We start from the raw sequence: 72089 nt of genomic DNA on the forward strand, positions 1-72089 counted from the left end.
ATTTACTTCACAGCTTAAGAAAACAGAGTTCAATAGTAAAAATATAACAAAGGCAATAAACACTTTTGCTCTGCTCATATTGACATATTCTTTTGGCATAATATCTTGGTCTGAAACTAGTCTGGAAAATTTACAAAGAAAAATAAGAACTAAAATGACAAATTTTAGAAAACTCTATGTACACTTGAACACATTTAGATTAACACTACCTAGGACAGAAGGAGCAAGAGGAATAACAAACATGAGAAAATTACACAACTGTCAGATATAGCATCTAAGATATACTTCTATGAACAAAAGCAGGAGTCTGAGCACCATGCAGGCATATGCAATTCTGATAAGAATTACCTAGCACTAAACTTAAATGAAAGCACAACCCTAAAAATTATGAAATTATCACTGATGGAAGAGCATGGAGACATACCCATGATCTGAGCAGACTAGATGCTTTGACAGCCTGGCTCAGAGTTGGAGACCTCTTCCCTGAAACAGGCGGGTTCCTTGTGGCATTACAGGATCAGGTGGTTAACACAAAAAAATCAAAAATACATAATAAAAGATCAAAAATTCAAGACAATAAATGTAGAAAATGCCAGATAACCCAAAACAATCCATCTTATTACAGGATCCTGCAGCTGTGTAACCCAATCTGATTACTAACACAGGCACAATCAAGTGGCAAACATCATTCGCCAAAATCTTGCTATGAAATACAAACTCGTAAAAGACACCAAACTTTACTATAAGTACAAGCCTGAACCAGCTTCAGAGTCAGAGTCCTACAAATTATATTACGACCTATCCATTATTACAGATAGGGAAATCCATATTAACTATCTGGATATAATATTTCAGGATAAACAAGCAAAAACTGCTTAATTAATAGCCATTCCAAACACTCATAATATACTAAGAAATCACTAAGCCAAAACAACAGAAATATGCTGAATTAAAAGAGGAAATTGGAAGACTATGGAACATGAAGAAGGTATACACTGTTGTTGTTGTTCGTCCATCGTTGACGTCGATGAGGACCTCGACACCATTATGATGGTGTCGAGACGAGCGTGTGATTTGGATTTAAGTGAGGGAGAGTTGTGCAGCGTCAGCCTCACTCCCTCTTCCCAATTGCCATCTGGATCCAGTGGCAAGACAAGAGTCGAGACAGCTGGAGATGGGACTAGGCGCAGTGGATGACCAGGACATCTTCTGTGTCTGGTCCTGCTCTACACGTTCCAAGGCGCTTGCAGAGACCGCCTTCTTGACCGTTGGACCTTCCAATGGTCTCGTCCGCTCAATCCGACGGAGTCTGTCTTCACGTGCTGGGATAGACAACTCCCTATCACACCGAGGGTTTGAGACCCGTCGGCTACCCTCACCTGGTTTAGCCGGCTTGTCGAAGCCGTTGCCCGGGGTGCAGCCGCTGTCGCATGCAAACAGCCATTGGGAGCCACAGGTGAGAGCTGAGTGCCAGGTGGGGACCAAAGGTGGACCAACCGCCCTGAAAAGGACGCGACATGTTCCCCCACCAGAGGTGCTACCCCTCCCTGACACTCCATACACCCCACCACAGGTATACACTATTCCAATGGTAATATCCACAACTGGTATCATTCCAAAGGCAGCACACAATAGCATTAAACAATTAGGACTACACAGAAATAACTATGTAAATATTCAGAAAGCTACACTACTGACAACCACTAGGATTGTCTGGAAATTCTTAGCAATTGAGAAATGAGCATACTTGTCCTGTACCTTAAATATTACAGGCTTGAGCTGAGATAAAATAAACATATAATAAGATTTCATACAGATGACATAGTTCAAAATGCTTAACAAAGGGAAAAGAGTACAAACATAAAAATAAAATCAAAAATAAACATGAAATTAAAGGACAAAAAGATGTTAGTTAAAAGCAAGATTAAATAAATAAGTTTTGAATTGTGTTTAGAAGTATCAACTGTGTCTGCATCCCTTATGGTTTTAGATACTGAATTCCACAGAGTGGGAATAAAGTTCAAAAAAGCTGACCTGACAATTATCTCTTGAGGAGAATTGTTTAAGTATAAGAGACTGGCAGAAGACGACCTGAGAGCTTGAGCAGGAGAATACATAGAAAACGACTCTGTGATACACTCTGATCCCAGACCATTAAAGCTTTGAAAACAAGTAAGGAAACTTTAAAAGGAGATTCTAAAAGGTGCAGGAAGCCAATGAGAGTAGCTAGTATGGCAGTGATATGATCTCTCCTGGTTTTGTTAAACCTGGTTTTCTGAAGGAGATGAAGTTTGTCAATAGCTTGCTTTGAAAGGCCAGCAAGAAGTGCAGTGCAATAATCTAGTCTATTTGATATAAAAATGTGAATTAGTTTTTCAGCAAAATTACGTGACAGAAACTAATATACCTTTGCAATATTTCTTAAGTGTAGAACTACTGCTGTGGTTACTTTCTTTATGTGAGATTTAAAATTGAAGTCTGAATCAAGGACAACAGCCAGTCTAGTTACTTCTGACTTTACAAGAGGAAACAAGTTTTTACTGCCAAAAAGTTCTATCTTAACTCCATCAGTCCACAGGACTTGTTTCCAAAATGCATCAGGCTTGTTCAGATGTTCCTTTGAATCTTCTGAATAGAACTTTTTGGCTGCAATGAGCAAAAGTATATTTGGAGAAAAAATGGGTGCAGAATTTCATGAAAAGAACCCCCCTTCAACTGTTAAGCACGGGGGTGGATCAATCATGCTTTGGGCTTGTGTTGCAGCCAGTGGCACGGGGAACGTTTACTGGTAGTGGGATGAATGAATTCAGTTAAATACCAGCAAATTCTGGAAGCAAACATCACACAGTCTGTAAAAAAGACAAAGGTGAGAAGAGGATGGCTTCTACAACAGGATAATGAAACTAAACACACCTCAAAATCCACAATGGACTACCTCAAGAGGCGCAAGCTGAAGGTTTTGCAATGGCCCTCACAGTCCCCTGACCTAAACATCATCGAAAATCTGTGGATAGACCTCAAAAGAGCAGTGCATGCAAGATGGTCCAAGAATCTCATAGAACTAGAAGCCTTTTGCAAGGAAGAATGGGCAAAAATCCCCCCAAACAAGAATTAAAAGACCCTTAGCTGGCTACAAAAAGTGCTTACAAGCTGTGATACTTGCCAAAGGGGGTGTTACTAAGTACTGACCATGCAGGGTGCCCAAACTTTTGCTTCGGGCCCTTTTCCTTTTTTGTTATTTTGAAACTTTAAAAGATGAAAATAAAAAAGTTTTCTTGCTTAAAATATTAAAGAAATGTGACATCTTTAACTTTATGCCTTTTGGAAATCAGTTCATCTTTTACTCACTTAGATATTCGCAGTAACAGAAATTTTGACCAGGGGTGCCCAAACTTCTGCATGCCACTGTACAATTTAATTTAATTTCCTCTCCTCAAGCTCCTATAGTTCTTGGGTATCTCTGGTTGGTCCACCATAATCCTCACACTGACTGGTCCACTGGGAAGGTAGCCAGCTGGAGCCTGTTCTGTCACTCCACTTTTCTTCAATCGGCTCTTTCCCCTGTGGAAGTCACCGTGACCTCGTCTGCCGCTAAAACCCCCGACTTATCCACGGTTCCAGCTGAGTCCCTGCATCCACACCGCCCTTATGATTGCACAATTGACCTTCTTCACGGAGTCCCTCCACCCACCAGTCAGCTGTATAACTTGTCCCAGCCAGAAAGGGAGGCAATAGAGGCTTACTTAAATGACTCTCTCGTGGTGGGCATTATCCAGTCCTGATCTTCCCCTGTTGGCACAGGTTTCTTCTTTGTGGGGAAGAAAGACGGCTCACTGCGTCCCTGCATTGACTACCAAGGCCTAAATAGCATAACCATAAGGAACAAATATCCTCTACCCCTTCTCAACTCTGCTTTTGAAGCACTTCATGAAGCCATCATCTTCTCCAGGTTGGACCTACAAAGTGCCTATCATCTGGTCAGGATAAGGGAGGGAGATGAGCAGAAAACAGCGTTCAACACCCCTCTTGGCCACCTTGAATACCTGGTCATGCCGTTCGGCCTCACCAATGTCCCCGCTGTTTTTCAAGCCTTCATAGATGATGTCTCTAGAGATTTTATTAACCGTTTTGTGTTTGTTTATTTGGATGACCTCTTAATCTTCTCCAGCAGTCTTCAGGAACATACCCACCATGTCCATTAGGCCCTGCAGAGGCTTTGGAAGAACAAACTATTCATAAAAGCCAAGAAGCGCGAATTTCACATTCCTTCAATCAGTTCCATCATCGAGAGTGGGCAAGTGAGGGCGGATCCCGAAAAGATCCGGGTGGTGGCGGAGTGGCCAAGAGGGGCCACGACACTCAAGCAACTTCAGCGATTTCTGGGGTTTGCAAACTTTTATCGTCAGTTCATCAGGGATTACAGACTGGTGGCAGTGCCCCTCACTCGACTCACCTCTTCAAAGACCCCTTTTCACTGGGACCCTGAAGTGGACGCTGCCTTCTTGGAGCTGAAGAGGCGTTTCACCTCCGCTCCCATCCTGGTCCAACCAGAGCCCTCTTATCAATTCATTGTGGAGGTCGACACCTCCGACTCTGGGGTGGGAGTGGTCCTCTCCCAACATTCAGGCCCTGACCAAAAACTTCATCCTGTGCCGCCTTTTCTCGCCGGCTACCCCCCGCCAAACAGAACTACGACGTAGGGAACCAGGAGTTACTGGCGGTCAAACTTGCTTTGGGGGAGTGGAGGCACTGTCTGGAGGGAGCGGAACATCCACTTATCATCTGGACCGATCACAAGAACCTTGCATATATCCAAACCGCCAAACGCCTGAATTCCCGCCAAGCCCATTGGGCATTATTTTTTGGCCGGTTCAGGTTTACACTCACCTATCGTCCTGGCTCCAAGAATGGGAAGTCAGATGCTCTCTCCCGTCAATACATTTCCAAGGAGGGCCTTCCCAACCCCGAGACCATTCTTCCACCATGCTGTGTAGTGGCTGCTCTCACCGGGGAGATTGAGGCCATACTTAAAGAAGCCCAACAGACTCATCCTGACTCAGGCAACGGACCCTCCAATGGCCTTTTTGTGCCCGACTCCGTTTGATCTCAGGTTCTCCACTGGGGACATACGTCTCATTTCGCCTGCCATCCCAGGATCGATTGGGCTCTGTCCCTCCTGAAGAGACATTTCTGGTGGTCTGCCATGGACGCTGACACCTGATCCTTTGTCTCTGCCTGTTCTGTTCATGCCCGAGGAAAAGTCTCCCACCAACCACTGCTTCATCCTCTACCTGTCCCTAGCCACCCTTGGTCTCACATTGCTCCAGATTTCATTACTGGACTACCCCCTTCACATGGGAACACTGCTGTACTCACCATGGTGGACCACTTCTCCAAAGCCGTGCCCTTCGTAGCCCTTCCCAAATTCCCTACAGCTCATGAAACAGCCAACCTTCTCGTCCATCATGTCTTCCGCCGTCACGGGATTCCATCTGACATTATTTCTGACCAGGGTCCCCAGTTCGTCTCTCATATCTGGAGATCTTTTTGTCAAGCCCTTGGAGCCTCAGTAAGTCTGTCATCTGGCTTTCATCTGCAGACAGACGGTCAAGCAGAATGGGCTAACCAGGACTTGGAAGCAGCACTGTGCTGCATAATCGCTGACAACTCGTCTACCTGGAGCACCCATCTCGCCTGGGTAGAGTACGCCCTAAACTCCCTGGTCAGTACCGCCACCAGAATGTCTCCTTTTGAATGATCCCGCGGTTACCAACCCCCTCTGTTCTCCGCCCATGAAGACGACATCGCTGTGCCTTCTGCTCAGGCCCATCTCTGCCAGTGCCGCAAGATCTGGAAAGACACACATGCGGCCCTGCTCCGCTCAGCCGACAGCAACCGGAGGATTGCCGATCGCCATCGGATTTCTGTGCTGATTATCGGCCTGGGCAGAAGATTTGGCTCCCTTCTAAAGACATCCCCCTCAAGGACGAGCACAAGACACACACCCCCAGCTTCCTGGGACCATGCAAGATTGAGAGTATTATCAACCCCCCGGCGGTCCGACTCAAACTGCCCTAATCTATGCACATCCATCCTACATTCCACGTTTCCCAATTGAAGCTGGTATCTGTCAGCCCTTTGTGCCCTCCTGCCAAACGCACCCCCCCACCCGCCCGGATCATTGACGACCACCCAGCTTACACCGTCCGGCGATTACTGGATGTGCGCCGCCGAGGCAGGGATCTCCAGTACCTGGTCGACTGGGAGGGATACGGTCCGGAGGACCATTCCTGGATTCCCCACTCCTTCATCCTGGACCCCTCCCTCATTCATGATTTCCATCGGGACAAGCCTGGTGGATCACCTGGAGACTCCCGTTGAGGGGAGGTTACTGTCATGGTCCTGATCATTAATTCCCTATCTTGCTCTGAATTTCCTTTGATTATGCCTTGATTCCGACTGTTAATTTCCCATTTACTGCTAATTCTCTTTGATGATGGCACACCTGGTTTCCATCAAGAGCTGCAGTATTAGAACCCTGGCATCACAACCACTAGTCACCGGTTCGTTGGTCTTTTTCCTGTGAGATAACTACGCTTCCCGATCGCTTAGAACCATTTGTTCTAAGTTTAGCTCCAGCTTCAAGATTTACCTATGAGTCTCGCCTCTCTGAGTCAAGGCTCCATGTCAAGATCCCTCCTGTTTGCTGTTCGGCATTTACGCCCGTGTAAGCATCCAAACTCAATCTCCGTGCCTGTGTCCTTCACTTGGGTTCCCTTCCTTCGCTCATTGCAACACTCTTCCTAATGGCTAATGAATAATCAATAAATGACACCAATGGATCAACATGTGAAGTATGGCCTCACCTGCAAGGAGTGCTTAGGGGTCCGAATAGTGGTGGTGGCAGAAGTATAGGAGCAGGTGCAACACTTAGCACGATTGAAAGCTTGTGAAGTAGCAAGTAAAGACAAGGGGAACCTTATCCTTGTTATTTTGGGGGATGGGAAGATTGAATGAGGGCAGATATGCAGGAAAAGAAGAACGGGGTAAGGACTGCATTGACAGCACTGAAAGGGAAATCTTGTTTTCTGTAATAAAAGGATATCTCAGATGTCCTGGAATGAAAAGCCTGGTCATGAGAACAGATGCGATAGCATCTGCAGTCTTTCTTGTGTCTACATCACTAATGTGTTTGGAGACAATGAACCCCATTTCTGAACCTCTTCTGAGTCGGTAGTGTTAAATAACACACTGCACAGCTGTTTTGTCGCCCCACACCATAATGCACTCTGGCTCTTCAATTACAGCTCAGGTTGAGTCTTATTGTGTCACTGTCATGAAAGACAAACTAAAGTAAATCATTTAAACATAACCTAATGTTCAGAGTATTTTGGCAAATTTTGTTCACCTAGCCAAGGATCTTTCCAATGAAATCTTTTTCTGGCTGTAATGATTGTATGTATTAATGCTGGCTTATGCATTTGAATTTCCAACAATGCTCACAGCAGGAACAAACATATATGTTCAGAATATACTGTAAGTGCAGTGTTTTGTTCTGAAATGGTTCATGTCAAGTTCCATGTTTTGAATGAAATTGAATAAACAATGAGATTTAATTCTGAAGCTGCGTGCTAGAGTTATATTTTCAATTTTACCAGGATAGAGTAGAATTGCCTAATGATCCATAACTTAAGACACTCTCAATGAACAGCAAATTAACGTATACTTATAGTTGGATAAATTGATTTATTTCAACAGCATTGAAAGAAAAGCTATTTATGTGTTGATTTCACTATACAGTCAGTGGCCACTTTACTAGGTATCTCCTATATCTAATAAAATGATTACTAAGTGTATGTTCATTGTCTTCTCCTGCTGTAGTCCATCCATTTCAAGGTTCAACATGTTGTACATTCAAAGATGCTCTTCTGCATACCACTGTTGGAACACAATGGTTAATGTTGAGTTACGATCGTCTTGTGTCAGGCTGACATTAACAAGGTGTTTTCACCCACAGAACTGCCAGCCTCTAGAACTTTTTTATTTTGTTTTTGCACCATTCTCTGTAAATTCTAGATACTGTTGTGCATTAAAACCCCAGGATATCAGCAATTTCTGAAATACTCAAACCACCCCATGTAGCACCAACAAACATTCCACGGTCAAAGTCAGTTAATTCACATTTCTTCCCCTTTCTGATATTTAGTCTAAACAACAACTAAACCCCTTGACCATGCCTGCACGCTTTTATACATTGAGTTGCTGCTACGTGATCAATTAACTAGATATTTGCATTAACAAGCAGGCGTACAGGTGCAGCTAACAAAGTGGTCATTGTTTGTATACAGTATTTCATATGGCGTTTAGAAAAATATGTGTAGTCTTACTTAACTGACAATATCACAAAACATTGACGTCAGTTCAGAAGGTTTACTTAGTAAAAGAAAGGAGTCCTAGTTTTGTAAGCAATAATTCAAAAATATTCACAGTCATTAACTATATTCTGTTTCTTATGTGGAGTTACATAAAAGCTGGTCAATAAATATTTAAAATTTCAACAGAACAAGTCAGAATATACTTCTACTGATCACAAACTTTTCTGCATTGCTTTCAGAAATAGACTCCCCAAATCCTCAAGACTTTCTACAAGGGCACCATTGAGGGCATCCTGACTGGCTGTATCACTGCCTAGTATGGGAACCACACTACCCTCAATTGCAGGGCACTGCAGAGAGCGGTGTGGACAGCCCAATGCATCTGCAGATGTGACCTTTCCTCTATTCAGGACATTTACAGCAGCAGGTGCTTAAAAAGGGTCTGGAGGATCATCAGGGATTCCAACCACCCCAAACACAATTTGCTTCAGCTGTTTCCATCTAGCAAATGGTACCTCAGTATCAGGGCCAGGACCAACAGGCTCCATGACAGCTTCTTTCACCAGGCCATCAGATTTATCAATGCACGTTGTCATGAACCCCATGACGGGAATAAAGAACCAGCAGAGATGGAAAACACTTTGGAGTCCAGTATTGCTATAAACTAATAATATTTATTAGTAACTATGCAATACAGTAATATAAATGTAGGTAAATCAAACAGGTTAGCAATGATTATATATATAAGTAAGTATATCAGTAAGTGTGGAAATATATATATGAAAAACCAAGCTTCTTTAAGTCTAGGGGTAAAAAGATACAGTCTTACGATGATGAGTAAAGTACAGTTCAGTTCAGTTCTTGGTATTGAGTTGAGTAGTGATGGAGAGAGAGAGAGAGGGAGAGATTTGAGTCTTCAGGTGAGCTGACGCCGTTGATCTTCTCGTTGTCCTTCGAACTCCTTTAAAAGTCACCAACTGTGACTTTTACAAAGGGGACTAGTTTTCTGTGGTGGAGCTATCCCCCAGGCGAGGGTGGACACATGGACAACTCCCCACCAGTCAACCCTTTTCCTCTTTCCACTGCAGGAGCAACGGATCAATCCGCCTGATCAATCCTCTAAAACCTATTTTTCCTGTGGGCACAACAGTGCTCATTCAGTATCCAGAACATGTGTCAGAGATCTATCACTTGACCTCCTATTTTATCTTCCCATACTGAGCATCAACTGTCATTCAAATAATCCCTCCTTCCTCTCTCTGTGAAGAAATGCACAAGCAGGCAAAAAGTCCTTGAAGAAGTATCAACAACCTGCCGAAAATCATAACATGGAGTGTCCATTAAATAACACCGCTGGTCACCATAGCAACTTACGAGCTGCTCGGTGCTGTCTCCAACTCAGCAGAAATTCAAAAGTTAACTAGTTCTTTGTTGTTCCTTAAAGTGACAGTCCCACGGTTAGTCTTCATCTCTCTCTCTCTCTCTTTTACAAACAAGTTGTTGGTGTGAAATAACTCTCTCTCTCTCTTTTCAAAAGCACAGTTAATAGGGGTAAATGAGCACAGTTCATAGGGGTAATTCAGGGTCCCGTCACAACATTGATCTGATTGCATATCTGACTGTACATTGTACTTGACTGGACATGCATGTATTCAAAATAATTATGTATACAATTTTGGTGTTTGAGCAATATCTTCCCACATTTCCCTTCCTTATTGCCTGCACACTGTGATGGATATTCTACATAAAGATCTTTACTCCCTCAGGTTGTGAGATGGATGTAAGAAGTAAAATTCTAATTCTAGTTCAAACACAAGTTGCGTTGAAATAAGATAAGATGTTACTAAACAAGATTACTAAGCACGGTAGGCTTATTCAGAAAGTTAGAAGGCATGGGATCCAGGGAAGTTTGGCCAGGTGGATTCAGAATTGGCTTGCCTGCAGAAGGCAGAGGGTGGTGGTAGAGGGAGTAGATTCAGATTGGAGGATTGTGACTAGTGGTGTCCAACAAGGATCTGTTCTGGGACCTCTACTTTTTGTGATTTTTATTAACAACCTGGATGTGGAGGTAGAAGGGTGGGTTGGCAAGATTGCAGACGACACAAAGGTTGGTGGTGTTGTAGATAGTGTAGAGGATTGTCAAAGATTGCAGAGAGACATTGATAGGATGTAGAAGTGGGCTGAGAAGTGGCAGATGGAGTTCAACCCGAAGAAGTGTGAGGTGGTACGCTTTGGAAGGACAAACTCCAAGGCAGAGTACAAATTAAATGGCAGGATACTTGGTAGTGTGGAGCAGCAGAGGGATCTGGGGGTACATATCCACAGATCCCTGAAAGTTGCCTCACAGGTGGATAGGGTAGTTAAGAAAGCTTATGGGGTGTTAGTTTTCATAAGTCGAGGGACAGAGTTTAAGAGTCGCGATGTAATGATGCAGCTCTATGAAACTCTGGTTAGGGTACACTTGGAGTACTGTGTCCAATTCTGGTCACCTCTCTTTGGGAAGGATGTGGAAGCATTGGAAAGAGTACAGAGGAGATTTACTAGGATGCTGCCTGGTTTAGAAAGTATGCATTATGATCAGAGATTAAGGGAGCTAGGGCTTTACTCTTTGGAGAGAAGGAGGATGAGAGGTGACATGATAGAGGTGTACAAGATTATAAGAGGAATAGATAGAGTGGATAGCCAGCACCTCTTCCCCAGGGCACCACTGCTCAATACAAAAGGACATGGCTTTAAGGTAAGGGGTGGGAAGTTCAAGGGGGATATTAGAGGAAGGTTTTTTACTCAGAGAGTGGTTGGTGCATGGAATGCACTGCCTGAGTCAGTGGTGGAGGCAGATACACTAGTGAAGTTTTAGAGACTACTAGACAGGTATATGGAGGAATTTAAGGTGGGGGCTTATATGGGAGGCAGGATTTGAGGGTCGGCACAACATTGTGGGCTGAAGGGCCTGTACTGTGCTGTACTATTCTATGTTCTATGTTCTATGTAAGATGATCCAAACCACGGTACAAAGCAGTTTTAAGATGAAAGTTATATTGAAGCAGCAGACAGAGTTCACAAGTTTCACAGGATAGAGTAGAATTATCTAATGATCCATTGACTTAAGATTCTCCCATTGAACAACAAAGTAACATATAATTATAGTTGGATAAATTGATTTATTGCAACAGCTTTGAAAGAAAAGCTATTTATGGGATGATTTCACTATACAGTCAGTGGCAACTTTACTAGGTACCTCCTATATCTAATAAAGTGATTAACTAAGGGTACATTCACTGTCTTCTGTTGCTATAGCACATCCACTTCAATGTTCGACATATTCGACATTCATAGGTGCTCCTCTGCACACCACTGTTGGAACACATGGTTATTTAAGTTAACTTAGGGCAGTGCTGATGCTAAGGCTTTATGGAGGTTGGCAGGATATTCTACCATTGATCCTGAGGAAAGGAGGGGTGATCCATCAAAGGCTAATGCTGAAAAACTGATGAGTATAGAAAGAAATGCAAATTTGGAGGAGATTGCAGAAGTAGATAGAAGGAAAGTCGTGAGGATTCTGGAGTTCTTCGTTCAAGGATGATTCAGCAGTTGTCACTGGTGTTCACAGAGGGGACCAAGGTATGTAAGCCATGAGATGAGTAAATTTATTTTGGTGATTGATGGCAAAGATTACTCACTTTGCACCTTTCCACTTTAAGGTTGCAAGGATGTAATATGCACGGGTAGAAGAAAAGCAGCTTGTTAATTGATTAGAGCTTCGGGGATATGGATGAAGCATTGATTTAGTGCATCAGTATTAATAAAGAGAGCCAGGAGGAGTGTTAAAAGAAGACTCCTATTTAACCAGTGGGCAAAACAGTCTCCAGACACAACTATCTTCTTTGGCTTATTGAACTTGCTCTTAGATTCTGCTGTGATTTCACTCATTTCCTTCAAATAAACAATATTGTTCTGGAAGTCCAAAGGAATGGTAAGTATGCCAGTCTCTTTATGACTTGTGTAGAACATTCCACACACCTTGGGTCTTCTTTGTGACCTCTCCCCACCCCCACCTCCTTTCTGATATATTGATGCCACTTCACGTTCTCACTGTATGGGGAAAAAGATCATCTACAGTATCTTGCTCATAATGCTCACCTTTCACACATTTTTACATTGCTTACCCTCCACAATCATGAAGTGTTTTGAGCGGCTGGTAATGGTTTGCATAAAATCCCACCTTCCAGCAGCACTGGATCCTTTCCAGTTTACCAATCGCTCAGCTGGTTCATGAATGATGCCACAGCCTCGGCCTTCCACTCCATCTTTCCCACCGAGAAAACGATGCTTCGTATGCCAGAATTTTGTTCATTGACTTCAGCTCAGAGGTTGGTGGGTTAAACTATCTTCACTGAGACTCAGCACCCCTCTCTATAACTGGATCTTAGACTTCTTGACAGAAGAACCACAGTCAGAACAAGTTAGCAGCATTATCCCAAGCTCCATAACACTGATCACTAATGCCCCCTCCCCGGGTTGTTTGCTCAGCCTGCTGCTATTCACACTGCTGACTCACGACTGAACTGCTAGATCCAGCTCAAACCGTACTGTTTGCTGATGATACAACAGTGATTGGCCTCATCAGCAACAATGATGAGTCAGCACACGGAGAGGCTTCTCAAATGGTGAGAGAACACAGTCAGAGTCTCATCATGGGCAAGACAAACAAGATGATTGTGGACCTCAAGAAGGTGAAAGCCAAGCACTCCCCATTGCACATCAATGGCTCTGCTGTGGAGAGAGTGAAGAGCACAACGTTCCTTAGTGTCCACATAACGGACAATCTAACCTGGACCCACAGCATCTCCTCACTAGTTAAGAAAGCACAGCAGCTTTTACACTTTCTGAGGAAGCTGAGGCATGCAAGTCTCCCTGCCCCAGTTTTTACAACTTTCTACAGGAGCACCATCGAGAACATCCTGTCTGGCTGCATCATTGTGTGGTGCGGAAACTGCAAGCCATCCGACCTCAAAACCCTACAGAGGATAGCAAAAAACACTGAAAGGATCATCAGGGTCTCCCAGCTCCTCTCCCCAGGCTGTGAAGCTAATAGATATCCTTCCGCCAATGAAGTCTCATCACTTGTACTGCCAGCTGTTTGCTCTTTACTGTACTGTTTACTGTTTACCTGTGCTGCACACTTCACGCTCATTGTGAATTATATTTTATTAACTTATTTGTGGTTCCATATTGTTTTAGTGCTGTGTGTGATTTATGTACTGTGGGTGCACTATTGTCCTACTTGGTTGTATGTAGGAATAGTCAGGCGACAATCAACTTGAACTTGAAAATATTCCCTACCTTTTGTTGATTTTTCTATCTCAATTTCTGGAATCAGCTTGACATCTAAGAATACCATCCCAATAAATGAGAACATAAGATTAAAGAACAATATTGTTTTTTCAAACTAGACACAATTATTTGGAGATACAGTGTGGAATAGACCCTTCCAGCCCTAAAGCCACACCGACAAGCAGCTCCCGATTAACCCCTGATTTAACCCTAGCCCAATCACAGGACTATCTACAATGACCAATTAACCTACTAACTGGCATACCTTTGAACTGTGGGAGGAAACCAGAGGACCAGCAGAAAGCTCTCGTCTTCTTCTACAGGATACACAGACTTCTTATAGATGATGTCAGTACTGAACTCTGATGCCCCAAGCTGTAATAGCATCGCACTAACCGCTATGGTACCGTGGCGCCCAACTTATTTACTCTAAGTTCAGACTCAACATTTAAATTAAAAACAAAATCAAATGACAATTTTGCTTCACCATCTACAACTTCTCCAGGCTCATTTCTTTAATTTTGTTACTTGCTCTCATTTGCCTTTCATCATCATCTTCCAGTTTTTTAAATATTCATTTTCCATTTATGGATTCTCCTTTATGTACTATCCTTCTGTCACCTACTTTAGATTCAGATCTCAGACTATTCCCGCTGATCCTATTCTCCCACTTATTTCCCCCTAATCTATTCCCATGCCCTTCAATTACTCCCTATTTTACTATCACTCTCTGACCGGGGAGTAACTTCTATTCATCAATTAACCTAACAACCAGCATGCAACAGGGACGTGAGTGGAAACTAGGACAGCAAAGACAATCCACGCAGTCACAGGGAAAAATACAAACTCCACATTAGCGGCATCAGAGATCAGAACTGCTAGAGCTGTGAGCCACCAGTACCACCCCTAACAGAGGGCCTATCCTAAAACTCCTTTGTCACTATATTTTTCTATTCCTAACAAAAGACCATTAACTAATAATGCTACTGTAACTCTCTGTTCCTGACCTGCTGAGCACTTCAATTAGATTGGATTAGTTTATTGTCGTATATACCAGGGTGCAATGAGATTGCTTGTTGAAATAAAGTTCAGAGTAAACAGTAATAATAAAAACAATAAGAAAGTGCAAAAACAGCAGATTAGTTCAAAGATTGAACAGAAAGAAACCTAACATGACAATAACAAAACAACAGAAAGAGCTAAAATTAAGAGTTCAAGAATGTGGCAGCACCATTGAGAAAGAGGTGGGAAAGAGGAGCAACACACACAAAAAAATGCTGGTGAACGCAGCAGGCCAGACAGCATCTATAAGAAGAGGTACAGTCGACGTTTCTGGCCGAGACCCTTCAACAGGACTAACTGAAAGAAGAGATAGTAAGAGATTTGAAAGTGGGAGGGGGAGGGGGAGATCTGAAATGATAGGAGAAGACAGGAGGAGGAAGGATGGAGCCAAGAGCTGGACAGTTGATTGGCAAAAGGGATACGAGGCTGGAGAAGGGAGAGGATTATGGGACGGGAGGCCTCCGGAGAAAGAAAGGGGGAGGGGAGCCCAGAGGATGGGCAAGGAGTTATAGTGAGAGGGACAGAGGGAGAAAAAAGAGAGAGAAAAATAAATAATAATAAATAAATAAGGGATGAGGTATGAAGGAAAGGTGGGGCATTAACGGAAGTTAGAGAAGTCAATGTTCATGCCATCAGGTTGGAGGCTATCCAGACAGACTATAAGGTGTTGATCCTCCAACCTGAGTGTGGCTTCATTTTGACAGTAGAGGAGGCCATGGATAGACATGTCAGAATGGGAATGGGATGTGGAATTAAAATGTGTGGCCACTGGGAGATCCTGCTTTCTCTGGCCAACAGAACGTATGTGTTCAGCGAAACAGTCTCCCGGCCTGCGTCAGGAAAGAGGAGATTGATTTACAAGTCTGATAGCTATGTGGAAAGAAACTTTTCATAACTCAGGTTGTCTGAGCTTTCTAGCTCCTGCTTCTGTTTCCAAAAAGTACAAAGGAGGAAATGGAATGACAAAGGCAGCCAGCATTCTTGATGATGCCCCTCACCTTTGCAAAATAACACTCCATGAAGATGGACTGGATGGGGGGAAGTGATGGACTGGGCTATGTTCACTACTTTTTATGGGTTCAGACAGTCAAGAACGGGGCAATTGCCAGAACAAGCTAGGATACAACCTGTCAGAATACTTTCTATAGTTTATCTGAAGTTGAAGAGAAACCTTGTGGACATGCCATATCTTCTTAGGTGGCTAAGAAAGTGAATACCCTAAGTCACTTTCGTCATCACAACATCAGTGTGTAGGGACCAAGTGGGACTGCTGGTGATATGCATGCTAAGGGACATGAAACTGTCAACTATCTCTATAGCAACTCCATGATGAAGAGAGGTGTGTTCTGCCCACCACATCACTCCTCCTCTTCTAGTTTCCTTTGGTCAACAACTAACTCTTTTGTCTTGTTGATGAGGCTAGCTTATAGTTCTGATACCATGACACAAGGTTTACTATCTTTTTCCTGTACTCTGTCTCATCATCCCGTTGATCTGGCTGATAACTTAAAGGTCAAGCCGGTGCTGTACCTGGCCATGCAATCATGGGTACACAGGGAGTAGAGCAAGAGACTGAGCACACATCCCTGGGGAGCACCTGTATTCAAGGTGGATGAAATGTTATGGCAATTCTATCTGGTGGAGGTCTACTTATGAGACAGTCTAGAAGCCAATTGCAGATGGGGGCCCCCAAGACCAAACTCAAGAGTTTAGAAATCAGTTTATTTATGGTTATGGTATTGAAGATGATTTGTGCTCAATGAATGTTATTCTGACATTTTCCATGTTTTTAATTCTTACTTTAGACTTGCAGAATTTGCAGTATTTTGCCTTTTTGTTATGTGAGGAATTTAGATTTTGGAGAGATAAATGATAAGGCAGCCAAAGATCATTATTCATTTGAAAAACGGTAACAGCTGTCGATACAAGTACTGTAGGGAAGTGTGAGTGGGAGAAGATGTGACCATGGATAGCCTCTTGATTTCACACCTCAATGCACAGTGATAGAGAAATCGTTATCATTATACTATTAGGCAGGTAATTCAATTCATTCTAAAGTTTACAGAAATATGCATTTAGGAGTTTCTATTTGTTCAATTATCTAGTCTTTTAATTTTCCAATTTGCTTTCTGCCTCTTGGAAAATCTTCCAGCATTTGAAGACAATAAAAATTCTACACCGTTTAAAATAATACTCTAAGCAAGGCTTTAAAGTTATTCATGGCAAACAATTCAGCAGAATCCTTTTAATCACACAGGTCCCATTACAATAGCAAATTTTCTCCAAAGAGCACTTATCAAATCAATACTCTTGTCAGAAAGCAATTTAGAGCCAATAAATTCAAGATTTTGAAGCTATTATAGTAGTTACTCCAGTTATTTTCTTTATTTACATACCAAGATATTAGCACTATATTCTCGAATCTCTTTATCAAATGGTATTGCTGTAATGTTAGCATATTATATCCTTTTGAAGGTTATAATCAAGTCCTAATAATAACATCATTGTTAATCACTGAACCCGTAAAATCTCAGATTTCGGTATCACTATTGAGACATGGCATTTTTTATAACGTCAGTTCAACACTTATAGTTCTATGATGACCCTGTTAATAACAATATTATTTTGTTATTAATAACATCAGAAAAGAATGAAGCAAACACAAATATTATTCTAAATTCCATCGAAATGGAAGTCACAGTTATAATTTGTTCCTAAATTGATATCTTATGGATTTCACAAATATGCGTCAGCCAGCAGACATTATGCACTCCAGAGCAGTGACATATCCTTTGATTCTCTATAACTTTCTTTTGTTGGGGGGAGAGGTGGTGAGCATAATGGTTAGCGTGATGCTATTACAGGTAGGAGCCGTCAGAGTTTGGTGTTCATTTCCAGCATCTTCAGTGAGCAAGTATTTACACTCCTTTCTGGGTGCCAGTGGGTCTCCTCCTCATGCTCCAGTTTCCTCTCACAATCCAAAGACGAACTGGTTAGTAGGTTAGTTGGTCATTATAAATGTCCTGTGATTAGGTTAGGGTTAAATCAGTGGGTTGCTGGATGAACTGGAAGGGCCTGTTTCCCACTGTATCTCTAAATAAAAATTTAAAAAAATAAAAAACTTGTCTCTGACCTACCTTTGCTTACCAATCCTTATCTTAATGGAGTGTTTATCGTTGCTTTGTAGAATTAGCTATTTGAAATTCTATTTCTCTGGTTCTGTACATTCACTATTTCAAAATGAATATGAAGAGTATTCTGCAATTTTTGCACTTCACATGCATTTAGACCATGCTACCACTTTGAAAGCTGAAGCATGTACAAGGAGAGCTGGAACATCCTACATTATCCACAATGAATATTGATCATACTTAAGTGTTGTTTCTGCTTTTAGGTTGTATTATCTCTTCTATAAGTATTGAAAATGTATATTTTCAAAGTAGTTCAGAATCAGAATCAGGTTTATTATCACTGGCATGTGTCGTAAAATTTGTTAACTTAGCAGCAGCAATTGAATGCAATACATAATATAGAAGAAAATAATAATATATAAATAAGTCAATAGATTACAGTATACGTATGTTGAATAGATTAAAAATTGCGCAAAAATCAGAAATAATATATATTAAAAATCTGAGGTAGTGTTAAAGGTTTCAATGTTCATTGAGGAATCGGATGGCAGAGGGGAAGAAGCTGTTTCTGAATTACTGAGTGTGTGCCTTCAGGCTTCTGTACCTCCTGCCTGATGGTAACAGTGAGAAAAGGGCATGCCCTGGGTGCTGGAGGTCCTTAATAATGGACACTGCCTTTCTGAGACACCGCTCCTTGAAGATGCCCTGGGTACTTTGTAGGCTAGTAGATGGAGCCAACTAAATTTACAAACCTCTGCAGCTTCTTTCGGTCCTGTGCAGTAGCACCCCCACCCCCCATACCAGACAGTGATTCAGCCTGTCAGAATGCTCTCCACAGTACATCTATAGAAATTTTTGAGTGTATTTGACATCTATTTTAATACTTACATATGAAGGTGTGAGAAATATTATATACATATATTCTTCGCTACTTTTGTTTCTGCTAATTAGATAATTAGTTTATATGTCTATATTTAAATACTTGCTAAAATCTTGTTTCACACTAAATTCTTGTTTGTCTATTATTTCTTTATAGTCATAGCCATACTTTATTGATCCAGGGGGAAATTGGTTTTCGTTACAGTTGCACCATAAATAATAAATAGTAATAGAACCATACATAGTTAAATAGTAATATGTAAATTATGCCAGTAAATTATGAAATAAGTCCAGGACCAGCCTATCGGCTCAGGGTGTCTGACCCTCCAAGGAAGGAGTTGTCAAGTTTGATGGTCACAGGCAGGAATGACTTCCTATGACGCTCAGTGCTGCATCTCGGTGGAATGAGACTCTGGCTGAATGTACTCCTGTGCCCACCCAGTACATTATGTAGTGGATGGGAGACATTGACCAAGATGGCATGCAATTTGGACAGCATCCTCTTTTCAGACACCACCGTCAGAGAGTGCAGTTCCATTCCCACAACATCACTGGCCTTACGAATGAGTTTGTTGATTCTATTGGTGTCTGCTACCCTCAGCCTGCTGCCCCAGCACACAACAGCAAACATGATAGCACTGGCCACCACAGACTCGTAGAACATCCTCAGCATTGTCCGGCTAGCTGTTTCTATCTGCCTCACTTCATAGTTCATAGATAGTTGTCCAATCTCCACGTCCACCATACCTGATTATTAGTACATGAGGATTTTTGAAACTTTAAATCCCACCATTGCTTCAAGTTCTGGGTGAATGCTCAGAGATGCCAGATGAACACAGTCTAGGTCCGTCAAGTAGAACTGTCAGAATCATCAAATCAAGAGATGCTGCACAGCAAAACAGAAATACAGCACCATAGATGTTTTGTAACTCACTCTTCCATTGGTGTAAGAGAAAAAGGAGAAGCACCATTCTGCACAGGTTGATATATAGAAACAAGTACAGACACACACCCATGACATCATATTATTGTTCTTCTTCTTCAAAGGGATAATAAGTGTTTTTTTTTGCTATTTTAAAGGAAGAAATGTAACATCCGATAGAAAAAGATTTTAAGAATAGTCTGGTGAACCACAGCTGCCTTATCTTGGTGAGGTGGGAGGGAGGGTGGTTGCTGGATTTTTCTTTGCACTGTTTTCTCCTCTTCATGCTCCTTTAAATTCTCTCAGTGTATTTGCAGTAGATGCTAATTCTACAACTCTGTTTTGCGCTATGTAGTGAACCAGCACATTTGCTGTTGGCCTGTCAGCACAAACCAGTTACTATAAATGTTGTTTAAACATGCTAACCACTTATTTGGTAATGATCTATCCCCTGCAAATCAGTTTTCTTCATGAGGGAAAAATTATCTTCATTTAGCATTTATGAACATTTTAATAACATTGGTTATTTTATACATGGATTATTTTTTCATAATGTTGAAGGGTAATGTCTATATATCAACTGATGTATCATTACCATAAAAAAACAAGCTTCATATAATTTTGAAGCCTAACTTTTTCTGCATCCACAGGAACTATGCATTCATAGAAATGCAGAAATTATGAGTTGTCACCTTTCCATTTTCCAATACAAGAGAGAACACAATATTAGGGAATAGGCAGGGCAGGTGATGGAATTGTATAGGGGGGAGCCCTTTGGTTTTAGTGACTACAATGACATTAGTTTCAAGATAACTATGGAAAAAAATGGGACTGGTCTTCGGATTGATACTCTAAATTGGAGAAAGGCCAATTTTATTGACATCAGAAATTACCTAACAATTGTGGATTGGGATAGTTTGTTATCCGGCAAAAGGTAAGTGGAAGGTCTTCAAAATGGAAACATTGAGATTACAGAGTTTGATTTTTCCTGTTAGAACAAAAAGCAAGGCCAATAGGTTTATGGAACCTTGGTTTTTGAGGAATATTGAGGCCCTGGTTAAGAAGAAGGAGGAGGTACTTATCAAGTACAGACAGCAAGGATCAAATGAGGAACTTGAGCAATACAAGAAATGCAAGAGAACACTTAAAAGGAGAATCTGGAGGGCTAAAAGGGGACATCAGGTTGTTCTAGCAGATGAGGTGACAAGCTTCTGCGGATACATTAAGAGCAAAAGATTGCAAAGAATTAAATTAGTTCTCTTGAAGATCAGCACACTCATCTATGCATGGAGCAAAAAGAAATGTGGAGATCAAAATGGATTTTTTGCATCTGTATTTACTCAGGAGATGGACACAGGTAGGTTGTTGAAGGAAAGGCAATGGACGTTGTATACATGGACTTTAGCAATGACTTTGACAAAGCCCCACATAGGAGGCTGGTTCAGCAGGTTCAATCGCTTGGCTTGGCATTCAGGATGAAGTAGTAAATTAGATTAGACATTGTCTTCACAGAAGAAGCCACAGAGTGGTAATAGATGATTATCACTCTGACTAGAGGCCTGTGACTAGCGGTGTGCCGCATGGATCAGTGCTGGGTTATTGTTACTTGTCATCTATATGAGCGATCTGGATGATAATGTGGTTAACTGGATCAGCAAATTTGTGGACGGCATCAAGACTGAGGGAGAGGGGTAGTGGTCAGTATGAAGACTTGCAGTGGAATCTGGACCAGCTGGAAAAAATGGACAGAAAAGTGGCAGATAGAATTGATTCTGATAAATATGAGGTGTTGCAGATTACGAAGAGAAACCAGGGTAGGACTTAAATAGTGATTGGTAGGGCACTGTGAGGAATGTGGTGGAACAAAGGGATCTGGGAATACAGATCCATAATTCCTTAAGAATGGTGTCACAGGTAGATAAGGGTGTGAGGAGAGTGTTTGGAACATTGGCTTTCATAAATCAGGAGCTGAGACGTTATATTCGTACAAGGCATTGGTGAGATCAAATTTGGAGTATTGTGTGCACTTCTGCTCAACCATCAAGAGAAAGATATCAATACAATTGAAGGGGTACCAACAAATTTTCAAAGATGGTGTCAGAGCTTGAGACCCCGAGTAAAAAGGAAGTGTTGAATAGATTAGAATTTTACTCCCTGGAGCATAGGAAAATGAGTGGAGATTTGATAGAGGTATGAAATATTATGAGAGTTATAGATAGGATAGGTTGCAAGTAGGCTTTGCCCAATGAGGTTGGGTGAGGCTAGAACTAGAGGGTACAGGTTAGAGTGAAAGGTGAAATATTGAAGGGGAACCTGAGGGGGAACTTATTCCCTCAGAGGGTGATGCAAGTGGGGAATGAGCTGCCAGCTGGTAAGTATGTGCCAGGTTGTCCCATCATAGAAATCAGTGTGATGAACATTTGCTGTATTCCTTCAACAGCAAGACTATCCTTCCACAAAAAGACCAGGATGGTACACAGCACTGAAGATGTGGTCTCACGAAGTCACTGTAGAAATCCCTACTCCATTACTCAGCTCCTTTCTGGATGAAAGGTAACAAATAACTGCCTTCTTGAAAGCCAGCTGCATCGAAAAGCATCATTTCATCAAGGAATAAATGGCTAGATAAATGAAAATCCTTACTATAAGCCTCTAAGGAGTCTTATTTCTTAGAACACTGACTATTATGCAGCTTGCCATAATGATCAAAACAAATTCTCTTTGATTTGGTTAACAAATTGGCAGATTTTTTTTCCAGATTCACTGCGTGGTTACAGAAAACTTTTAATAATAAATGACTTTGTGACTTCACCAAGTACATCAGTGTGCCACTAAAGCTGTTACATGTCTGCAATTCTGATTTCAGGAGGTTTTGCTATACATTCAACACACATAAAAGTTGCTGGTGAACGCAGCAGGCCAGGCAGCATCTCTAGGAAGAGGTGCAGTCGACGTTTCAGGCCGAGACTCTTCGTTAGGACTAACTGAAGGAAGAGTGAGTAAGGGATTTGAAAGTTGGAGGGGGAGGGGGAGATCCAAAATGATAGGAGAAGACAGGAGGGGGAGGAATGGAGCCAAGAGCTGGACAAGTGATAGGCAAAAGGGGATACGAGAGGATCATGGGACAGGAGGTCCAGGAAGAAAGACAAGGGGGGTGCGGGACCCAGAGGACGGGCAAGGGGTATATTCAGAGGGACAGAGGGAGAAAAAGGAGAGTGAGAGAAAGAATGTGTGTATAAAAATAAGTAACAGATGGGGTACGAGGGGGAGGTGGGGCATTAGCGGAATTAGAGATGTCGATATTCATGCCATCAGGTTGGAGGCTACCCAGACGGAATATAAGGTGTTGTTCCTCCAACCTGAATGTGGCTTCATCTTTACAGTAGAGGAGGCCGTGGATAGACATGTCAGAATGGGAATGGGATGTGGAATTAAAATGTGTGGCCACTGGGAGATCCTGCTTTCTCTGGCGGACAGAGCGTAAGTGTTCAGCAAAGCGGTCTCCCAGTCTGCGTCGGGTCTCGCCAATATATAAAAGGCCACACCGGGAGCACCGGACACAGTATATCACCCCAGTCGACTCACAGGTGAAGTGTCGCCTCACCTGGAAGGACTGTTTGGGGCCCTGAATGGTGGTAAGGGAGGAAGTGTAGGGGCAGGTGTAGCACTTGTTCCGCTTACACGGATAAGTGCCAGGAGGGAGATCAGTGGGGAGGGATGGGGGGGACGAATGGACAAGGGAGTTGTGGAGGGAGCGATCCCTGCGGAATGCAGAGAGAGGGGGGGAGGGAAAGATGTGGTGGAACAAGTGCTACAACTTCCGCTAATGCCCCACCTCCCCCTCGTACCCCATCTGTTACTTATTTTTATACACGCATTCTTTCTCTCACTCTCCTTTTTCTCCCTCTGTCCCTCTGAATATACCCCTTGCCCATCCTCTGGGTCCTGCCCCCCCCTTGTCTTTCTTCCCGGACCTCCTGTCCCATGATCCTCTCGTATCCCTTTTGCCAATCAACTGTCCAGCTCTTGGCTCCATCCCTCCCCCTCCTGTCTTCTCCTATCATTTTGGTTCTCCCCCTCTCCCTCCAACTTTCAAATTCCTTACTCACTCTTCCTTCAGTTAGTCCTGACGAAGGGTCTCGGCCTGAAACGTCGACTGCACCTCTTCCTAGAGATGCTGCCTGGCCTGCTGCGTTCACCAGCAACTTTTATGTGTGTTGCTTGAATTCCAGCATCTGCAGAATTCCTGTTGTTTGCTATACGTTGATAACTTCCAATATGTTGATCCTTGGTGAGATCATGGTAGCTTCACACTACAGTAAGTTTCCTGTGCAGATTTGCAGCATTGCTCCAAATGTCATTGTTCCTCCTTCTTCAACAACAATTATACATTGGTAATATAGTAATGAATCCCCCCCCGTTATAGAGTTTCCAACGGTGACTTACTCTTCATCTTGTCTAATACTGAGATGAATATCTGAAATCTGCTGATTGTTTTTGACTTTACCCTGTCTTTTACAACAGGTTTCATTAAAGCCTGCTAGAAGGCAATCCCGAACAAGTGTGCCTTAATTAGTCCTTAATATGATTAACATTGGATAAATTAATTAAATGCATTAAATTGGATTATTTCAAGAAAAATTTTAAGACCATAACATGAAAGAATACTAATTAATAATTTAATGATCAAAACTATTGCATGATGTTTGCTTGTCCGTGCGTGCATGTGTGTGTGTGAATCTTTCATGTATTTGATTTACAAGCACAGTATTACTGTGCTGCACTAAAATTAAGTTCAATATTGTTGCAGCCAACAACTAGTTCAAAATGAAACTAAGCGAAATTTCACGTGAATCGAACATCAGCTGGTGGTGTAGTGGCATCAGCATCCGACTTCGGGATGAAAGGTCCCGAGTTCGAATCCAGCCAGCCGGCTCCCCTGCACGCTTTCCATCCATGCTGGGTTACGAGCTGTTGATCTCTTTGGAAACTCTCCTGGCAGACGGCAATGGCAAACCACTGCTGTAACTTGCCTCGTACACAGTTCCCCACTACATCAGAGAGGCATGGAAGGAAATCGTTCGCTAGCCGGAGAAACTCCAGATGTGACGTACCTTACCTTCATTTGTTCAGAACATTGTCCATGATATGCCAATAGATTGCTAGTACTGTTATTGAGAATGCAGTAGGATTTGATGTAAGCATCTCACTCATAGGGAGGGCAGACTATAGAGTATAGTCTGTATATTATGGCATTCCATAATATACAGTATTTAAGACTAATATATACTGATAATATTGCCATACTTCTTAAGATATTCAATTGTCCACATTAGTTGGAAAAATGATCTGAAAGAAGCTTAAGTAGAATATTTTGTTATTATACAAAGCAAATTATGTGAGCATATTTTGGGCCAATAGGATCTTACAACAGGTGTGGAATTCTCATTCCTCAATTAACAATGGCTTTTAACCCTGCCTATATTGTATTTGAAATCTATGTTAGTAATTGTTCAAAATGTGTGGCGGGTGACCAAGTGGTTAAGGTGTTGGTCTAGTGATCTGAAGGTCGCTAGTTCGAGCCTCAGCTGAGGCGGCCGGTTGTGTACTTGAGCAAGGCACTTAACCACACATTGCTCTGCAACGACACCGGTACCAACCTGTATGGGGCCTAGTGCCCTTCCCTTGGACAACATCGGTGGCGTGGAGAGGGGAGACTTGCAGCATGGGCAACTGCTGGTCTTCCATACAACCTTGCCCAGGCCTCAGTCAACATCGAAAATCGATGGACAGCTGAAGAAGAAGAATTATTAATTATTTTGAATTATTAAAATATATCTGACTATCAAGAACTTCTTTAGTAATGTTCAAAGCCTTAAGATTAGCCTTAAGATTATTCACCTCTTCAAGTCTTAGCTAGCTTAAGGGCATAGAGAGTCTCTGTATTTTGCCCAGCACTTTCCAGGAAAGAAATGTGCGAGTAAGTGGGTGCATGGGAAAAGGGTGTTTCAAGCTCAGACAGTGGACTGGGCCAAAAATATTCTGGCCAATTCTTTTTCACCATATTCAGAAATTCACCTCAAGTCTATGGAGGGGTATCCCTTCATCTGAGATCTCCTCCCCCTCTTGTCTCATGTAAGGCTCAGACATATGTAAGCTGACTTCAGAGGCAGCAGACTGTGGGATGAAGTGCCATTCCAGAATCTTGAGTGCAGATTAAGCCTGAAACCATAGTACCATACTGTCAGAGTGCCGTGCTACATTTCAGATGAGCTTGTGGATGAGTCTGTCTTTCCAAGCAGATGTTAAGGAAGCTATGACACTATTGAAAGGATATTGAGTTATGCACTGCTTTCTTGTAATATTTATTCCTTCAGTTAATAGCCTTGGGGGTAAGATATGTTACTTGGCCATTATCACTTTTCTGTGATCTGGTGAATCTCTGTAAACTCAAACCCAGTGGATTGTACAACTGGAGGTATTCAAAGATGAGATAAGCACTGTATATTTTTGAGTGACTGTGGGAATTGAAGCTGTGGGGAACTGACGCAGATAGGGAAATGAAGCTGGAGCAGAACAGTAAATTGCATTGAATAGTGGGGTAGAAATGAAGGAGCAGATAATCTATTCTTTCTCCTGTTTTCTTGTTTTCTTACCATATAAAAATTACCCAATTTACAGCAATGATCACACTTCACTGACTGTTCATTGACTAAAAGGGCTCTGCTATGATATGAAGGTGACAAGAAAGGCCCCTCTTCTTCTATTCCCCACTCTGGTTTTTCACCTCTTCTTACCCACCCATCACTTCCCCCTCAGTTCTCTCCATCTCCCATCTCTTCTATGGTCCACTCTTCTCTCTTATCTGGTTCCTTCCTTTCCAGCCCTTTATCTTTCCCACCTCCCTGATGTCACCTATCACCTTCTAGTTAGACTCAGTGCCTTCCCCCACTTTTCCATTCTAGCGTCTTTCCCCTTCCTTTCCAGTCCTGAAGAGGGGTCTCGGTATGAAACGTCAAGTGTTCATTCATTTTCATAGATGCTGCCTGACATGCTGAGTTTCTCCAGCATTTTGTGAGTTTTGCACGGGTCCTGTGTTTTTCCTTACTTCTTCTCCTCTTTGCTAATATTTTGTCCTGCTTTATGTGGCCTCTGTTCATTCTGGACCCCAAAGCTAATGCATCATGTTCTAGAAGCATCACATTACTGGAGACATTATGAAATCAGACAATATCTTTAAGTGCCAGTATTAGTAGAATTTTTGCAATGGTCTTTGGATGTAACTCGCTAACTCACTTTAAGTAGGACTTGTGTGTTAAGACTCCTACTACTGAATACTTGCAACAGATGGATAACAGAGATTAAATATGGCATTAATTTTCATCAAATTAATTCTCCTTTAAAACTGAAACAAATTTCAGCCTACACTACATACTTCTGACAATGGGCGGTGCCTTTCTCAATGTAGCAGCTAATTTGACTCTTACTTCACATGCATACAGTATATATGCATTTTTCACTAAATTAAAGTCAGTTCAATATCCACAGCATTTAAGCAATAAAGATTACACAAGACATTATTGACTCAGTCATTGAGGCAGGAGTGCACAATTGCCTTTAGGATACCTCTTAACACAAGGACCTGTATAAACAAAATGATCTTTACATCTAATCATTACTCATTTGGAGAAGAATAATTAGAAACTTAAATTAGTTATTTGTTCATGGTACCTTTTCATTTTTCATCAATATTCACAGCTACCCATGAATTATGATGCCCTATATTTTAATTACAGGGATCACAGCTGCATTGGCAAATGATGAATTGATTCTATTTCAGATTCAGATTCAAATTTATTTAGCACATGTACATCAAAACATAGAGTGAAATATGTCACTTGTATTAAAGACCAGCAGACCCAATGATGTGTTGGGGGCAGCCTGCAGGCATTGTCACACATTGCAGCACCAATGTAGCTACCTACAATGTTCCACGGAATAACGCAACAGGGAAAACAAAACAAAACTCTGTTCCCATCCCTCCCACTCGGCCACTCTCACTCAAATAGGCCTCCAGCACTGGGGCAGGCTGCCTCTGGGCCTCTAGTCATTGTGCTGGGATTCCAGATTTGCAAAATTGGGACCCGAACTTTCAAGTTCATCACTGGACACTGATCATGGGCTTTACCTTTAGTGCTCCACTTCCAGATTCACATGGACTTCCAATCCTGGTGACTCAGGCCCTTGTGACTCCTTTGGAATCTTGTGACTCATTAATGTCTCTCTCTTCTGTCTTTGACCTTCAAGCTTCAACCATCAACGTTACCCTCTGGATTTCACCAGATTTGAGCTTCAGGCCTGTACTGCTGAATTTGCATGAACCTCTGACCCCAAAGACCTTGTGAGTGCCATTAGGCCCCGTGCCTCTTGCCGCATCCGGGACTTGCTGCCTGTATGGACTTCAAACCTAGGTCCGGTCTCCTTGCAAAAAAACTTCCAGGATTTCTGATATTCAACCATTGAATGCTTCAACCTGAACTCAAACTCCTTCCCAGACACTTCTTCACTTCTAATTCCCTTCATCTCTAACCCTAAACCCTAAACTGATCCCTAATGCCCCTCTCTGTCCCAAAACACTCCCTACAAACCTGAATAAAACAACTAAGCCAGAAACATGACTTTGACAGACATCGTAGCTTGGTGCCATCTTGGAGTGGATCACATTAATAGGATCATCAAGATAAATACAGTATAATATGAAAGTCCACTTATGTGCCATTTTATAACACATTAATCCAGTATGACCATTGAGTTTTTTTTAAATTTTGTAGCACTCTGCTGTCATGTTGTATGGATATATTGATGATTGAAAACAAAGCATTCAAAGTGAACATCCTTGGTTACTGTGTCAAAAAGATTAACGAAATAAATATGAGCTTTCCCATCATTCAATAATTTGAAGAAATGAAACCAGGAGCAGGGTAAACCATTCTATGTGCTCATGGTTGGTTATCTAAATTCAGTAACCTCCTCTGCTTTAATCCCTTGCCTCTTGCACTCTTTTGCCATTATTTCTATAGCAAAGACCCTTTCTTTACTACAGTTAATGACATGGATTCAATTGCCCTCTGCAATGAAGTATTCCACAGGTTCATCATGCTGGGGGGAATAAATTTCTCCTTATCTTTGTCCAACATGCTTTCCCACCATTAATGATGTTCCCTCTCATCCTTCTGAACTCTAATAAATATAAGCCAATGATCCCAATATCTCTTCACATATCAGTTCTACCATACCAGGAATTAGTGTAGTGAACCTTCCCTGCTCTCCATTCATAGCAAGAATATCATTCAACAAACACGAGCAAATAGTTCAAATGGTTCTGTTTGAGTATTATCAGGGTATTAATGTATACAGTATAGAACCTGAAATAGTTCAAATGGTTCTGTGTATTGTCAGAGTATTAATGTATACAGTACAGAACCTGAAATTGTACATTATCAGAGTATTAATGCATACAGTACAGAACCTGAAACTGTGTTTATTATCAGAGTACTAATGTATACAGTACAGAACCTGAAACTATTTATTATCAGAGTATTATCAGAGTATTAATGTATACAGTACAGAACCTGAAACTGTTCATTATCAGAGTATTAATGCATACAGTACAGAACCTGAAACTGTTTATTATCAGAGTATTATCAGAGTATTAATGTATACAGTACAGAACCTGAAATAGTTGTCTTTGCAGACATCTGTGAGAAACAGGAGAACGTGTGAAGAATGAACAGAGAAACGTTGGAACCACAAAGCCCCCTCTTCCCCCCTCCCTGCGCAAGCAGCAGCAAGCATCAACCTCCCCCCTTGCCCTGCCTGTTTCAGCCAAAGCAACAGCCTTCACCACCCACCAAGCAACAGCAAAGCACCCAACGAGTGGCCATGATCTGCAGTCAGCAAAAACTATTGTTTACCCAATAGTTTGACATGTCACAGGCTCTCCCTCTCACTAACAATGGACGGAGAGATATTACCAATTTTCACAGTGAAAGGGAAGACTGACAGTACTGGTTACAATATTACAGTCTGCCATGTTGCTTTTTACTCTGAAATTCCCCAACTTGAGAATTGAAAGCAAACTTTCTAATCCATCGAGACAGAGAGCGAAAGAGAGAGAGAGGGAGAGACCAATCATCAACTACAGACACCTTTGTCCATACATCCGCAGCAGCAAAATCTCCCAAGATTCCCCTGTCTGTACATCAGCTTTGAATCAGTCATCCATAGGGCTTCAGCCTGGAGGTGCCATCTTCCAAGCCGCGCCTACAGAATGTCGGAAAATGGTTGGCCAGTGAGCTCCAGGAATGGAACTCATTTGCAGTAAAAAAAGCTGCAGTTTGAGTGCCACTTGCACACCAGGATCTCAATTGAACCCCAACCACCTTGAAAAGGAAATAAAAACATGAAAGGGGGAACTAAACTGTTTCTGCAGACGAGCTCAAAGAGGCAGCCACTTGGTGCCATCTTAACTTCACCCACTCAAGGTGTGGGCTCACTAAAGTCCTCACAATTACAGTGAGATATCCTTATTCCTGTGCTCAGTGCCTCACATTATGAAAATTCATAGTTCAAAGAAAATGTATTATCAAAATACTTATATGTCACCATATACAACCCCGAGATTCATTGTCTTGCAGGTATACTCAATAAATTCATAGAATATTAACCATAGCAGAATCTATGAATTTATTGAGAATGCCTGCAAAACAATGAACCTCAGGGCTGTATATGGTGACATATATGTACTTCGATAATAAATTTTCTTTGATGATGAGGCAAGTGAGGTTGACTGAAGCTATTCTCTGTGGTTCAAGAGCCTGATAGTTGAGGGGTAATTACTGTTCCTGAACCTGGTAGCATGAGTCCTGAGGCTCCTGTACCTTCTTCTTGATGGCAGCAGCAAGAACAGAGCATATCCTTGGTGGTGGGGGTCTCTGATGATGGATGCTTCTTTCTTACAACAATGTTTTCTGTAGACGTGCTCAATGGTAGGGTTAGCGGAGAGCTTTAGCTGTGATTGACTGGACTGTATCCACTAGTTTTTGTAGGATTTTCCAATCAAGTGTTTCCATCCCAGGCTGTGATGCAAATAGTCAATATACTGTCCACTACACGTTATAAAAGTTGTCAAAGTTTTAGATAACATGCTGAATCTTTGCAAATTTCTAAGAAAGCAGAGATGTTGCTACACGTACCTTCTTTGTAATGGCACTTATGCGCTGGACCCAGGACTTACCCTCTGAAATGATATTGCCGAGGAATTTAAAGTTACTGAGATTCTCCACCTCTAATCCCTCTGATAGTATTGGTTCATGGGCCTCTGGTTTCCTCCTCCAGAAGTCTATAATCAGCTCTTTAGCCTTGCTGACATTGAGTAAGTGGTTGTTACTGTGGCAGCACTCAACAATTTCCCTCCTGTATGCTGATTCATCACTACCCTTGATTCAGCCTACGACAGTGGTGTTGTCAGCAAACTTGAATATGGCATTTGAGCTGTGCTTAGCCTCACAGTCATAAGTGTAAAGTGTGTAGAGCAGGAGGCTATGCAGACAGCCTTGTGGTGGATCTGTGCTGATGCCTCACATTATGGAAGTCCTTCCTAAGCACCTGCCACGCCTGAATGTTTACCTTCATTAAATGGTGCACAAGGACACTCAGGTCTCATTGCACTTCTCCCTTTTCTAACCTCTTGCTATTCAGATAATAATTTGCCTTCCTTACTACTAAGATGGATAACCTTACATACTGTATATCAATTATCCTTTACTTGCCAACAATTTGCCCACTCTGTCAACCTATCTAAATCACTCTAGAGCCTTCCTGAATTCTTCTCCAGCTCACACTCACACCATTCCCCGCCGCCCCCTAGCTTTCTGGTTTCTGCAAATCTGAACATATTATGTTTTGTTTCCTCATCTATAAATCAAATCTGGCCAATTAACTCCTGCCTCTCGTGGTTTACTTTTGGGTATGGGACACAGTTACACATTCAAGAAAATGGAACCAGATCTGAAAAGATAATCATTGCACATAGAATCAGATTAAGTTTTTATTATCATTGACATATGACATGAAATTTGTTGTTTTGCAGTCACAGTACAGTACAAAGACAATAAAAATGCTATAAATTATAAAATGTATCAATAGTACCAAAAAGGTAGTCTGCATGAGTTCATAAGCCATCCAGAAATCTGATGACAGAGGGGAAGAACCTGTTCCTAAATTGTTGAATGTGGCTTTTCAGCCTTCCACCTCAATGAGAGTAATGAGAAGAAGGCATGTCCTAGATGGTGGGGATGCTGCTTTCCTGAGATGTCCTCGATGGTGTGGAAGCTTTGTAATCAAAAATTCTGAGTTCAATTTTCATGTCTCCTTGTTTCTCCTCCTACCAAGTGAGTTTCCAAATGTGCTCACTTTGCTGCTCTATGGCAGAAGTATCATAGTGTGTCATTAATACCCACAGAAAATGAACTTGATTGCAGAAAGAAAGTTTGGCAATTTGATCCCAAAGCTAAGTAGCTTTGTTGATTCTCGATCAAGTGCCAGTGGAGATGAAGCATTCTCTCTCTTGGAGTAATGAATATTGAGAGCAGTCTTAATATTATGCATCCAAACAAACTTAGTTATTTAAATTTTTAAAAATCAAATTCTGGTAATTTATTTGTCATTGCTGCTGACCTTAAAAATAGCTAACAGCCACTCTGTGCTTTTTCATATTGTCAAGGATGGATAGAAAGTACTGAATCAGCATGTCAGAGAAATGTTAAGCATTATGTGGAGAAAATGCAGATATGTGCTGCAGATAATAAATCAACTTTAGACCTAGATTATATAGTTTATACTTAAGCTCTGGTTAATCCACTTCTTCCATGATATTTCTTTCAGGATCCCAGCAGTTTTCCAATATGTCGGACACTGTGGATCGTATGGTGTCATCAGATTCCCATCTTTCACTGAGAAGGTAAAATACAACCTGATGCCAAATGTTTAATAACTGCAATGTGCCAGGTTGTTAAGCTAATTGAAAAAGGCTAAAATTATTGTAAAATGATGAATGCCACTTCTCACATCAGTTAAGAGATGTATTGTCGCTAACAAATAATCACTGTGCTGCGCATAGTTTTATGTTGATTTGATATCCTGTCCCTACTCCTGTCCTCGCTCAATACTTCTGGTCACATCTGAAATTTCAATCTCTCCTGTGCTGTGTCATGTCCTTTTTCTGCCCTTGAGCGGAAACCCATTGTAAATAAGCTTTCAAGCTCAATTTTGATATCCCAGATAAATATCTTTAATAACTAAACAAATAAGGACATGTTTTTTATTAGACACACATGGAGAAAGTGATTTCTGACTTGTATCACATTTCCCTGTCAGTTCTTATTGGAGGTAATTTTTGATAAGCTGAAAGGTCATTGATGTTCGAGTGCAATTGTCTTCACTATATCATTGCTACAAGTGTGACAAAGAAAAAAAACAAATATCCTGATGTCCATATAGTAGACAGGAATATTCTGACTTGGAATTTTAACATTAGTGATTAGGACAGTCTCACAGTCCATTTTACTGATACCACAAATTGATGAACAGGTCATTAAGAGAACTCAAATTTTCAAGCTGTTGTGATGAGATACGAACTTTAAATATTTGCATTAGTTTTTTTGAAGTTTGTAAACTGGAAGTTTATAGGACTATGACACCACTCTTCACATCCTACAGCTCCTAATCCCAAGCAAAATCTAGCCCAGAGCTGAAATCAACCTACAGCCAGGGGAAAACACTGCCTCTGCCATATAAACTGGTAAGTATCCCTCTTCTTATTTGTCTCCAGGTTCCAATATCCCTTAAAGTCAGAGAGTGGAGTAAGGTCAAGATGGTGCTAAATAGCAACTCCTTTGCTTACATCTTCAGAAACAGCTCTATTTCTATCTTTGATATCTCTTTTTTTTCCTTTTCAAGGTTCTTTTGAAGACCCTGACCTGGAGTTACACTTTGTCTTTGGTTCTTTGTGGGAATGGGACCCTCTCTCAGGGTTTCACAACCAGCCGCTTTTGGATATGCCAAGGATGCGGCCTAGGAGACTAGCATGCCTTCAGGGTGCTAGATTTTCATGGCTCTGAAGACAGGTTGATTCAAGGCCAGTGCCCCGGATGGGGGAGTGTTGTTACCTTGCGGCTGCTTGTGTATGGGAGGGGGGAGCTGGGTGGGGGGGCTTTGGGATCCTAATGTTTAACTGTCATTCATTCTTTGGGGCACTTTTCTGTTTTCGTGGATGTTTACAAAGAAAATGAATTTCAGGGTGTATATTGTATACATTAAACGTACCTATTGAACATATTGAAATCTGATGTGAATGGGAGGGACATTGCACCAGCCAAGCCTCTTTAGTTTTTCTTCCACAAACCATAATTTGATGTTGACATGTGTAAGAATAAGATCAGCATTCAGCTTTATCAGTTCACTGCTCCTCCAAGATCAGGGGTTCAACTCAGGGCTAACAAACCTGACTGGTCAAACAAAACTGTTAGGGAAACAGCACGAAAGAATCCTTCTACATCTGTGTGCGATGGTATGGCCAAGGACAGACAGGGATGGAGGACCTTCAATGCTGTCTTATATGTAAGTGGCGTATTGGGGCGTAAATGGCAAATTTGTTGGGTGTCTGCTCTAATGCAACAGCCTTTGAACTTCATTTGCAGAATAAGCATGGTAGATCCTGATCTGAATTTGTAAATTCTCTCTTAGTCTGTCCTCAAGAAGTCAATGCAGTAAAGTCAAGTTCCTCCTCACAGCTAACACTGCCGCTCAGCTTCATGTCATCCACAAACTTGGAGATGCTGCATTTAATTCCCTCATCCAAGTCATTAATATATATTGTAAACAACTGGGGTCCCAGCACTGAGCCTTGCGGTACCCCACTAGTCACTGCCTGCCATTCTGAAAAGGTCCTGTTTATTCCCACTCTTTGCTTCCTGTCTGCTAACCAATTCTCTATCCACAAATACCTCACCCCCAATACCATGTGCTTTAAGTTTGCACACTAATCTCCTGTGTGGGACCTTGTCAAAGTCCTTTGATTCTAGCTCCATTGCATTCTGTTGTACAGTACTGTGCTGAAATGATCTATCCTGCCTAACTGGTTTATATAAGAGATTATGTATCATACCTTACATACGCTTCTACTGACCTCTTCCTCAGTTAAATCTCTAGAGCCTAAATTGCAATATAATAGACTATTTACTCCTGAAAATGGAAGCAGAAAAATCACCATATACATTTCAAACACACTTGTATTTCTTTTGCCAAAGCTGTTTCTCTGATTTGAGCACACAGTAAACAATATAATGCCAGAGCCTGCTGCCAATGTTGAACTACTGACCTGCAAGCCATTAAAAACATACTGTAGATCTGCCATTGTCAACTTTCATTCTCAATCCTATCTGTTATTAATGGTAAGGCAACACAAAACAGCTTGAAGTCGTACCCTTCCTAGTTTAACTGGCTGTCAAATCTGTGAAATTATATAAACCTTTCTGATAGGTTCACTCAGCAAGAAACAAACAAAAATATTCAAAAAGAAATTGAAGGATTGCACTTTTTTAACTCAAAAAATAATATTTTAAAAGTTAATGATTTTTGTATTTTGTTAAAACAGTTAATAACTTTTGTGTTTAACATTTTACTGAAACAATTAATTAAAAAATGAATGTACCTCATATTTCTTTGCTCCAAGATGCTGTCCTGTGCCACAACTTCAACAAGAATATTTTCCAACACATGTGGTGAAGGATTGCTGTATATGATCCTATTTAGGCATATTCTGGAGTTGGAGTCTATAGCAAGTATTAACTTCACCAGCAACCAATCTTCAGACATGAACATGGATTGTAGATCAAATTCAAAACGCAGCCCTGAACAATAGTTTTCCTGGTGCTGAAGACCAAAGTTGATTGCAAACTAGGCTATGCTGATTAACATTCATTGTGGGTGTCTGGAGCATGGGTGTGAAGAAGGAGCTGTGAAAATTATATGTAATTCAAAGGAAGCATTGTAGATACATTGTAACTATAGAATTATCCTGCTGTTACCTTTGGTCTTTAACATATAAAAATGGAATTTAATATTGGGTCAGGAGGAGTCTTCTTCCAAGAAGACCTCAATATGATACCTGCTTCTTATTTTTGTTGAATAAAACACTTGTATAACCTTCAGTGTCACTTGTATAATACTCGTATAGCGTCAGTGTCTCTCCAGTGACTTTGTTCATGTTACAACAGGTCCCATGAAGACTTCACTGTCAGAGGTGGAGGTAGGATACCATCGGTAAAGAATGCACAGAAAATATTCTTCCTCCATGTTCTCATCTGATCCTGAACATATCAGCACCTGCATAGATACATTCCTGCAGATGACGGAAAGCTCTTGGAATCTCTTTGCTGGATGCAACAGTTGCACATTCAAGTCATTTCCAACTTTTAGCATGATTGCATATCTTCTTAGAAAGCAATTAAAGGAAAAAAGCAGTGAAAAGTCAACTCTGAAGGAGAATGGGTCAACATGGATACAGAACTGTGAAGTAAAATCTAATATAAGGTATGTTACTACACTGGCACAATGCTCAGTGGGTTAAATACAACAAGTAAAGGTGAATTAATCTCAAGCAAAGGAAATCATCACTCTCTACAGGTTTCATTCTTAAGGTGGTTTGATCCACCCTATGCGAATAAAATAATATAAACGTTTAATTGCATTTATGCTTTTGGGAACAAAGTCATTTGTCACAAAATTGAATTGAGCTATTCAGCACAACCTTGCTTATTATGGGTAAAGGAAATCCCCCATTTTATTATGCTCCAATGCAGCTAAACAATATAAAGGTAAGCACATCAATATCATAATAATATCCATTTGTGTAATGCCCATTCTCTTGTAAGTTTGAACTCAGGAGGCAAGGCAAGAGCGCTGCTAGGCAACAAGGGGCTTGTCATAAGTCTGTGTCCCAGTTTGTAACTGGACAACAGAAAGTATGGAGTCCGGTAGTTCATAGAGCTGCAGCATCACAGTTATCCTTGTGGAGTTTGCACATTCTCCCTGTAATTTCCAGTTCCTTCCACTTGTGAAAGATGTGCAGATTAACTGGCCTCTAGATTTCCCCTAATATGTAGTAAGTTGCAGAACCTGGGTGGACTTGTTGAGAATGAGAGAGTAAGCATTTGTGATTAGTGTAGATGGCTGGTGTGAATTCAGTGAGCTGAAAGCATTTTCTGAGTTGTATGTTTCTACGACTCCATCTTATAGAGTTAATTATATTGATCATTGGATTTTGACAGTAATGAGTCATCATACCAGAATGATCCCACATCTGATCCCAGGATCGGCTAACCTAGCTACTTTAGCTCAGGAAAAGGTACTGTTTTACCAGAATTTCCACCTTCAACTAGATTGTGCAATACAGCACAGTAAAAACCATTTGAGAACCAGATTGAGTACAGGTCTCACCATTGTTGAATAACCTGTTTCCAGGGCACAAGTAAGGTGTATGAGATGATGAGAAACATTGACCATGTGGATAGTCAGAGGCTTTTTCCCAGGGCTGAAATGGCTAACACGAGACGCCACAATTTTAAGGTGCTTGGAAGTAGGTACAGAGGAGATGTCAGAGGTAAGTTTTTTACACAGAGAGTGGTGACTGCGTGGAATAGGCTGGCAGCAACAGTGGTGGAAGTGAATATGATAGGGTCTTTTAAGAGACTCTTGGATAGGTACATAGGGTTTAGAAAAACAGAGGGTTATGGGTAACCCAAGGTAATTTCTAAAGTAAGTACATGTTCGGCACAGCATGGTGGGCCAAAGGGCCTGTATTGTGCTGTAGGTTTTCTATGTTCTATGTTTTTATGTTCTAAGTAAGACCTATATCAATGTTAGTAAATTCCCAGTATGCTGTTGCTATGCATCAAAGCATACTTGGACAAAACGATATTACAGTGGTTGGCACAACACTTTACAGTACAGATGACTCAGGTTCATTTCCTACTGTTGAATGCAAGGAGTCTGTATGTTCTCCCCGTGACCACACAGGTTCCCTTTGGGTGTTCTGGTTTCTTCCCACAATCCAAAGGTGTAGCATTTGGTAGGTTAATTGGTCATTGTAAATTGTCGCATGATTAGGCTAGGGTTAAATTGGGAGATTGCCGGGTGGTGTGACTCAAAGGGCCAGGAGGGTCTACTCCTCGCTGTATATCGATAAATTTAAAAAAAAACGAGTGCAACTGTATGAATATTTACCTGAGTTATCAAGGGTTACTTAAGATCGAAGTAAATACAATTAGTAAATCACATTAATGCATAAATTTAATAGAGGTGTGCCTTAATTGAGGAAAATTGCATATTGAGAAAAAGTGGTGCTTTAAATATTGATATATCTTATTTATTCAAATACATGATAAGCTTTGAGCATTAATTCACAGTGTTTGCATGAGTTTGGGCCACACTTTTACTAGCTGAAGGACAGAATTGCTCTGAAGTGTAATTTAAAATGTGCTTTTCTTTTCAAATATCTTCCTGCTGAGTCTCAATTAATCAAAGATTTACCATAAACCTTGCCCAGAAGCTCCCAAAGCCAAATTAAGGCATGAAATACGGCTGCCTAATTTTTTCTAATTTGTATGGTAATTAAAATCCCTACATTCTTTTTCCTATTTAATTGTTCTCCCACAAGGTGACTGATTGAACATTGCACATGCTCGCTGTGAAAATGATCTTTTCGTGGATATTTTCCAAATTATGATGATTTTCCCAGCTTAACTCATCAAGTACTGAATCAATTGACGAGGAAACGATTGAAAAAATGACTTCAGCAGAAAGCATTCACTTCGCACTGTTATGATTTATGGCCCAGTCCTTTGCAAAATCCTTGCGGCCTAGAAATTCATTCAGGTAGTTGGCAAATGGATGTAGAAACTCTAAATCTCCACAAGCAGCTTGCTTGCTGCCAGTGGCCCTCGGGAATAGTTGAGGAAGGTAATGGACAATTAGATAAGAGATTGAACCCTGAGCAAGCAGTGACAATTCAGAATGTGTAGAGAGCCCAAAGAAGCTGTTTCTCTTCCTGACTCCACAAAAACACTGTCAAGAATCACTTATTTAATTCTTACCCTTTATTAAATGTTACTGGCAAGGGTGCAACAGCTTGTCACAAATATCCCTAACCAATTTGTAGTCTTGGCCTGAAAATGACTATAGGCCTCTTTTTATTCAGGTAACGTTGTTTTACATAGCAATCCAAAGGGGTGAGTTTTCCACTTTCAAATCGTCAATACTTTAGTATGGACTTATATCTGAGTGTAACTGGTGCAGAGAAGTCCTCTGGTTAACTGATTTGTGGAGTTAGAACTCTGAAGGGCCATTTAGCTTCTCGCTGCTGGATTTCTGCCAAGTTCTTAATGATCTTTTTGTACTGTAACAGCAAGAGCATTTGATCACTCAGTGCCCTAGAGTTTTATATATGTCAGTATCAAAACTCACTACAAATAGTATTAAAAAAAACTCTAGGTTGATACAGTATAAGAGAAAGGAAGAAAAGTTACAGTATTTTAAGAGAATAGGGAAATTTGGAAGGGAAATAAAAACAGAGCTCATAATAAACACATGACAATTAATTACAATTAAATAAAAATATTACAATTAATTATTGGAATGGCAGAACTCATGTATGAAATGGATTTGGGTTAATCAGGCTTATTTTCACAAGAGTTTAGAAGAGTAGGAATGGACCCAATAGATACCTTCAGAATGCTTGCATGATTGGAGAGATTAGCTACAAGAAGCCTGTTCCAAATGACAGAGCAGAGTCCAGAACCAAGGCATAGCCCAAGGCTAAACCATTTTAGACTGAAATGAGGAGAAATTTATTCCCCTGAGACTAGTAGGTCTGTGGAATTCTCTACAACAGAAGGCGATTGAAACTAGATAATTAAATACAGTCAAGAAGGAGTTGGATCATGTTTGTGTTAGAAGCATCAGAAGAAATAGGAAGAAAGCTGGAATAGGAATTTGACTAAATGGCCTCAAGCCTTTTGAATAGCAGAGCAGGCTTGGGGTGGGGTGGTTTCAATAGTCTAATCTTGCTCTCAGTTTCTCTGTTTCTGTGCATGAAGCAGCATAAAGGTATCAGCATCAAGCTGTGTTGTTTCTCTTGGGGTTGGTTTGCAGTTGCATGTGAAACTTTTTTCTTTGAAGTTTGTGAAGATTCCCATGTCACCTAAAACTTGGACAAACATCTGTAGCTTTGTGATGGAGATTATATTGACTGATTGCATCACAGTGTGATATGGAAATACCAATGCCGTTGAATGGAAAAGCTGACAAAAATTAATGGATACGGCCCAGTCCATCACATGTAAAACCCTCCCTACAATTGAGCGCATCTATAGGGAGTGTTGTCACAGAAAGGCAGCGTCCACCATCTAGGCCATTCCCTCCTCTGACAGCTGCCATCTGGAAGGAGGTACAGGAGCCTCAGGACTTGCACCACCAGGTTCAGGAATGGTTATTACCCCTCAGCCATCAGGCTCTTGAATCAAAGCAACACACACAAAATGCTGGAGGAATTCAGCAGGCCAGGCAACATCTATAGAAAAGAGTAAACAGTCGACATTTCAGGCCGAGACCCTTCATTAGGATTGGAAAGATTGAGAACTCAGAGTAAAAAAGTTGGGGGAGTGGAGGAAGAAGTAAAAGGTGGCAGATGATAGGTGAAACTGGGAGAGGGAGAGGGGGAGGGTGAAGTAAAGAAGTAGGAATTTGATTGGTAAAAGAGATAAATAGCTGGAGGAGGGTGAACCTGATAGGAGAGGACTAAGACCAGGGAAGAAAGGGAAGGACGAGGAGAACCAGAGGGAGGTGATGGGCAGGTATGGAGATAAAGCAAGAGAGGGAAACAGGAATGGGAATGGTGAAGGAAAGGTGGGGTTGCAATTAGTGGAATTTCGAGAAATCAATGTTCATGCCATCAGGTTGGAGGCCACCCAGATTGAATCTAAGGTGTTGCTCCTCCAGTTTGACTACATCATGGCTGTAGAGGAGGCCATGGACTGACACATTGGAATGAGAATGGGAAGTGGATTTGAAATGGATAGCCACCGGGAGATCCTGCTTTTTCTGCTGGATGGAGTGTAGGTCTTTCAACATTGGCTATTCCTATCACACCTTATATTCCATCTGGGAACATATTTAATCCTGGAACTAACCTCAGTGCATGGCCTTATCATTCTAGCTTCATCAGTACTGGGAATATATTTATTTTCCTTTTTCAAAATAGTTCCCCTGTATTTGGAAAGTCTTGCATTCACATTTAACATGAATAGAATAGTATCTAAGTATAGTGAGAGGTACAGAGATACAAGCTTAATTTGCTTCAACTTCTAACCACAGCCCCATGTTACCTGTTGTACTATTCTCTCAAGTATTTCTCATTCACCATTAATAACTAATGCTTGTACTCTTGCAGTAGACATTTCACATAGCTAGATGCTATATATTGTATATTAATATATCTTTTAAAGTCAGACACATGAGTATCAGTTGCTGATTGTACTCATTACAAGAATGTCGCTAGGTCTAGAGGAGTTGAGCTATAAGGAAAGATTGAATTAGTTAAGACTTTATTCCTTGGAATGTAGAAGATTGAGAGGAGATTTGATAGAGGTATACAAAATTATGAGGGGTATAAATAGGGTAAATGCAAGTAGGTTTTTGTCCACTGAGGGTGGGTGGGACTACAACCAGTCATATGTTAAAGGTGAAAGTTGAAAAGTTTAAGGGGAACATGAGGGAAAACCTCTTCACTCAGTGGGTTGTGAGAGTATGGAATGAGCTGCCAGCACAAGTGGTGCATGTGAGCTGGATTTCAATGCTTAAGAGAAGTTTGAATAGGTACATGGATGTTAAAGGTATGGAGGGCTACGGTCCTGGTACAGGTCAATGGGAGTAGGCAGTTTAAATAGTTCAGCATGGACTAGATGGGCCGAGTGGCCTGTTTCTGTGCTGTACTTTTCTATGACTATGAATCTATCTGTAAAGCCTCTCTTGAAAAAGAACAGAAAGTGGCAAATTCTCTTGTATTTGCCTAGATTACTGACTCCTTTCTGCACTCACCTTGTCTTAAGAATTCCGAGAGAAAATCTTGAGATTTTCACTATAAGCAATTTAACTCCCTGAAGATTCAGTTCATGTGTGATTACATCCTGAAATTCATGATGATTGCCAACATTCAGTACAGCAATATGGCAAATAAAGCCACTGCCTCACAGCAGCAGAGGCTCGGGTTCAATCTGACCTTGGGAGCTTTCTGCTTGCATTTCCTCTCTGGTTTCCTGGTTATCTTTCAAGGTGCTCTGGTTTCCACCCAGATCCCAAAGTCATGGAGGATGGTATGTTCATTGGCCACTATTAATTGCCTCCGGTCAAAAGGTGAGGGTTAGACTCAGGGAGGAAGCTGAAAAGGATGTAGGGAGGGTTTTACAAAGCTGGATTAATATAGCATTCATGTAAATGGCATCTATTCAGTGGGCTGGAGGGCCTCTTCCCGTGCTGTTATCTTTAAATGACTTCAATGATTCAATGAATCAATGGACAATATTGGACTGTCTCTAATCAAAGTTCTAGTTGGTGTTCACCCATCACAACCCTGGCCTTTGTGTTTCTGCTCTGAGACAACAACATAATGAACATCCAGTTGGCTGGTAAGTTAATGACAATGGGTTTGCAGCAGGAATATCTTGTGCAATTGCAAATGACCAAAGAGCGCTGTTTTATTATGTATCCTGATACCAACATCTGTGTCCCAATACAAGTATATCTACTTCTCCCAACTTCACACCATTACTGCATACACTCTGATAGAAAATGGTGCAACATTTCCAATTCCTTACCCTTTGTTGTATACCTATTGACAAATACCTGGAAGTTAGACTGCAGCAGATCAATTGGCCCTTTAGTCTTCATTATTTCTGATTTCTCACTAAATCCTCTGATTCCTTTACATTATTAGAACAAGAAGTTTATTGTTGTTTGAGCTCTAAGCCACATTTAGTTTAATTGCTGTTGGCCATTTTGTGGATAAGGATGGTCCTTAGATTTTCCGTCATGAATGCATGTAGTGAGTGTTGTTAATGTATGCTGAATAAATTACTCACCTTGTCCAAATATTAAGAATCCTAAGCGAATGGAATAATATCCACAGTAATACTGAAATGGGAATACAAGAAAGGCAAGAAGTGTTCAAGCTATTGTGAGTCTTATTTGCATTGGTCTTCTGGGCTGAGTACTAGGCAGTGTGTTTACCATTGAGAATGACACCAAACAAATTGCACATGCTGGAAATATGAAATAAAAAGAGAAAATGCAATAAATACTCATGAAATCTGTAACATCTGAGAAGTAGGTTACATTTCATGTTGGAGACTGTTCATCAAACTTCACCAAGAAAGTAAAAACACAAAAAGTAAAAAAAAACAAGTTAGGTTCTGAAGTAAACTTAGAGTGAACATTCTTTTTCTCTCTGTTCCAGATCTGACAAAAGACCTTTGACCTGAAGCATTGAACTTAGTTTCTCTTTCCATGGATATGGCCTGACCTACTAAATGTTTTCAGCATTATTTTCTGTTTTTTTTACCGTTGTGTTTACTCAGATTTGAAATTCAAAAAGCTAAATTTTTGGAATAAATTTCTTGTTAACTTCACAAGTAGAGGGGAGACTACAAGAGTTTATTTTAACTCTGCTATATAACCTGTAGTTCCCAACCACTGTAAGTTTGTAAAAACCATATTGTGTTATTGAACTCTGAAAATCACATAAAATGTATTTGGCAACGATGACTTCAAAGTTCTCAAGCAATTGATAAATCCAGCTGAGATTAATGTTACTGGATAAAACTTTCTTGGAAGGAATGGGAAAAGTATAAACTGAAAAATTAATTGATTTGAAGCATCTGTCATGGCTTCATTGACTGATTTAAAATCATAGATTCAGCAGGATCTATCCTGGGAATCTGACTATTGAATGTTAATTGTTAAACTATATATCTTCCATGTGAATTCCCATTCAACTGAACATCAGTCGATGCTATCCATTACCAAGACCACTAACTTCTGATTCCAGTTCTACCATAATACTGTTTCTCTTGAAAATTCACTTTCAAACATTTTGCTCACCATAGACAATGACTTGTCTCGAAATGAACTTTGGCCCAAATTTAACTTCATACATCCGCTATCTTGCAATGACTCCATACTAGAATACGATTATATTATTTTATTCTTCTCCACTTTTATAAAACCTTTTGTCTTTCCCTTTTTTGAAAAAAATCTTTGCATAAATTGGAGCTTGTTTTGTAATGTACAAGGCAGAAAGAAATAGCATAATGATTCCATTTTACAAAGCAGCATTGTATATACTTAATCATTGATACAGCAGACTCTCAAACTTATTTCTATATGTCCATTCAAGATATACATGAGCTTCATACTCAGCTTCAATTGCCTTCATGTTTCAGTCATACTTTACCTCTGTAAGCTCTTCAGTCCTACTCTCAGTGGCCACTCAGTATACACCTGCTCATTAATGCAAATATCTATTCAGCCAATCATATGGCAACAACTTAATGCATAATGTCATGCAGACATGGTCAAGAAGATCAGTTGTTGTTCACACCAAAAATCAGAATGGGGAAGTGTGATCAAAGTGACTTTAACCATGGAATGATTGTTGGTGCCAGACCGGTGCTTTGAGTATCTCAGAAACCACTGATCTTCTGGGATTTTCATGCACAACAGTCACTGGAGCTTATAGAAAATGGTGTGGAAAACAACAGCAAAAAAAAAATACAGCCAGTGAGTGGCAGCTGTGTTGGCAAAAACATCTTGTTAATGAGAGAATTCAGAGAATAATGAGCAGACTGGTTCAAACTGACAGGAAGGTGTCAGTAACTCAAATAACCACATGGCATGACTGCAGTGTGCAGAAAAGTATTCCTGAGTGTACAACACGTCAAAGCCTGAAGTGGATGGCCTACTGCAGCAGAAGACCACAAACATACAATCAGTAGCCACTTTATTTAGTATAGGAGGTAATTAATAAAGAGGCCACTAAGTGCATGTTCCCTTTAAAATCTATGTTTGTGGCTATTTTTCCTCACTGAACTTTCCCGATGCTTGTAGACTCTTTATACATCTTTGGTCTGCTGTTCGATCATCTTTCTATAGACCACTCCATCCTCCCTGTTGCTTTTAAATGCTTGCCAATGTTCAGCTGTTCGTATTCTGGCCATTCAACAAAAAAGTTTCAGCTCAATTTCTTCTCTGTAAAGATACCTACAAAATCCATTTTGGTAAAGATTGTGTTTAAATTTATCTTGCAGAATACAGAATGTCTGAATCATGAATGATTCGATAATTTTGGGGATGGTATATTGCAGTAAAAAGTTGTGTCATAAATCAATGTAACTGCAGCAACAACAACCTGCATTTATATAACCAGAACTATAAAAAGTCCCAAGGTATTTAAATGTGTCAGCGTCTTTGCAATTGAGTGGACGAATGCCAAATAGTTATTAAAATTGGTAAGGTCATGTGTATACCTGGAGAATAAGTGTTAAACGTTTTACAATGAGCAGTATATCTTTGAAACACAGCAGGAAAATTATTCTACTCATGTAGCTCTCCACAACTGACAAAATTTGACCTTTTAAGAAAAACAAAACTTCAGCAGATGCCAATTTGTAGGAAAAATATGTCCAACTTTATTAACTTGGATCTGTGAAACTTTTTCAGTAAAGAACTCCTGTCAGTGATTGGAATATAATTTTCTATTTCTATAAACAAGAATATTTCTTCAAATATACTTCTTTATTTACATTTTGATATATCACAGGCAATTTAATTCTGCTCTATTTGCTTCTAATGTCTTACTTTAAAGAAAAAATGCCTTGAAGATTAGTTGTTTTAGATGATGCGAGTTGACATTATGAAGTGCATTCTTTATTTTTAAATACGTCCACAGGGAAACAAAGCTTCTAACTTTAAAATGGATGACATTGACAGAAGTGCTTTTATTGCCGTCACCTCAACAAAGATCCAAAGATCCAAAGATCTTGGGTTTGGGTTGACATGTTATAGAAAGCACAAGGCATGGAGATAGTGCAGAGAGGATTTGGTAATGGGATAGATTATCAAGACAGCAAAAGAGAACATGTGTGCATCCATTGGTCTGTTTTTCCAATATACAATGCACAGAACCCAATCTGTTTGCTTGAAGTTTATTTCTAAAATCTGCTATGGGGCAAGCATAATTCAAATTTTAAAATGACAGAAATCATATAATATTAAGTACACGAATTTTTGCTGAAACAATATAGTCAACAATTCTGTAGAGACATAATGTACACATGGATAGACGACATCTTAGGCAAAGGTATCTTCCTTGATGAGGTGCATTTCTCAGTTATCTCAAAGTTATCACCAAGTGTGTAAAATAAATCAATTTTTCACTGCCAATGGGCATTGTCAAATTTCTAATTGTTTTCAGCAATTCCATTAGTCTGAATAAGATAAGCCTTCCAGTTTTGTGAATTGTGACAATAAAAACTGTTCCACTACAATATGAGAAGGCGAAGCTAAAGTCAGATGTATCAGTATTACAGTGGAGTGAAAGGAATTGCAGAGGTGCGAGAGAGGAGCTGGCCAAAGTGATTGGAAGGGGACATTGGCAGGGATGATGTTAATGCAATAGCTAGAGCTTCTGGGAGCAATTTGGAAAGCACAGGATAGATTCATCCTGAAAATGAAGAAGTATTCTAAAGGAAAGATGATGCAACAATGCCTGATGAGGTAAGTTAAAGACAGCATTAAAGCAAGGATTTTGCATGTACCTGTAATAGAGCAAAAATTATTGGGAGATAGAGGCTTGGGAAAATTTTAAAAACCAACAGAAGGCAACTAAAAAAGCCATAAGGGGAAAAAGACTATATGTGAATGTAAGCTATCCAATAATATCAAAGAAGATGCCAGAAGTTTTTTTCAGATATATGAAGAGTAAGAAAGGAGTCAGAATAGATACTGGAGTGCTGGAAAATGATGCTGGAGAGGTAGTATTGGGAGACAAGGAATTGGTGGATGAACTGAATAAGTATTTTGCATCAGTGTTCATTGTGGAAGACACTAGCAGTATGCTAGAAGTTTGAGAGTGTCAGGGGGCAGAAGTGAGTATAGTTGCTATTACTTGTGAGAAGCTGCTTATGAAACTGAAAGTTCTGAAGGTAGATAAGTCACATGAATCAGATGGAGTACAACCCAGGGTTCTAAAAGAGGTAACTGAAGAGATTGGGGAGACATTAGTAACGATCTTCAAGAATCATTGGATTCTGGCATAGTTCTGAAGGGCTGGAAGATTGAAAATGTCACTCCATTCTTCAAGAAGAGTGGAAGGCAAAAAAAAAGGAAATTATAGGCCATTTAGCCAGACCTCAGTGGTTGGGAAAATATTGGAGTCCATTGTTAAGGATGTGCTTTTGGGGTACTTGGAGACATATGATAAAATAGGGCAAAGTCAACATGGTTTCCTTCAGGGAAAATTTTACCTGACAAATCTGTTGATATTATTTGAGGAAATAACAAGCAGGATAGATAAGTGAGAATGGGTGGATGTTTTGTACTTGGATTTTCAGATGGCCTTTGACAAGATGCCATGCATGAAGCTGTTAAACAAGATAAGAGCACAGGGTCTTAGAGAAATGATACTAGCAAGGATAGAGCATTGGCCGATTGGCAGGAAGCAAAGAGTGGGAATAAAGGGAGCCTTTTTGGATTAGCTGCCAGTGAACAGTGGAGTTCCGCAGGGATCAGTGTCGGGACTGTTTCCTTTTACATTGCATATCAATGATTTGGATGACAGAATAGATGGTTATGTGGCCAAGTTTGCAGATGATACAAAGATTCGTAGAGGTGCAGGTCATATTGAGAAAGCAGGGAGACTGTAGAAGGAATTAGACAAATGAAAAGAAAGGGCAAAAAAGTGGCAGATGTAATTGAGTGCCAGGAAGAGTATGGTCATGCACTTAGTGAGAAGGAATAAAAGCACAGACTATTTTTTTTAAACGGGAAGAAAATTCAGAAATCAAAGGTGCAAAGGGACTTAGGAGTCCTTGACCAGGATTCTCTAAAAGTTAATTTGCAGGTCGAGTTGGTGGTGAGGACGACAAATGCAATGTTAACATTCATTTTGAGAGGACTAGAATATAAGATCTAGGATGTAATGCTGAGGCTTTATAAGACAGTGGTGAGGCCTCAGTTGTAGTATTGTGAGCAGTTTTGTGTCCCTTATTTAAGAAAGGATGTGCTGACATTGGAGAGGGTTCAGAGGGGGTTCACTAGAATGACTCCAGGAATAAAGGGGTGTTTGTATGAGGAGCATTTGATGACTCTGGGCATGTACTCGCTGGAATTTAGAAGAACAAGGAGGGAATATTGAAAGGAATAGATAGAGTGATTCTGAGGAGGATGTTTCCTATGGTCTAGGAGTCTAGGACCAAAAGGCACAGCCTCAGAATAGAGGGAACAGAGATGAAGAGGAGTTTCCTTAGCCAGAAGGTGGTGAATCTGTGGAATTCATTGCCACAGACAGTTGGGGAGGCCGGGACATTAGGTGTATTTAAGATGGAGACTAATAGGTTCTTAATTAGTCAGTGCATGAAAGGTTAAGAGAGAGGGCAGGAGAATGGGGCTGAGAGGAAAATGGATCAGCCATGATGAAATGGCAGAACAGACTCAATGGGCCGAATGGCCTAATTCTGTCCTATGACTTACTGTTTTCTGGTTCTGTGACCCTGAATGGCAGAAGAATCTACCTAGGCTACTGTTCAACTGAAGAGAACCCTTGAAGAATGGAGCAGAGATTGTGATAATAGAGGTCTTTAGGTATTTGTTCCATGTGGAAAGAAAGGAAGTAACATTTTGGATTTCAATATTTAAATGCACGTACACAGATACCAGCAGTTGTTCTCAGTTTAGGTTAATGATAGTTAGTATTAACTGTTTTACAATCATTGTAAGTACAAATACTCAAACAAAATGTTATGAAACTCTTAAACAATACAACTCTTCTTCCATTATTAGTTTTGCATTTACTTTGGGTCTAACTTTAAATATAGCTATTGAATGAGATCATGGCGAAATACATCATGGTAAAAGGTCTTACTGCTCATTTAGTTACTTTAACCATCAAGCACCATCAACGTAAGACCACAAGGACATAAAATATAGGAGCAGAATTAGGCCATTCAGCCCATTGAATCCACTCCACCATTTCATTATGGCTGATCCCGGATCCTGTTCAACCCCATATACTTGCACTCTCACCATATCCCTTGATGCCCTGACCAATCAGAACCTCTCAGCTTCTGTTTTGAATATACTTATGGACTTGGCCTCCACTGCAGTCTTTGGTGGATTATTCCACAGATTCATCACTTTTTGGATAAAAAAAAAATTCTTCCTTACTTCTGTTCTAAAAGATCATCTCTCAATTTTGAGGCTGCGCCCTCTAGTTCTGGATATCCCCACCAGAGGAAACATCCTCTCCACATGCACCCAATCTGGTCCTTTCAACATTCTGTGGGTTCCAATTAGATCTCCATGCATTCTTCTAGATTCCAGTGAGGACAGACCCAAAGCTACCAAACACTCCTTATATGTTAACCCTTCATTCCTAGAATCATCCTCGTGAACCTCCTCTGGACTCTCTCCAATGACAATACATCCTTTCTGAGATAAGGGGCTCAAAACTGTTGACAATACTCCAAATGCAGCCTGACTAGTGTCTCATAAAGCTTCAGCATTATGTCCTTGTTTTCATATTCTATTCCGCTTGAAATAAATGCCATCATTACATTTGTCTTCTTTACCACAGACTCAACCTGTGAACTAACCTTCTGTAAGTCTTGCACGAGGACTCCTAAACCCCTCTGCAGCTCTGGAGTTTGAATTTTCCAGTCCTCTGGGACCATGCCAGAATCAAGTGATTCTTGAAAGATCATGACCAATGTATCCATTATCTCTTCAGCAACCTCTCTCAGGACTCTGGGATGTAGTCCATCTGGTCCAGATGACTTATTCACCTTAAGACCTATGAGTTCACCTAGCACTTTTTCCTTTGTAATAGCAATGGCACTCACTCCTGCTCCCTGGCACTCACAGACTGGCATACAGCTGGTGTCTTCCACAGCAAAGACTGAAGGAAAGTACTTATTAAGTTCATCTGTCATTTCTTTCCCCCCCCCCCCCATTGCTACCTCACCAGCATCATTTTCCAGTGGTCCAATATCAACTCCCATTGCTCTTTTATTCTTTATATAACTTTTAGTATCCTGCTTTATATTATTGGCTGGTTTGCCCCCATATTTCATCTTTCCCTGTCTTACAGCTTATTTTAGTTGCCTTTTGTTGGATTTTAAAAGCTTGCCAATCATCCAGCTACTTCATCCAACTTCCCATTCATTTTTGCTACCTTATATGCCCAGACCTTAACTTCACTTGTCAGCCACGGTTGCTTAACCCTGCCGTTTGAGAACTTCTTCCTCTGTGGGACGTATCTATCCTGTGCCTTGTGAGCTATTCCCAGAAACTTCAGCCACCTCTGTTCTGCTGTCATCGCGGCCAGTATCTCCCTCCAATCCATTCTTCTCTCATGCCTCTGTAATTCCCTGTATTCCAATGTGATACACGTGACTTTTGCTTCTCCCTCTCAAATTGCAGTATGAATTCAATCATAATTTATGATCATTGCTTCCTAAGTGTTTCTTTACATTAAGCTGACTTATTACACAACAGCCAATCTAAGATAGCCTTTCCCCTGGTAACCTCAAGCACAAGCTGCCCCAGGCATTCAACAAGTTCCCTCTCTTGCGATTCAACACTTACCTGATTTTCCCAATCCCCTTGCATATTGAAGTCCTGCATTATAATCGTGACATTACTCCTTATTACTTGCCTTTCCAGCTCCTTTTGCAATCTCAGCCCCACATCTTGGTACTATTTGGAGGTCTATATATGATTCCCATAATGTTTTATCACTCTTGCGGTTTCTTAACTCCACCCACAAAGATTCGACATTCTCTGACCCTATGTTACCTCTTCCTAAGGATGCAATTCTATCTCTTACTAACAGAGCCACACCACCAGCTATGCCTTCCTGCCTGTCCTTTTGACACCAAGTATACCCTTTCACGTTAAGCTCCCATCTGTGGCCTTCTTTCAGCCATGGCTCAGTGATGTTCACAACATTGTACCAACAAATCTCTAATTGCTCCATGAGTTTGTCCACCTTATACCAAATGCTACGTGCATTTAAATACAGCACCTTCGGTCCTGCATTCTTTGCCCTTATGAATTTTGCCTCTGATGTACAACTTAACTCTTTGCTCTGTCTGCAGTTGTACCCAGTCAGTGCCTTGTCCTTCCTTACATTCATACTACATCACCTACATATAACAACATCAATCCTACACTAACTCACTTTATTCTACCTTCATTCTCAGAAACTCTGACCCAGATTCCCTCACTCACCTACATACCAGAGCCAATTCAGAGTGGCCATTTTACCTATCAAAGTTCACATACCTTTGGGATGTGGGAGGCAAACAGACCACTCAATGCGGTCACAAGGAGAACGTTGCTGGAGGTCAAAATTGAACCTGGTTTACTAAAACTTTGAGGCAGAATCTGTCTAGCTGCATCACTATATTGCTCACATACATTTAAATGCTTTTTTCTTCACTTTATAGACGTAGTCATAGTCATACAGCATACAATCAAGCCCTTCAGCTCAAATGGTCCTTCCCAATCCAAGTTGTCCACCAAGGGATGAACTCGCCTCCTAAACTTAATGCATGGTTTCTTCATTTTATTGTCTAGAGCCTCAACATCTCTTAGTTATTAAATGGTGTTTCTTTGTCTTGATGCAATTATTCTCTGCCTGTTAACTTCACCTTATCTAAAGATTATTCTTGGTGTTTTTTTATGTGAAAACCTTAATAAAGTGCAGAATTCTTGCTATTAACTATTTCTTAAGCATAAAATGAGGGTGTATTTAGACTAAGTGTATCAGTGCAAAACAGCTGGCAATGAATTGGTAGGTTGCTTTATATTTGTGACGGGGAAGGGCCCCTTGACAAGATGACTGCTTTGTGATTGCCGGATCAAAACTTGGAAGAGTGGGGTGTATCACTGAACAACAAATGAGTTGTAGTGGGAAAGAGGGTGAAATGAAGTTTCGAAAGAGGCCTGATACCACTGACAGAGTTGAGCACGGACCTCTCAGTCTTAGTTAGGATTACTCTCCAAGGACAAAACAAAAATTTGGGCACAACTGAAGACTAAACAGGCCCTTTAAGTAACAAACAGAGTCAGTTAATTCTAGCTTCTGATGTCATCAGCCTTAGTGGAAATTTGGCAATCAATTTTTGTATGGCCTTTGACCTCTCCGTGAATGCCTAACCATAACCGTGCATCTTCGGGTCAAGGGGATAAAAGTGTCTGGATCAACTTCAGTCTCTGGTCTTCTTTTCCATTCTCCAAGTTCAAAAGTGATGCCCCTGACCTGGAATAACATGCACAGAATTAGCGTTACAACAATTCATTTTACGATGGGAGCTGTTTGCTTTGAAAACCAGAGTTCAAGTTTATTGTCATTCAACCGTATATGTGTATGCTGCCAAATAAAACAATGTTTCTCCAGACCAAGGTGGACAACACCGTACACACAAGTAACTCAAACACGTAACGCATAAGGTAATATTACTGCTAGTAAATTAACAAATAATAAGGTGCATTTACGACACAAGTTAAAAAGTAAACAGCATACTGTAACACTACTGGCTCTTCATGCACGACGAGACCTTGGTGGTGGCAGGCAGTCAGGGAGTTCAAATAGTCTTATGGCCTGGGGAAGAGGTTGTTTCCCATCCTAATAGTTCTTGTTTTAATGCTATGGTACCTCCTGCCTTTTGGTAGAGGAGTCAAAGGGATTGTTAATAATAATAAAAATAATAATAATGTACTTTATTGATCCAGAGTGGAAATTATTTTGTTACAGCAGCAACATTTAAAAACACACAGCAATAATAGTAAGAAATAATGATCATAATATCAACTAATAATAAAGTGCAGAATAATAATATACACAATAATAATTTACCAATGTGAAATAATAATGAATGAAATAATAAAACAGCGACTATTGTACTATGATGTGTGTTCTCCTATCGCAAAGAGAGGAACTGTTGTATATGTTTATTGCATTTGCAAGGAAAGGTTTTCTGTAACAAGCCTTGTGATGGATGGGAAGGACCTTTGACAATGCTAGGGACCCTGCATATGCAGCAGTCCTGATAATGACTCTGTTGAATGGAAGAGAGACTGATAATCCTCTCAGCAATACTCACAATCCTTTGCAGGGACTTACGGTCAGATGCCTTCCAATTCCTGGACCAGACTCTTGATGGTTCTCCTGTAAAAAATGGTTAGAATGGGGAAGGGGCCTCACTTGCTTCAGTTTCTTCAGAAATTGAAGATTCTGCTGTGCTTTCTTGACCAAACAGGTGGTGCTGAGGAGCCAGGTGAAATCACCGATTATGTGCACTCCCAGAAACCTGATGCTCCTAACTCTTTCCATGGACGAGCCATTATGTCCAGTGAGGAGTGGTCAGCCTGCAACTTCCTAAAGTCCACAATTATCTCTTTAGTCTTATTCATGTTGAGTCTCAAGTTGTGCTCACATCATCCTACCTGTCACTCTAACTCTTCTCTGCCTGCCATCTCGTCGCTGTTGCGACACCAGCAAATTTGATGATTCGGTTTGAACCAGATCTAGTAGTGCTGTCCTGCATCAGCAGCATGAACAACAGTGGACTGAGCATGTAGCCCTGGAGCTCAGAGCAATTGAGCCAGAGATGTTTCTGCCAACACAGACTGATGGCGGGTTTTCTGTCAAGAAGCCCAGGATCCAATTCAGAGTCCAGTTGCTCCAGTGTCCAGAAGACAGTATGCAGGAGAGATTCTTGAAGAGTTATACACAGCGTGCCAACTACTTGTTTTTATTGTTTCTTGGAAACCTACAGATAGCTATAATTAGCAATTCCCACACCCCACCACCCAAAGAAAAGATTTTATGGCTCATCTTTATTCTTCATTCATGAGATATGCTTGAAATTGGCAAGCCCAGTATTTGGATTAAATGGATAGTTCATTATTGTCACGTGCTCTGATATACAATGAAAAGCTTTTCATTTTCATGCCGTCCAGTCAGATAATTTGACACATAAGCACATTCAAGTCATAGCAAAGGAAAGCAGAATGCATAATATAGTGTTAAAGTTACAATGAAAGTGGACAGTGAGTAAATAAATGAAGTGAAACGCCACAACAAGATAAATTGGGATATCATGAACTCATTTTTAGTGTATGAGAGATCAATTTAAGAATCTGGTAACAGCAGAAGAGAAAATGTCCTTATGACTGGTGGTAGGTGCTCTCAAACTTTTGTATCTTCAGCTTCAGTAGAAGAGGAAACTACTGGGCTGGGAGGAGTTCCTAATGATTAAGCTGCTTTCTCAAGGCAGTGGGAAGTGCAGACAGGGTCGATGGAGGGGAGCCAGTTTTGCAGGATGGACTGAACTGCATCTCAACTCTGCAATTTCTTGCAATCTTGGTCTAATTACTATTTTTATTGCCTAAATAATTGGCAAGCTGTCTTCGCAGACCACTGCTAAAGTACAGGTATTCCCACAGCATTTATTATGTCTGAATAAATTGGTGGACCATTCCTTGAGGGTCTGGAGTTCTATGGCACAATGATTCTATTTAATATCAGAGAATGTGGACAGTATACAACCTGAAATTCTTGCTCTTCACAGACATCCACCAGAACAGAAGAGCACCCCAAAGAATGAATGACAGAAAATGTTAGAAACCCAAAGCCCCCACTCCCCCTCTCACGCACAAGCAGAAGCAAAGTATCAACCCTCCCCCAATTATTCAGCAGAAAACATCAGCACCCATCCATCACCCACCAAGCAAGCAATAACAGAGCCCCAAAAGAGAGACCATGATCTGCAATACAACAAAAGCTGCTGTTCACCTGACAATTCGACATGCCACAGTCTCTCCCTCTCTTTCTCATTACGAAGGGGCAGAGAGGTGTCACCACAGCAAGAGGGGAGACCAACATCAATCATCATGTAAGGTTCCTTTCTTTAAATAGCAATTGTGAGGCAGGGGGGTTTATGGCAGATTAGTAGATGCATGATCACCGTTAATCACAGATTTAGTTAATTAAATTCCTGAATTACCATGGCTGGATTTGAACACTATTCTGACAATTATTCTGGATACCAGCATGATTGTTCAGCAGCCACACTTCTTAATCCAAGCATAGTGAACCTTGGGAAGCAAAGTAACTTCTAATTCACTCTAACACGATTTAGCCTACCTTCCAGATGAGCAGACTGATACATGCTGACAACGACTCTAATTTATTTTAAGGATTATGTTACGCTGTTGCATTAAGAAGCTTCTGTTCCAGGGGTTTTAATTCACTGTCTGTTGAGATGGATGTGAACTAGCTTCATCATTCATGCTTCTAAATTCAGCTTCCTTCTCCCAGTGGTAAACTCAGGGACTCGGGACAATCAGAACAATAAAAAAAAGCTTGCTCATGTTTACGAGAACTGGAATTAATTGGCACCATGCCAAGAGCAGTTTTGAACGGTGCCATCCATTTATCTTTTCAGTCAATCAGAGCACCTGAAGTTATAATTTAGCTGCAGAAAGAGGCCCATTTTGCTGAGCGAATGTGTTCATTTTACTAAACACATGAGCTGCCAAATCAAAGGCTGGCATTTCAGAGTCACTCTCTGTAAGGTGCAGAACCGACATTTACAGCTTTCCAGTCTGTCCCTCACAAAAAGGTTATCTTATAACTTCCGTGTACAGTGTTATGCCAGGCACATTAATGGGTTTCCTGAAAAAGTACAACTTAAGGTTTTCCAAAATGCCAAATTTCAAATAATTCTTATAGAAATGTTTTGAACATTCAAGTGGAAAGAGTGATCATGACATTTCGCTTAAATGCATCTATCACATCAAGCATTTTTTCATCATATTGCACAGTGGCATATCACGTGGAAAACATTTATAATGATTTTTTTCTGCTTAGATCAAATATCATGTTTATAAAAAAACATTTGAGAATAGGGTACTGTTTGAAATATTGCTTCAGAAGATAAAAGAATGAAAACTACCCTTAAGACCAACAGGAACATTAAGACTACCAACTATAAGACAGATGTGAAATCATATGCATTTTGCATGCAACATTCAAAATTTCCTAGATTCTGTCTGAATGTACCATAGTGGATCAGCCAACACTAAAATACAAGAACTTTTAATACAAGAATTATTTTTATTCTATAAATACACATCTAGTTTGCCTCCAGGACTCTCCTGTGTGCATAAGCAAAAGCCTTTAATATTTGTAACCTGAGCCAATGGGTCAATGGATTTTTAAATATTTATGGAGTCAAGGGAAAGGGATTTAGAACAGTACCGTGGTGTTAAAGTAAAAAAAAAATCAGCCACCATCTTATTGATCAGAGGAGCAGGCATGAGGGGCTTCCATTTCCTGTCTGTGTACATTCCTGACAGAATTCCTGTCAGTCATTAGGGGTGAAATCCATCACAGGGATGAAAGAACTTTGGTAGACTGAGAGAAGATGGTTCCAAGTGTGGAAGAGTTCAAAACTAAGTGGCATCAATACAAGGTAACAATTAATAAATGTAATAGGAATTTGAGGAAAATTCCATTAAACCAGAGTTGTTAGAATGGGAATATTGCTACCACATGGATTGACGAAGTTATAACCCAGTTATACTCTTGATAAGAGAAACACATAAAACACAGGAGGAACTCAACAAGTCAAGCAGCATCTATGAAGAGAAATTGACAACAATATTTCAGGTCAAGACCCATCATCTGGATCAGAAGTCCAGGTGAAGGGTCTTGCCCAAACATCGACTGTACATTTCTCCCCATAGATCTGCTTGACCCACTGAGTTCCTCCAGCATCTTGTGTGTTGCTTCAGACTCCAGCAGCTGCTGTGCCTTGTGTCAACATTTAAGAGAACCTAGGAAATACACAAGAAAGGTCAGACTATAAGGTCATGCTGATTACTATTAGATGAATGAAGATAATAGAGGATAAGTGTTACACATAAATACCTGCACTGACCAGTTCATCTGCCACTATGCTGTAACTTTTATGTGAACCTTCCCTTAGTGGGGTTTCAAGATGCCAGCACCTCAGCTGAACATACAGACAAGAGATTATATTAGTTCTGAGTGCAGGGCTTCACTTAGCAGAGACCACTAACTCAGAATATTTGGTTGACGAGGAGTGTGCTGGAGATGCAGTGCACTGGTAGCCGTGAGCATTGTTATTCATGCCGAGAGAAAACTAATGGCCCAACAATGACCCTACAACTATAATGAAAAATTGCATTCTGAGCTCCATTTTGGCTAAATCTCCAGACGATTGTGACAATACTTTGTTTTTGAATATTCCTTTTTGTAGATCTTCTCCTCTCTCTGCTTCTCATGTCCCATGTTACAATGAACAATGCAGGGTAAGACATAACTATTCCCAGGCTCAGACAACACTCACCTTAATTCATTTGTTTATGACAAACATGGTGAGGTTACCTTTCATTTTTTGTAGTCCTTCCTACCAATCCAACCTTTTGATACAAATAACCCAGAATGAATTACCTTTTGCAAGAAAGATTCGATCCAACTGCAGTTGACATGAATCAATACCATTAAGACATCAAATGCCTGAGGTCACAACTGGCCAGGAACTTAAATTGGTCAATAAGTACTATGCAGGTCAGGAGGTGAGTATCCTGCAGTGAATGACTAACCTCCTGACATGTAGAAACTTTTCCACCGTCTGAAAGGCACTGGTTAGGAATATGATTGGATACTCTCTGCTTTCCTGAGTGAGCAAACTCCAACTATTCTCAGGAAAAGGAGCCCACTTGACTGGTAGACCATCCACCACCCTCAACATATATTCCTTCCACCACCAGCAATTATAAAGACAGCAGGTGCGTAAGAACACCACCAGTTGCATGCTCTCCTTTAAAACGTACACCATCCTTTTAGAGGACCTTCAACAGAGGCAGGCTTCTTTCCATTGAGGTTTGACAGGACTACATCTAGAGGTCATGGTTTAAGGGTAAAAGGTGAGAAACTTAAGGGGAACATGAGGCGAAACTTCTTCACTCAGAAGGTCATGAGAGTGTGGAGTGAGCTGCCAGCACAAGTGGTGCATACGAGCTCAATTGCAACATTTAAGAGAAGTTTGGATAGGTATATGGATAGTAGAGATATGGAGGGCAATGGTCCCAGTGCAGGTCGATGGGAATAGGCAGTTTAAAAGGTTTCAACACCGACTAGATGGGTCGAAGGGCCTGATTCTCTATGACTCCATTTGAGAGCCTTCTGAACACCTCTATTATATTTTCCTCCCCCATCACCACAAACAGCACATTCCAGGCACCTATCACTCTCAGTGCAAAAAAAACTCTCCTGTGAACTGACACCCACTCGCCTTAAATGCATGTCCTCTGATGCTGAATGGGCATTCAGTGTTCTTTTCCCTTGGAAAATGCAAAGATCAGAATTTCAGCAGTTGTGTTTTTGAAGCAACAAAACCTTGTTTTGCCGTGTATCCATTCTAATTTTTCTGACTGCAATGGAATTCCAGTTTTAGATCTTGACATTAATGCAACATTGGAAATGCATATTAATTTGGCAATGTGACTATTTTAAGGAAGCAGAACGGGCCTTGGCACTTCCTGCTGGAAATTTGCGTGGCTGCTAGCACTCAGCAGCACACTAAACGGGTCCCAGTTTTTTAAGGGTCTCTCACAGTGGGTGGCAAACCACAGCAGCTGTGAGGGTAATCATTGCCAGAGAGGAGAGGCAAGTGCTTGAATATTTCAGGCATTACTCAACCTGAAGGGCCTATTGGGCTTGTACTCATTGGAATTTAGAAGATTGAGGGGAGATCTGATTGAAACGTATAAGATCCTAAAGGGATTGGACAGGCTAGATGCAGGAAGATTGTTCCCGATGTTGGGGAAGTCCAGAACGAGGGGTCACAGTTTGAGGATAGAGGGGAAGCCTTTTAGGACCGAGATTAGGAAAAACTTCTTCACACAGAGAGTGGTGAATCTGTGGAATTTTCTGCCACGGGAAACAGTTGAGGCCAGTTCATTGGCTATATTTAAGAGGGAGTTAGATATGGCCCTTGTGGCTACGGGGGTCAGGGGGTATGGAGGGAAGGCTGGGGCGGTGTTCTGAGTTGGATGATCAGCCATGATCATAATAAATGGCGGTGCAGGCTCGAAGGGCCGAATGGCCTACTCCTGCACCTATTTTCTATGTTTCTATGTTTCTATCAGATTGGTTCTACATGTAGAAGAAGATAGCACAATAGATTTCATGAACAATCTGCTGCAGATTCAATCTAAAGTAGTTGCTACACTTTCTGGCCTGCCTTGCTCAAAAGAAAGTGTGGGTTGGCCTGCCAGAACTGGGGATTAATATGTGGACAATTGGTAGGTGCTTGCAGAGATAGCATTGACGGGAGGAAAGCGGCAGTCTATTAATTACCAGTCTCTGGAGAGTCACCACCTTATCCCCACTACACCCCTCACCCAGACCAATGGCCTCAAAATCTCCTTCAAAGCTAAAGATAACAGAACTAATTTCAATTCAACATTAAACATTTGACAATTACAATAAATGCTTAGAAATTATTAGTATAACATTTTAAATCACTTCAGGCAGAAAGAAATCTGAACATAATGCAGGATTTCAGCTGTAGTTAGGCTCATGATTACTGTTTAATAAAATCTCTTTAAGTATCTAAGATTTTGTAAAAGTAACTTTCACAGTTCATATTTGGTATTAATGATAATTTAACAGCTTTGAATGTGTAGGCGTTCTCTGCTGAAGGATAATTACAAATGTATGGCTGAGCCCTTTGGTACATTAGCTCCATGCCTTTGACTGGCTTCGTTATGGATGCTCAGTTTTACCTGTGTGGTAAGTAATTATCTGTGACTTTCTTCTTCCTTGGGTGATCATCTTATCGTACTGGGATAGATAACGTTTACACATTTTTTCTTCATTCTTTCATGTTCAATATATTCTTGAATGAGTTTAAGGCATAAATTATCAAATTTGGTAAAGACCAACTTAAAAATTTTACTCCTATCCAATAAAACATTCTGATATTTTATAATTCCAGCTAAACATCTTATTTTTCCTGATTTATAATATGACAAATAGAAGTAGGAAAAGGTCTCCAGGTCTCTTAGGCCTAACTCAACAATCAATACAACCACGTTTAATATGCCATAAGTTTCATCTCATCTTTGATACTAATTCCCCACATCCCTCAATTTCCAGCCTTTCAGAAATACATTTAACTTCTCCTTAAATACTCCCTGTAACTCAGGGATTCAACACCTCTGTGGAAAGATCTGCTGTCAGTTCCAATGTTTCTAGTTGGTTCTTCTCTCCCTGTCCATCCAATCCTTTAGTATCCTTACTGGGTAGAGAAGTGGAGGGTTTCATTTCCCAAAACCTTTTCAGGATGATAACAAGGTGACCAATTTTAAAAAGATTATCTGTCACAAGGACCTTTGTTTCAACAAAGTGCCAATCAACTCAATAAGTTTGTGGTAAATTTCAATTACAACATAAGAAATAGCTGCAGTAGAGCCTGTTGAGCTTGCTCTACAATTCAATAAAATCATGGCTGATCTAACTATGGACTCAGCTCCATCTCTATCTACCTAAGGGTTATGGATTCCCTATACCATACAATGCAAAATTCTAATTGTGTCTTAGATATATTTAATGAGGTTAGCTTCTACTACTTCTTTGGGCAAAGAGCTCCGCTAACTCACTACTCTCTAGGAAAAGCAGTTCCTCTTCATCTCTATCCTAAACCTACTCCTCCAAATCTCGAGACTATATCCCCTACTTCTAATCTCACTTACCAAAAGAAAAAAAATGCTCTTCCTTTTATCTTATCCCTTTCATAATTTTATGTTTCTATAAAATTGTCTTTCATTCTTCTGAATTCCAGGGAGTATAGTCCCAGACGACTCAATCTCCCCTCATAGCCGAACTTCCTCATCTCTCGGATCAACCCATTGAACATTGTCTGCAATACTTCCAAAGCCAGGATAACATTTCTCAAGTCAGAAGACTGGAAATGCACATAGTATTCCAGGTTCAGCCTCACCAGTACCCCATACAGTTGCAACATAACATCCCTACTGTAAGTATAAAGGCCTTTTACACTTCCAAATTTCCCGGCAATTAGACCAGATCTCAGAGGTCATTATTATGACTTTAATGTCATCTTAAAAGCTTCTGTATTTTATAATTGGTTAAACAAATGTATTACCTCTTCAAGAAAGGTCACGATGAACATTTAGTTTTCACTAGATACCACACCTATCTAAAGATATTATTAAAAGTGGAGGAATTTAAAGCTGAAAATATTAAAACACTAGAAGACAGTTAAGAAGTATTAAATAATTTGTTAACTCACTTGATTAAAAAATATACATGGCCTGAATATAATTGTGAGCACTATCATGAGCTAGAGGAGGTAGATACAGAATGAAACAATGCTCCACACACAGTGGCTAGCATAACGCTTTACAGTTCCAGCGAACTAGGTTCAGTTCCCGCCACTGTCTGTAGGGAGTTAGTACATTCTCCCCGCGATCGCTTGGGTTTCCTCCTGGTGCTCCAGTTGCCTCCCACCGTCTAAGGACATACTGGCTGGTGAGTAATTTGTCCCATGATTAGGCGAGGATTAACTTGGGGGATTGCTGGGAGGCACGGCTCAATGGGACAGAAGGCCCTATCCGTGCTCTATCTCAATAAATAAATAAGTAAATAAGAGGAGGATAATATAGTTGCTTGTGGTAGGGTCAGATAGGTGAGAAATTATAGACAAAAACTAGATAGCCGATATTTTTGGAGGACATTCGGCGTCTTCAGAGGTTTTGAGGGTGACAAGTATTTAAATGGCATTTAAAAGTGTAAAGCAGTTTATTTCAGGTCTTGATTCTGTGCTGCATAAAAAGATGTGCCTACAGAAAGTGTAATGATGATGTAGTCTGCATCTTCCTAACTGAGTCCCCTGGGTAAGTAAGTCAGTCACTGAAGCTGAAAAGGAAGGAAGGCTGAAATCCACGCTGGGGCAATAGGTGGAGGCCATGTCATGTATGATATAGAAAGCACTCTACTTCAGAACATGTGTTCAATTTAACCCCGTGATCCAATCCTCAAAAGGTAGGCATGCTGCATCCTAGGAGAATTTAACTGCCAATGAATATCAATGACTGTCTGAAGACAAATGTGAAGCTTGGTTGGGCTGAAGGATAGAAGAAAATAGCAAAGCAATTAAATGCAAAACATCCCCAGGAAACGTGAGAATGAACTTAGGTCAGTATGCACAAAATCTAAGATCAAGGAGAGAACAAAAGATGTAGAGGCAAGAGCTATTTGAATGTCAACACGGTATCTTCAGAAGTAGCTTGATAATCTAAGTTAACAACATCACATTGAATATACCTTCTGTGACACATGGAAAATGTTAAGGGCATTCTTTGAAAGTCAGGGGACTGCACTTCTGTCCCTTTAAGTATCTGTCAATGAGGATAAGCATGTGTTTATTTTGCTTCCTCATCAGGGAATGGACAGAAGGGACCATCACTAAAGACAATGGGAGGTCATCATGAGGCAGGAAAAATGAGCCTACAAAGCACAGAGCAAACAGAGATGAGAATTAAAGCAGGGTGGGATGACCTAGAGTGAAAAGCAGATTATTATGAGCAGCCTGAGTTCCGAGTACCATTCAGACAGTGATTCAGCATTTTCAGGTCAATGGGATTAGTTGCAGCCTTCAATGGTAAACTGTTCCAAGGTGGTCCATGATTCATTTGGCCCTACAATAGCCAGATCAGTGAGGTTTCATGGCTGCGACTGTGCCATTACAAAAGCCTACCGATAGTGTGGAAGGCAAAAGGCTTGATACAAGGTGTGATAGCCCAGTGAACTTAATAGTATCATACTGCGTAATAAAGGGCCCTTGACACATGATATCCATGCCAAACATCAAGTTCTATCAATTTCCAGCTCTTGATCTACAGCCTACTAAGCGTTGGCAATTCAAGAACTTGAGCAGATGCTTCTTAAGAGTGTGTGAGAGTGTTTGCCTCTACCACTTTCTCTAGCAGTGAGTTCAAGGCAGCAATGACCTACTGGGCGAAAAAAAAATCAACATCAGTTCCCCTCTAAACATTGTATTCCTCTCCTCAACTCCCTGAACTTAGACACCTCTGCCAGCTTCCAGCATCTGCAATCTTATGGGTCTCCAGTATCCTGGTTTATCTCTTCAGTGCAATCACACGCTTCTGATAGCATGGCAACTCAAACTGCAAACAATATTCTGAATGTTGATACACTACAATTAGTTGGTCATCAACTGCCTTCAATAAAAGATGTGTTATTGGTAGATGTAGCTCTGCCATTTCAAGTTAATTAGCATTCAACCATACATGAATATAACCAAACAAAACAGCGCTCCTTGGAGGCCAAGGTGCAGCACACATTGTCAACAGCACATAGTACATAGCATGGATAGCACATGTAGTTACAATTTCAGAATAACATACAGTCACAATGACAAAAGTATAACCCAAATCTCTAAATGACATGACTGTAGTCCTGGTCCAGCTTGATCTTCCACTGAGTGAACACTGGAGAGCAGCACTGAGTGGAAACTGGAGAGTGGCACCAAGCAAACACTAGAGGGCAGCACACAAAGGAAAAGCCACATCCCAACCCAGTATGGATTCCAGCACAACCCACAGAAGCTCTCCCACAGCACCTTGGTGTTTCCTGTCTGGGGTGGCTGCAACAGCCAAGTCCATGGCTTCAGCCTAGTCCTCGCCACAATCAAGGCAATGCAGCTTCACCAGTAGGATAGTTCTGCAGTACTTGATCTTAGTATTCGTCAGTGACTTGCGATCGTCAAAAAGATGTACAAGACAAACAAATACATACACCTTTGATTGGACGTGAAATGGCTGCTGTACCTGAGCATATTGCCATCTTACCAAAATATATATGCTTTGGTAAGCAGAAACATCTATGAACTGACAGCATATGATGAATGAAATTGACTCTAGAAAGGCGTAGAGAACTATAGAACCTAGAATAATAAAGCACAGGAACAGTAAAGAACAATGTCTGCAGCGTGCTGAATGGCCTGTCCAACCATCATGTCCATTTAGCTAATCCCATCTGCAGGCACATGATGTGTATCCCTCCATTTCCTGCCTGCTCACGTATCCGTCAAAATGTCCCTTAAATTGTGCTATTATTTCCACTTTCCACCATCTTACCTGGGAATGTGTACCGGGAACCCACTTCCCTCCATGTAAAGAACTTGCCTCACACGTCACCTTTAAATGCTCCCACTCTCACTTTATACTAGTGTTTGACATTTTTACCCCAGGAAGATGATTCTGACTGTCTGCCAATGCCTCACAGAATTTCATTCACTACTATCATGTCACCCCTCAGACTCTGATGCTCCAGAAAGTACAATCCAAGTTTGTCCAACCTTTCTTTATTGTTAAAACTCCAGTCCAGGCATCATCCTGGCTAATTTCTTCTATGCGCTCTCCAAAGCTTTCACATTCTTCAGTCGTATGGCAACCAGAACGGCTCACAGTACTCCAATCGTGGCTTAACTAAAGTTTGATACAGCTACAACATGCATCCTGACTTTTATATTCAGTGCTCCAAACAATGTAGGCAAGCATTCTGTATTTCTTCTTTATTGCTCATCTACTTGTGTTGTCACTTTCAGGAAACGAAGGACTCGCACCTCAAAATTCCTCTGTACATCAACGTTCCCTTACATCCTTCCATTTATTGTATATTTGCCTTTTACATTTAACCTCCCAAAACATAACACCTCACATTTGTCTGGATTAAACTCCATCTGCCTTTCCTCCACCAGAATTCCATAAAACCAGAAGACCATAAGACAAAGGAGCAGAAGTCAGCCATTCGGCCCATCGAGTCTGCTCCACCATTTTAGAAAATAGAAAATAGAATAGTACAGCACATTACAGGCCCTTCGGCCCACAATGTTGTGCCGACCCTCAAACCCTGCCTCCCATATAACCCCAAAACTTAAATTCCTCCACATATCTGTCTAACAGTCTCTTAAACTTCACTAGTGTATCTGCCTCCACCACTGACTCAGGCAGTGCATTCCACACACCAACCACTCTCTGAGTGAAAAATCTTCCTCTAATATCCCCCTTGAAATTCCCACCCCTTACCTTAAAGCCATGTCCTCCTGTATTGAGCAGTGGTGCCCTGGGGAAGAGGCGCTGGCTATCCACTCTATCTATTCCTCTTAATATCTTGTACACCTCTATCATGTCTCCTCTCATCCTCCTTCTCTCCAAAGAGTAAAGCCCTAGCTCTCTTAATCCCTGATTATAATGCATATTCTCTAAACCAGGCAGCATCCTGGTAAATTTCCTCTGTACTCTTTTCAATACTTCCACATCCTTCCTATAGTGAGGTGACCAGAACTGGACACAGTACTCCAAGTGTGGCCTAATCAGAGTTTTATAGAGCTGCATCATTACATTGCGACTCTTAAACTCTATCCCTCGACTTATGAAAGCTAACACCCCATAAGCATTCTTAACTGCCCTATCTACCTGTGAGGCAACTTTCAGGGATCTGTGGACATGTACCCCCAGATCCCTCTGCTCCTCCACACTACCAAGTATCCTGCCATTTACTTTGTACTCTGCCTTGGAGTTTGTCCTTCCAAAGTGTACCACCTCACACTTCTCCGGGTTGAACTCCATCTGCCACTTCTCAGCCCACTTCTGCATCCTATCAATGTCTCTCTGCAATCTTCAACAATCCTCTACACTATCTACAACACCACCAACCTTTGTGTCATCTGCAAACTTGTCAACCCACCCTTCTATCCCCACATCCAGGTTGTGAATAAAAATCACGAAAATTAGAGGTCCCAGAACAGATCCTTGTGGGACACCACTATTCACAATCCTCCAATCTGAATGTACTCCCTGCACCATCACCCTCTGCCTTCTGCAGGCAAGCCAATTCTGAATTCACCTGTCCAAACTTCCCTTGATCCCATGCCTTCTGACTTTCTGGATAAGCCTACCATGTGGAACCTTGTCAAATGCCTTACTAAAATATATATAGATCACATCCACTGCACAACCCTCATTTATATGCCTGGCCACCTCCTCAAAGAACTCTATCAGGCTTGTTAGACACAATCTGCCCTTCACAAAGCCATGCTGACTGTCCCTGATCAGACCATGATTCTCTAAATGCCCATAGATCCTATCTCTAACAATCTTTTCCAACAGTTTTCCCACCACGGACATAAGGTTCACTGGTCTATAATTACCTGGACTGTCCCTACTACCTTTTTTGAACAAGGGGACAACATTCGCCTCCCTCTAATCCTCCGGTACCATTCCCGTGGACAACGAGGACATAAAGATCCTAGCCAGAGGCTCAGCAATCTCTTCCCTTGCCTCATGGAGCAGCCTGGGGAATATTCCTTCAGGTCCTGGGGACTTATCCGTTCTAATGTATTTTAACAACTCCAACACCTCCTCTCCTTTAATATCAACATGCTCCAGAACATCAACCTCACTCATACTACATTACTCAGCCTGCTACATTACTCAGCCTTTCTGTAGCTGTAATAGTATCCCTGACCAGTAATGCCACCCCTCCTCCCTTTTTCCCCCCTCTCTATCCCTTTTAAAGCACTGAAATCCAGGAATATTGAGAGTCCATTCCTGCCCTGATGCCAGCCAAGTCTCTGTAATGGCCACTACATCATAATTCCATGTATGTATCCAAGCTCTCAGTTCATCACCTTTGTTCCTGATGCTTCTTGCATTGAGGTACGCACACTTCAGCCCTTCTACCTCACTACCTTTACACCCTTTATTCTGCTTCTCTTTCCTCAAAGCCTCTCTATATGTGAGATCTGGCTTTACTCCATGCAATTCTTTCACTGCTCTATCGCTCCGGGTCCCATCCCACATGCAAGTTAGTTTAAACCCTCCCGAACCATGCTAGCAAACCTACCTGCAAGGATATTGCTCCCCATCGAGTTCAGATGCAACCCATCCCATCTGTACAGCTCCCACCTTCGCCAGAAGAGAGCCCAATGATCCAAAAATCTAAAACCCTGCTTCCTGCACCAACTCCTCAGCCACGCATTCAACTGCCATCTCCTCCAATTCTTACCATCACTATCACGTAGCGCTGGCAGCAATCCTGAGAACACCACCCTTGAGGTCCTGTTCTTCAGCCTTCTGCCTAGTTCTCGAAACTCACACTTCAGGACCTCATCCCTCTTCCTGCCTATGTCGTTGGTACCAACATGTATCACGACTTCTGGTTGCTTTCCCTCTCGTACCAGGATGTCGTGCACGTGATCAGAGACATCCCGGACCCTGACACCCGGGAGGCAACAAACCCTGCGGGTGTCCTTCTCACGTCCACAAAATCTCCTGTCTGCTCCCCTGACTATAGAGTCTCCAATGACAACAGCTCTCCTTTTCTCCATCCCACGCTTCTGCACCACTGGGTCAGACTCAGTGCCGGAGGCCCTGCCATCGTGGCTCACACCTGGTCAGTCATCCCCGCCAACAGTATCCAGGACGAATCAGGGGAATGGCTACAGGGGTGCTCTGACTTCCCCCCTCTGACTGTCACCCAACGACCTGCTTCCAACAGCCCAGGTGTGACTACCTCCCTGTAGCTCTCATCTATGACTGCCTCATTCTCCCTTATGAGTCAAAGGTCATCCAGCTGCTGCTCCAGATTCCTTACATGATCTTCAAGGTCGCCCAGCCATATGCACTTCTGGCAGATGTGACTCTGCGGGAGAGGGGCGTTCCCCCAAGACTGCCACATCTCACATGAGAGGCACATAACTGTCTCAGGAGGCATTGTAAAGACTAACTGCGAGCAAGCTTGTCCTCCGCCTCTTCTCGTCTAAGCCTCTCGAGTCAAAGCCTCAAAGCTCCACTCCTTCACTGGCCCACTCACTCACTGACCACTTTCCATTTTATCATGAGCTGATCCATTCTCCCATTTAGTCCCACTCCACCGCCCTCTCACCATAACCCTTGATGCCCTGGCTACTCAGATACCTATCAATCTCTGCCTTAAATACACCAAATGACTTGGCCTCCACTGCTGCCTGTGGCAACAAATTCCATAGATTCACCACTTTCTGGCTGAAAAAATTTCTTCGCATCTCCTGTTCTGAATGGGCGCCCTTCAATCCTTAATTCAAGCCCTCTCGTACTAGACTCCCCCCTGCCCCCCATGGGAAGCAATTTTGCCACATCCACTCTGTTCATGCCTTTCAACATTCGAGATGTTTCTATGAGGTCCCCTCTCATTCTTCTAAACTCCAAGGAATACAGACCAAGAGCAGACAAACGTTCCTCATATGTTAACCCTCTCATTCCCAGAATTATTCTAGTGAATCTTCTCTGAACCCTCTCCAACATCAGCACATCCTTTCTTAAATAAGGAGCCCAAAATTGCCCACAGTACTCCAAGTGAGGTCTTACCAGTGCCTTATAGAGCCTCAACATCACATCCCTGCTCCTATACTCTATTCCTCTAGAAATGAATGCCAACATTGCATTTGCCTTCTTCACCACCGACTCAACCTGGAGGTTAACCTTAAGGGTATCCTGTACAAGGACTCCCAAGTCCCGTTGCATCTCAGAACTTTGAATTCTTTCCCCATTTAAGTACTAGTCTGCCCATTTATTTCTTCTGCCAAAGTGCATAACCATGCACTTTCCAACGTTATATTTCATTTGCCACTTCTTTGTCCATTCTCCCAATCTATCCAAGTCTCTCTGCAGACTCTCTGTTTCCTCAGCACTACCGACCCCTCCACCTATCTTCGTATCGTCAGCAAGCTTAGCCACAAAGCCATCTATTCCATTATCCAAATCGTTGATGTACAATGTGAAAAGAAGCGGCCCCAACACGGACCCCTGTGGAACACCACTGGTAACCGGCAGCCAACCAGAATAGGATCCCTTTATTCCCACTCTCTGTTTCCTGCCAATCAGCCAACGCTCTATCCATGTATGTAACTTTCCCATAATTCCATGGGTTCTTATCTTGTTAAGTGGCCTCATGTGTGGCACCTTGTCAAAGGCCTTCTGAAAATCCAAATATACAACATCCACTGCATCTTCCTTATCTAGCCTAATTTCCTCAAAAAATTGTAATAGGTTTGTCAGGCAGGATTTTCCTTTAAGGAAACCATGCTGCGTTCTGCCTATCTTGTCATATGCCTCCAGGCACTCCGTAACCTCATCCTTGACAATCGACTCCAACAACTTCCCAACCACCGATGTCAAGCTAACAGGTCTATAATTTCCTTTTTGCTTTCCTGCCCCTTCTTAAATAGTGGAGTGATACTTGCAATATTCCAGTCCTCCGGAACCATGCCAGAATCTATTGACTTTTGAAAGATCATTGCTAATGCCTCTGCAATCTTAACTGCTACTTCCTTCAGAACACGAGGGTGCATTCCATCTGGTCCAGGAGATTTATCTACCCTTAGACTATTTAGCTTCCTGAGTACTTTCTCTGTCGTAACTGTGACTGCGCACAATTCTCTTCCCTGACATCCTTGAGTGTCCGGTATACTGCCGATGTCTTCCTCAGTGAAGACTGATGCAAAATACTCGTTCAGTTCCTCTGCCATCTCCTTATCACCCATTACAATTTCTCCAGCATCACTTTCTATCGGTCCTATATCTACTCTAACCTGTCTTTTACTCTTTATATACTTGAAAAAGCTTTTAGTATCCTCTTTGTTATTATTTGCTAGCTTCTTTTCATAGTTTATCTTTTCCCCCTTAATGATCTTCTTAGTTTCCTTTTGTAAGATTTTAAAAACTTCCCAATCCTCTGTCTTCCCACTAATTTTTGCTTCCTTGTATGCCTGCTCCTTTGCTTTAACTTTGGCTTTGACTTCTCCTGTCAGCCACGGTTGCATCCTTTTGTCATTTGAAAATTTCTTCTTTTTTGGGATATATCTGTCTTGCACCTTCCTCACTCCTCGCATAAGCTCCAGCCACTGCTGCTTTGCCGTCCTTCCCACTAGTGTCCCTTTCCAGTTAACTTTGGCCAGTTCCTCTCTCATGCCACTATAATTTCCTTTCCTCCACTGAATTACCAACACATCAGATTTCAGCTTCTCTTTCTCAAATTTCACAGTGAACTCAATCATGTTATGATCACTGCCTCCTAAGGGTTCCTTCAGCTCAACCTCTCTAATCACCTCCGGTTCATTACACAATACCCAATCCAGTACAGCCGATCCCCTAGTGGGCTCAACAACAAGCTGTTCTAAAACGCCATCTCGCAGACATTCTACAAATTCTCTCTCTTGAGATCCAGGGTCGACCTGATTTTCCCAATCCACTGGCATGTTAAAATCCCCCACAATTATCATAACACTGCCCTTCTGAAAAGCCTTTTCTATTTCTAGTTGTAATTTGTAGTCCACATCCCTGCAGCTGTTTGGAGGCCTATAAATAACTGCCATCAGGGTCCTTTTACCCCTGCGATTTCTTAGCTCAACCCATAAAGATTCTACACCTTCCGATCCTATGTCACCTCTTTCTAATGATTTAATATCATTTCTTACCAATAAAGCCACGTCACCCCCTCTGCCTATCTTCTTATCCTTCAGATACACCGTGTATCATTGGACGCTCAGCTCCCATAGACATGCATCCTTTAGCCACGTCACAGTGATGGCCACAATATCATACCTGCCAATCTGTATCTGTACGACAAGATCATCCACCTTATTCCTTATGCTGCGTGCATTTAAGTGTAACACCTTAAGACCAGTATTTGGTACTTTTCACTTTGATTGCACTGCAACTCATTCCAATGGCTGCAAATTTGCCCCATCACCTGCCTGTCCTTCCTGACATCTTTACTGCTCACTATCTTAGATTCCTATCTGATCTATGTCCTTTGACAATCTTCTTCTCTATTCATAACTTTGCTAATGTGTCATCTGCATATTTACCAATCTGACCACTTATATTTTCATCCAGATCATTTATATATATCAAAGCAGCAAAGGTCCCAGCATTGATGGATGGTTAATGCTTCAGGATGAGACTCTGTATTATGTAGTCCTGATGTAGGGTATCAAGCCATTTGGGGTGTATGGGGTGCCAGGGAGGGGTAGCACTTCTGGTGGGGGAACATGTCGCGTCCTTTTCAAGGCGGTTAGTCCACCTTCGGTCCCCACCTGGCACTCAGTTCTCACCTGTGGCTCCCCGTAGCTATTTGTTTGCAACAGCAACCACACACCGGGTAACGGCTTCGACAAGCTGGTTAAACCAGGTGAAGGTAGTCGACAAGTCTCAAACCCTCGGTGAGATAGGGATTTGTCTATCCCAGCATGTGAAGACAGACTCCGGCAGACTGAGTGGATGAGACCAATGGAAGGTCCAACGGTCAAGAAGGCGGTCTCTGCAAGCGTCGTGGAACGTGTAGAGCAGGACAAGACACAGAAAACGTCCTGGTCATCCACTGCACCTAGTCCCATCTCCAGCTGTCTTGACTCTGACTTGCCACTGGATCCAGATGGGAATTGGGAAGAGAGAGTGAGGCTGACGTTGTGCAACTCTCCCTCACTTAAATCCAAATCATGTGCTAGTCTCGACACCATCATAATGGTGTCGAGGTCCTCATCGAAGTCAATGATGGATGAACACATCAGGCCATTGCATGGTCCATTCCTCTGTCACCACAGATGCTGCCTGATTCATTGAGTTCCTCAGCAGTTTGCTCCTTGTAACAGATATGACCGCAACTTTGCTTCCCTGCTCTGATCATTGCAGAACACCACTAACCCACAACAAGCCTGTAGTCAGACAGACACCCCTTCCACCACTGTCCTCTATCTTCTAACACCAAGCTAATTTTGCATCCATCTTACCAAGTAGCCTAAATCCTATATG

Source organism: Mobula birostris, chromosome 4, assembly GCF_030028105.1.
Source record: "Mobula birostris isolate sMobBir1 chromosome 4, sMobBir1.hap1, whole genome shotgun sequence".
In the NCBI taxonomy this organism is placed as follows: Eukaryota; Metazoa; Chordata; class Chondrichthyes; order Myliobatiformes; family Myliobatidae; genus Mobula; species Mobula birostris.